The sequence below is a fragment of the Cervus canadensis genome, chromosome 4 (assembly GCF_019320065.1).
Source record: "Cervus canadensis isolate Bull #8, Minnesota chromosome 4, ASM1932006v1, whole genome shotgun sequence".
NCBI lineage: Eukaryota > Metazoa > Chordata > Mammalia > Artiodactyla > Cervidae > Cervus > Cervus canadensis.
In genome coordinates, this window is record NC_057389.1 from 100,910,590 (window position 1) to 100,980,949 (window position 70,360).

Sequence of the window (70,360 nt, forward strand, 5' to 3'; positions counted from 1 at the left end):
TATTCATATATTAAAAAGATTTTCCATGTGACTCATACAGAAATGCAAATTAAAATTCATACTGAGACATGTCCATAGACTAATGAGTGAATAAAGAAGATGTGGTACATATGTACAATGGAATATTACTCAACGATAAAAAAAGGAGTGAAACTGGATCATTTGTAGTGATGTGGGTGGACCTAAAGTCTGTCATACAGAGTGAAGTAAGTCAGGAAGAGAAAAACAAATATTATATATTAACATATATACGGAATCTAGAAAAATGGTGCAGATGAACCTATTTGCAGAGCAGAAATAGGGATGCAGAAGTAGCAAACATGGGGACACAGTGGGGATGGGGAGGGTGGGACCAACTTGGAGAGTAACACTAACATATATACACTACTGTGTGTAAAATAGCTAGCTAGTGGGAAGCTTCAGTGCTCTGTGATGACCTAGAAGGATGGGATAGGGGAGTGGGTGGGAGATTCAAGAGGGAGGGGATTTATTTATACTTATAGCTGATTCATGTTGTTGTACAGCAGAAACTATTAATAACACCACATTGTAAGGCAATTATACTCCAAGAAAAAATAAATGAAAAAACAAATAAAAATAAAAGGAAATTTTAAATTAAAATATTCATACTGAGGAATCTATCCATACTGGTTCATTAACTGTAACAAATGCACCCATCAATGCAAAGCATTACTGATAAGGGAAACTATGAGCAGGCGTGAGTATAAGGACTCACTATACTATCTGCTCAATTATTCTGTAAATTTAAAACTGTAATAAAATAATAAAGCCTGTTAATTATTTTTAATCATACTAACATACTAGTTTTTTTTTACATATCAGAGTGACAGGAACAACACTCAACAGATGACAACGCACACTGTTGGTGAACAACGTGTGAGAAGACAGGCATTCATGTGTCTCTAAGGCGACTGTAAATTAATACAATTCCTGTGGAGAAAAACTTGGTAATATTTATCAGAAGGCAACCTTTGGCCCATCAACCCCACTTTTGGAGTTCATGCTCAGGCACACTCACAGTTGTGAAATGATACGTGTACAAAGTAACCATTTTTAGCAAAGACTGGAAACATCCATCAATAGCAAATTGTTTACATAAATTATGGTGAAGTCAAATCAAAACTACTGTGAGGTATCACTTCACACAGGTCAGAATGGCCATCATCAAAAAGTCTACAAATAATACATGCGGAAGAGGGTGGTTCCAAAAAGGAGCCCTCCTACACTCTTGGTGGGAATGGAAACTGGTACAGCCATTATGAAGAATAGTATGCACCATGTATAGCCACTATGGAAAATAGTATGAAAAGTAAAACCAGAATTCCCATATGACCCTGAAATCCCACTCCTGGGCTTTATATCCAGAAAAAAAAACTTCAAAATGATACATGCAACACTAGTTACAATAGCCAGGATATGGAAGCAACCTAAACATCCCTTAGCAGAGGAATAGATTGAGAAGATGTGGCACAAATATACAAGGGAGTATTGCTCGGCCATAAAAAAGAATGAAATAATGCCTTTGCAGCAACCTGGATGGACTCGGAGATTGTCATACAGAAGGAAGGAAATGAGACACAGGAAGACAAATACCATGTGATACCACTTATATGTGGAATCTAAAAAAAAAAAAAGGTACAATTTAAATACAAAGTAGAAATAGAGTTACAGATGCAGGAAATAAACTTATGGTTACCAGGGGATAAAGGCGGGAGGGATAAATTGGGAGACTGGGCTTGGGATTGGAACACCACTATATATAAAATAGATAGCCAATAAGGACCTACTATATGGCACAGAGAACTCTATTCAATACTCTGTAATGGTGTATATGAAAAAAGAATCTAAAAAAGAGTGGAGAGATATATATATAATGCTTAACTGATTCACTTTACCATACACTTGAAACTAAAACACTGTAAATCAACTATACTCCAATAAAAATCATTTTTAATTTATTTTTAATTGAAGGATAATTACAATAAAAGTGTTTTAAAGAAAAAGAAATTGGATAAAGATGAATGACCAAAAAAAAAAAAAATGTACCTACACCTCAACATTCATAGTAGCACTACTGAAAATAGCCAAGAGTTCCCTGCCTAGGAACTGCCATGAGGCTCAGTCTGAGCAGGGAAGATACACTAGGTGGGGTTTCCTAGTGAGAGTGAATCCCTAGTGACATCTCCACCGGGTTACCCACTCCATCATCCCAGAGTGCACAGTCCCAGAGAACAGGTCACAGGGGTCAAGGAAACAAACAAAATAATTACCATCTTCCTTAACAAGGAGCCGTGGGACTGAAATGCCCACGAGCCCCCAAACTGTAAATACCCTGCTGTGTCCCTGGCTCCCTGTTCACATACCCCCGCTGGGGTGCGAACACATGATTCCCATGCTCCCTGACCGTAGATAGCGGACTTGCCCCAGCCATCAGAGCTGAGCGGTCTCCTCACGCCCTTCCTGCTGGCTTAGCAATGACCTCAGGATCTGCTGGGGGCCAATGCAGAAGGAGTCTGCCAAGACCATAGTCTTGGTGATACCATCCTGGTAAGTCAGTGAAGGATGGAGAAGGGGAGTGAGATGGATGGGATTGGGAAGAGGAATTCTTTTCATCCCTTCCTGGATGAAGAGAGAGAGAGAGAATAAGAAAAAGAGGAGGGACTAAAACCAATTCCATACTGTCTGACTGGGAGAAAGGTATAGAGGACAAACCCACTGTAACCAGTCGTGTGGGAAAAAGCATTTAGGGTCAGTAGACGCAGGACGCCGTAAGACACCTTTCTCCAAAGCTGAGGTTCTCCAAGTGCAGTCCTGGGCCAGCAGCAGCTGTGTCCCCTGAGAACTTCAAGTGTGCGTTAGTCGCTCAGTTCAGTTCAGTTCAGCCACTCAGTCGTGTCCGACTCTTTTCGACCCCATGGACTGTAGCCCACGGGGTCCTCTGTCCATGGAATTCTCCACGCAAGAATACTGGAGTGGGTAGCCAGCCATTCCCTTCTCCAGGGGTCTTCCCAATCTAAGGATTGAACTTGCATCTCCTGCATTGCAGGCAGATTCTTTACCATTTGAGCCACCAGGGAAACCTGAGAACTTCCTAGAACTGTTGATTCTCAAGCCGCATCCCAGACACTCCCAGGGCACAGCTACCTGGGTTTTTAACCAACCCACTAGATGACACTGTTGTACACTCTAGGCTGAGAACCACTGCCCTAGAGAAGCCAAAGACTTCATGTCAACAAAGACAGTTGTAAATGTGTGGTCAGGAGGAGGCTCACAGAAGTATAGGCAGTCCAGAGAAACCTGAGCATCACCCTGCAAACACCTCAAACCCAACTCTAAAAATCCTTGAAAAGTAACTAAGCCTCTGCTGGAGACTTCTTTACCACTTCACCACCTGGGAAGCCCAGTGTTATTTTACAAACTCACTTTGCTTGTCATTACATTAACTACAGAAATAAGCATGTAGCACATCCTGCTTTCTGCCAACTGGATATTTGTTCACACCTTTCTTGTTGTTATGGAAACTGTTTATCTCTGAATAGTCTGGGCTGGGTCTGGGAGTTTTTATTTTGAATACACTTTTTGAATAGCTGTTTGACACGATACAACAGTATGTATTTTACTGAGGGTGCAAAACTATTTCAATGGAAAGTGACAGTTTGTCTAGAACATAAGAAAATGTAAAATTTCTTGTCCTGCAAAGTGACTGCTGAGAGCAAATATACTTCCAAAATGCCATTATCTTTAAAGCTCCAGAGAGTCTTTTGTTACTGTGAAAGCTCCCTTTAAAAAATCCCTTAACTAGCTTTCTGGCTTCATTCAAAGTTTCCATGTTCCCTAACAATACACTGACTGCTGTCCCAGAATGCTTGAGACCAGAAGGTTACTCACTAGCCTTCCTCCTCAGCTAAGTTGAAGTGAAGTTTAAGTGTTAGTCACTCAGTCGTGTCCAGCTCTTCGAGAACCCATGGACTGTAGCCCACCAGACTCCTCAGTCCATGGAATTCTCCAGGCAAGAATACTAGAGTGGGTTGCCATGCCTTTCTTCAGAGGATCTTCCTGACCCAAGGATAGAACCCGGGTCTCCCGCATGGCAGGCAGATTCTTTATCATCTGAGCCATCAGGGAAGCTGCAGCTGAGTTGAATCATTTAAAATAATCCCCAAGCTGATTGTGCTAATTGTAGTTGCTGCTGCAATTACATTCTTTAAATAATATGGTGTCATTTAACAAACTGTATGAGAAAGGAGGAAGGAAGGAAGGAAGGAGGCAGGAAGGGAAGGAAGGAGAAGGGAAGAGATAGGAAATTGTGCCTTCACAAAATCCAGATTGAATGCTTTGTAAAGACTTAATAAGAAAAAGGAATCATTAAAAATGGCTGTCAAATTTGATGTGACCAAGGAACTTGAAGATGATTTAGATGTAAAATTGTAAAACTTGGGAAAGGATTCTGCACCTGAACTGTTTTGCAAAGCTCCTTACTTCTTTGTTCCACATTCATGAAAGAAAAAAAAAACAGAGGATAGATTTCAGCCTATGTGTATGGCTAAGGCAAGGTGCTTGATAAAGATCCACCATCAATTTATTCATACTCAGAGAAAAGACCTCGGTCTCCATCGAAAAGCCTGGTGAATAAATTTACACACTTAAGTTACAGTGTGGAAAGTGTGTTTGAGCATGTTTATGTTCCCACACTGTTAGAGGAGCTTTCAGCACTGATCCCCATCACAATAAATGCTGCTGCTGCTGCTAAGTCGCTTCAGTCATGTCCAACTCTGTGCGACCCCATAGACGGCAGCCCACCAGGCTCCCCCGTCCCTGGGATTTTCCAGGCAAGAGTACTGGAGTGGGGTGCCGTTGCCTTCTCCGTACAATAAATGAGAGGGAGTCTATCGAGTGATCACCTGGTATCAGATCATAGAGTGCCCCTAACAAACTTGAAGTTCACCGGAAGCAGAGGAAGAGTGTTATCCCTCCATATATCCCTAGTTATTAAACCAAAATTGATGCTAAAATTGCATCTTATTGGTGGAGGGTGAAAGGAAGCAAAGGAAGAGGGAAAGTTAAGGAGAAAAGAAGAGAGCACAGATGATCAGATATGGGTTTAATCTCTCTTGATTTTTTCTATGAAGCTTTCCTTCACTGAAGAGACAATGGTTTATGAACAATATCCAGCTGTCTTGCAACAACTCAGTTAGACCTTTGAGACTGTCTCACACATGGATGGTTTTCTTTAAGGAAACAAAAATCAACAAAGGGGATTTTCCCAGAATGTACAGATCTGCAGGGAGCTGAGATGGAGCTCCATTTCTGACTCCCAGGTTTGTTGGTTTTTTGGGTTTTTTTTTAACCTTCTATTTTGCATTATAGCCAGTTAACAATGTTATGATAGCTTCAGGTGAACAGGGAAGGAACTCAGCCATACATATACTTGTATCCATTCTCCTCTGAACTCCCTCCCATCCAGGCTGCCACATACACTGAACAGAGTTCTATGTGCTACACAGTAGGTCCTTGTTCTTTATCCATTTTAAACTTAGCAGTGTGTACATGTCCATCCCAAGCTCTTTTCCCTTCCCTCCATCCTTCCCCCACCCCAGGCAACCATAAGTTTGGTCTCTAAGTCTGTAAATCTCTTTCTATTTTCTAAGTAAGCTCATTAATATCATTTCTTTTTATATTCCACATATAAGGAATGTCATCCAATAGTTCTCCTTCTCTGTCTGACTTACTTCACTCAGTGTGACAATCCATGTTGCTACAAATGGCATTATTTCATTCTTTTTAATGGCGGAGTAATATTCCATTGTACTATATATGTACCACATCTTCTTTACTCATTCCTTTGTTGATGGACATCTAGGTTGCTTCCATGTCTCGACTGTTGTAAACATTGCTGCAATGAACATTAGGGTCCATATATCCTTTTGAATCATGTTTTTCTCCAGATACATGCCCAGCAGTGGGGTTTCAGTGTCATATGGTAGCTCTATTTTTAGTTTTTTAAGGAACCTCCATACTGTTCTCCAGGCTTCCCAGGTGACACTGGAGGTAAAGAACCCACCTGCCAATTCAAGAGACATGAGAGTCAGGGGTTCAACCCATGGATCAGGAAGACCCCCTGGAGAAGGGCATGGCAACCCCCTCTAGTATTCTTGCCTTGAGAATCCCATGGACAGAGGAGCCTGGCAAATTACAGTCCTTATGGTTGCAAAGAGTCAGACAACACAGAAGCAACTTAGTACACATGTACACATACTGTTCTCCATAGTGGCTCTGCCAATTTTCATTCCCACCAACAGTGGAGGAGGGTTCCTTTCTCTCCACACCCTCTCTGGCCCTTACTGCTTGTGGATTTTTTTGATGCTAGCCATTCTGGCTGGTGTGAGGTGATATCTCATTGTAGTTTTGATTTGCATTTCTCTAATAATTAGCGATATTGAACATCTTTTCTTGTGCCTCTTGGCCATCTGTATGTCTTCTTTGGAGAAATGTCTATTTAGGTTTTCTTCCCATCTTTTGAATGGGTTGTTTGTTTTGATGCTATTAAACATCACGAACTGTTTGTAATTTGGCAAATAATCCCTTGGCAGTCACGTCATTTGCAAATATTCTCTCCCAATCTGTGGATTGTCTTTTCTTCTTGAATATTGTTTCATTTGCTGTGCAAAAGCCTTTGAGTTTAAGTAGGTCCCATTTGTTCATTTTGTTTTTATTTCCATTATTCTGGGAGATGGATCAAAAGAGATATTGCTTTGATTTATATCAGAGAATGTCCTGCTTATGATTTCCTCTAGGAGTTTTATAGTGTCTGGTCTCACATTTAGGTATTTAATCCACTTTGAGCTTATTTTTGTGTATGTTGTTAAAGAATAACCTAATTTCATTTTTTCCCATGTAGCTGTCCAGTTTTCCCAGCATCACTTGTTGAAGAGACTGTCTTTCCATATTTGTGCAGCCTTGCCTCCTTTGTCATAGACTAATTGACCATAGGTGCATGGGTTTATTTCTGGGTTTTCTATTCTGTTTTACTGATCTATATTTCTGTTTTTGTGCCAGTACCACATTTTTTTTGATGACTGTAGCTTTGTAGTATTGTTTGATTCCCAGGTTTATGTTCTTCTCTCTGCCCTTTTCTCCTTCGCAGTAGACAAAAGCTGTCCATGGAACCAGAAAACCGAACAGCAGTCTCAGAATTCCTCCTCCTGGGACTCTCAGAAAAACCAGAGCATCAGATCTTCCTCTTTGGGCTGTTCCTGTTCATGTACCTGGTCACCATCTTTGGAAACCTGCTCATCATCCTGGCCATCATCACAGACTCACACCTCCACACACCCATGTACTTCTTCCTCTCCAACTTGTCCCTCATTGACATCTTCTTCTCTTCCACCACTGTCCCCAAGATGCTGGTGAACCTCTGGACTCAGAGAAAAGCCATCCCCTTTGCAGGCTGTCTTGCCCAGATGTATGCCTTCCACCTGTTTGGGACCATGGACAGCTTTCTTCTGGCTGTGATGGCCATTGACCGGTTCATGGCCATTGTCCACCCTCTGCGCTACTTGGCCATCATGAGTCCCCGTGTGTGTGGGCTGCTGGTGGTGGGGTCATGGCTGATCACCAACCTCCAGTCCATTGTCCACACCAGCCTCATGGCTCAGCTGACCTTCTGCGCTGGCTCTGAAATCCCCCACTTCTTCTGTGACCTCATGCCCCTGCTGAAGCTCTCCTGCTCAGACACACACACCAATGAGCTAGTGATCTTTGTTTTCGGCATTGTCATGGGCATCAGCCCTCTTGTGTGCAAAGTCTTCTCTTATACTTGCATTTTTCGGACGATCTTCAGGATCCCTTCTGCTCTGGGCAAATGGAAAGCCTTCTCCACTTGTGGCTCACACCTCACCGTGGTGACTCTATTCTATGGCACCATCTTTGCTGTGTACCTGCAGCCGGCATCTCCCACTTCCTCCCAGAAGGACAAGGCAGCTGCCCTGATGTATGCTGTGATCATTCCCATGCTGAACCCCTTTATCTACAGCCTAAGGAACAAGGACATGAAGGCAGCCCTGAGGAAGCTGGGTGGCAAAGTAGCCCCCATCAGTCCTAGGGCAGAATAGCTGTTCGGCACCTACCATGTTCCAGGACCCCAGTTCAGTGCATGGGACACTGAAACACATCTGTTGTTGCTCTCAAGGCATTCAGAGTCTGGTATGGAATAGAGATCTGTCAATAAATCACCACAGGTCAACACGGTAAATGTATCTGTCATAAGAGATGAATGAAGTGCTGCAGGAAAGAAAAGATGTGCATTTTCCCCATGGTTTTTCTTCCTCCTGAAGGTCAGAGTAGGAGATTTTGAAGTAGCCTTAAACTGGTCCTCCTGGGGTATCTTATAGAAATGGTACATGGATAATCCTAGTTGAATGAAAGATTAGCTACATTCAATTTTAAAGATCTTTGCTTTCAATAATGTAGAAGCAATCTAAATGTCCATCAACAGAGGAATGGGTAAAGAAGATGTGGTATGTTTATACAGTGAAATATTACTCAGCCTTAAAAAGGAACAAAACAGTACCATTTGCAGAGGTGTCAATGCACTTTGAGACTGTCATACAGAGTAAAGTAAGTCAGAAAGAGAAAAACGAGTATCATATAGTATTGCTTATATGTGGAATATAGGAAAAATGGTACAGATGAATTTATTTGCAAAGCAGAAATAGAGACACAGACATAAACAACAAACTTATGCACACCAAGGGGGCATGGGAAGTGGGAGGGACTGGGGAACTGGGACTGACATATTGACATATTGACACTGTGTATAAAACGGATAACTAATGCAAACCTACTGTGTAGCACATGGATCTCTGCTCAGTGCTCTGTGGTAACATACATGGGAAGCAAGCCTAAAAGAGACAGGATGTATGTATATGTGTAACTGATTCGCTTTGCCATACAGCAGAAACTAACACAATATTTAAAGCAACTATACTCCAATAAAAGTGAAAAATAAATGGTCTGTGTCTTAAAAAAAAAAAAAAATGTGTTACATATCAACCAATTACATCACCATGCTTCCTAAGTGACCTGAGGAAGGACTCTGAGAACACAAGGTGAGCTCACCTGCTACCGATTCAGCATCAACCTCAATCTCACAGGGGGCCTAGGGGGCCTGACTTTGCATGGGGATCACTGTCATCATCAGGCCTCCCATGTCCCCCACACTGGGACATAGGAGATGCTAGCATTGGATCGTGGAGATCGTGATTCAGCAGGCTGACACTGGACCCTGGAATCTGCCTTCTTAACAGGCCGTCCAGGTGGTCCTGAAGCAGGCAGCACACAGACCACAGTGGGAGCACATTGGCCCTGAACTAGCCACAGAGTCCATGTGTTTCCTGTGATTCCACCCGATACGGTTCTATAGGTGCCGTCAGCAACAAGTGGATGCGGTGGGCTGGGCTCCATGAAGAGGTTGGATAAGGGGCTGAACTGTGTCTCCAAAAAGATATGCCGCAGTCTAACCCCTAGTACCTCAGAAAGTGACCATTTCTGAAAATAGGGTCTTTGCAAAGTAATCAAGTTATAACGAGGTCATGAGGGTCCTAATCCACTGTAACTGATATCCTTATAAAAAAGGTAGAATTTGGACACAGACATGCACCCACAGAAAAATCCATGTGAAGGCCAAGGAAGCAATCAAGGTGATGCTTCTAAAAGCCAAGGAATTTTTAAAAAAATTAATTTAATTTAAAAAAATTTAAAAAATAAAAAAGCCAAGGAATGCCAGAGATTGCCATTAAACCAAAATCTTAGAGAGAGGCATGAACAATTCTTTCTCACAGTTCCCAGAATGTGTGTGTGTGTGTGTGTGTGTGTGTGTGTCTGTGTGTCTGTGTGTCTGTGTGTCTGTGTAGAAACTCTGGAAGGTTACACAAAAGCCATTAAGAGAGATTATTCCTTGAGGAGCCTTGCTAAGAACTGGATGAATAAGGACCTGGATTGGGGAACAACATTTCATTATTCCATTGCAAGAATATTTGTTTTAATTTTATTGAGTAGAGTTGTGTTAGTTTCAGGTGTACACCAAAGTGACTCAGTAATACATATACATATATGCATTCTTTTTCAGATTCTTTTACCAGATAGATTATTATAGAATATTGATTAGAGTTCCTGTGCTATACAGTAGGTCCTTATTGATTATCTGTTTTATACATGGTAGTGTGTATATATTAATCCCAAACTCCTAATTTATTCCTCCTGCCCCACATTTCCATTTGGTAACCATCAGTCTGTTTTTGAACTCTGTGAGTTTGTTTCTGTTTTGCAGATAGTTTCACTCGCTTCCCATGTAACGTGTGAGTGCTCAGTTACTTCAGTCGTGTCCAGCTCTTTGTGACCCCATGGACTGTAGCCCTCCAGGCGCCTTTGTCCATGGAATTCCCCTGGCAAGAATACTGGAGTAGGTTGCCAGGCCCTCCTCCAGGGGATCTTCCTGACCCAGGGATTGAAACCACAGCTCTTACATCTCCTGCATTGGCAGGTGGGTACTTTACCGCTAGTATCACCATAGTTTTACTTATACTAGTTTCACTTGTAATAGTTTCACTTCACTTATATCATTTTTTAGATTCTACATATAAGTGATATCACATATTTTTCTCTCTCTGATTACTTCACTTAGCATGATAACCTCTAGTGTCATCCATATTACAGCAAATGGCATTATTTCACTCTTTTTTATGGCTAATTTACCATATGATTCCACAGTCTTATTCATGGACATATGTCCAGAGAAAAACCATAATTCTAAAAGATACTTGCACCCCAATGTTCATTACAGTAGTACTTACAATAGCCAAGACATGGAATCAACTTAAACATCCATTAACAGAGGAATGGATAAAGAAAATGTGGTGCATGAAAAATTTCTTAACCAAGAGTTAGTATTTACACACTTTAAAAAGTTAATATTTTTAAGACATTAAAAAGCCAGTTGGGGAGAAGGTAAAAATAGAAGGATACAGAAGATAAAAAGCAACCCCCCCAGGGAAACAGAAATGGGAGGCATGACATAGGAACCCAAACACCAAAGAATGAAGTCCACGAACAGTTTTGATTCAAGAGTTGAAGAGAAATCCCTTAATCCCCATTCAAAAATAAGCTTGGTCCCCTCTGGAAAGAAAAGGAAATACATACCCATCTGAATGCAGAGTTCCAAAGAATAGTAAAGAGAGATAAGAAAGCCTTCCTAAGTGATCAATGCAAAGAAATAAAGGAAAACAATAGAATGGGAAAGACTAGAGATCTCTTCAAGAAAATTAGAGATACCAAGGGAATGTTTCGTGCAAAGATGGGCACAATAAAGGACAGAAATGGTATGGACCTAACAGAAGCAGAAGATAATAAGAAGAGGTGGCAAGAATACACAGAAGAACTATACAAAAAAGATCTTCATGACCCGGATAACCATGATGGTGTGATCTCTCACCTAGAGCCGGACATCCTGGAATGCAAAGTCAAGTGGGCCTTAGGAAGCATCACTACGAACAAAGCTGGTGGAGGTGATGGAATTCCAACTGAGCTGTTTCAAATCCTAAAAGATGATGCGGTTAAAGTGATGCACTCAATAGGCCAGCAAATTTGGAAAACTCAGCAGTGGCCACAGGACTGGAAAAGGTCACTTTTTATTCCAATCCCAAAGAAAAGCAATGCCAAAAAATGTTCAAACTACCACAAAATTGCACTCATCTCACATGCTAGCAAAGTAATGCTCAACATTCTTCAACCTAGGCTTCAACAGTACATGACCCGAGAACTTCCAGACATTCAAGCTGGATTTAGAAAAGGCAGAGGAACCAGAGATCAAATTGCCAACATCTGTTGGATCATCGAAAAAGCACGAGAATTCCAGAAAAACATCTATTTCTGCTTCATTGACTACAGTAAAGCCTTTGGCTGTGTGGATCACAACAAACTGTGGAAAAACTCTTAAAGAGGTAGGAATTCCAGACCACCTTACCTGCCTCCTGAGAAGCCTGCCTGCAGGTCAAGAAGAAACAGAACTGGACATGCAACAATGGACTGGTTCCAAATAGGAAAAGGAGTACATCAAGGCTGTATATTGTCACCTTGTTTATTTAATTTATATGCAGAATACATCATGCAAAATGCTGGACTGGATGAAACACAAACTGGAATCAAGATTGCAGGGAGAAATATCAATAACCTCAGATAGGCAGATGACACCACCCTTATGGCAGAAAGCAAAGAGCAACTAAAGAACCTCTTGATGAAAGTGAAAGAAAAGAGTGAAAAAGCTGGCTTAAAATTCAACATTCAAAAAATGAAGATCATGGCATCCGGTCCCATCACTTCACAGCAAATAGACAGGGAAACAATGGAAACTTTGAGAGACTTTATTTTCTTGGGCTCCAAAATCACTGTAGATGGTGACTGCAGCCATGAAATTAAAAGATGCTTGCTCCTTGGAAGAAAAGGTATGACAAATCTAGATAGCATATTAAAAAGCAGAGACATTACTTTGCCAACAAAGGTCCATCTAGTCAAAGCTATGGTTTTTGGAGAGGGAGGTGGGAGGGGGGATCGGGATGGGGAATACGTGTAACTCTATGGCTGATTCATATCAATGTATGACAAAACCCACTGAAATGTTGTGAAGTAATTAGCCTCCAACTAATAAAAAAAAATTTTTTTTAAAAAAAGCTATGGTTTTTCCAGTAGTCATGTACGGATGTGAGAGTTGGACCATAAAGAAAGCTGAGTGCCAAAAAATTGATGCTTTTGAAATGTGGTGTTGGAGAAGATTCTTGAAAGTTCCTTGGACTGCAAGATCAAACCAATCAGTCCTAAAGGAAATCAGTCCTATACATTCATTGGAAGGACTGATGCTGAGGCTGAAGCTCCAATACTTTGGCTACCTGAGGCAAAGAACTGACTCATTGGAAAAGACCCTGATGCTGGGAAAGATTGAAGGCAGAAGGAGAAGGGGATGACAGAGGATGAGATGGCTGGATGGCATCACCGACTCAATAAACATAAGTTTGAGCAAGTTCTGGGAGTTGGTGATGGACAGGGAAGCCTGGTGTGCTACAGTCCTTGGGGTCACAAAGAGTTGGATATGACTGAGCAACTGAACTGATACTGATTTATGCAGCATAAATTTATTGATCACTTTGCAGGAGCTTTCACTGGTGAACTTAACTGTATAAGTTCCCTATCCTCCTGGAGTTTCCTTCATGATGGAATAAGTGAAAGGACATATATTCAGGCACCTGAGCACCCTGGGGAGGGGCTTGAACCTCTAGACCACCCTGCATGGGAACTGCCATGAGGTTCAATTTGGGCTGGGAAGGGACACTAGGGGGTTTTCTAGTGAGAATGTATCCTTAATGGAGTGTATCCTCCACTTTGTCACCCACTCCATTATCCCAAAGTACCCATACGCCAGACAACGGGTCACAAGTGGCAAGAATACAAACAAGACAATTAGCATCTTCCTTCTTAACAAGGAGCCATGGGATTAAAATGCCCAAGAGCCCTCAAACTCTAAATACCCTGCTGTGACCCTGTTCGCATACCCCAGCTGGGGTGGGAATACATGATTCCCTCCTCTACACCACAGACATCAGTCTCCCCTCAGAAGTCACAGCTGAGGGGTCTCCTCACTTCTTTCCCAGTGTCTTAGCATTGACCTCAGAATCCTATGGGATCCAGTGGAGACGGAGTCTGCCAAGACCATTCTCTTGGTAACACCCTCCTGGTAAGTCAGCCAAGGATGGAGAACAGGAGTGAACTGGAGGGGCTGGGGAAGAGGAACTGCATCTCTTCCTGAAAGGAGAGAGACTGTGAGGGGAGAGGGAGAATGAGAAAAAGAAGAGGGACTGAGAGCAATTCTATATTCCCTGAGAGGGCAAAAGGTACAGAGGACAAACTCACTGTGGCCAGTCATGTGCAGAAAAAGCATTTAGAGTCCGTGGATGGAGGTCACCATAAAACAGTTTTCTCCAAAGCTGAGGTTCTTCAAGTACAGTCCTGGACCAGTAGCAGCTGTGTCCCCTGAGAACTTCCTAGAACTATTGTTTCTCAAGCCCCATCCCAGACCCTCCAAGGCATGGGCACAGATACCTGGGTTTTAACCAGCTCCCTAGGTGGCACTGATGTACACTCAAGGCTGAGAACCACTGCCCTAGTGCAAACAAGGGCTTCCTGTCAACAACCAAAGACAGTTGGAAATGTGTAGCCAGGAAGGGACTCACAGTAGTACAGGCTGCCCAGAGAAGCCTGAGCATCACCCTATAAAAACCTCAAACCCTTCTCTAAAAACCCTTGAAAATTAATTAAATCTCTGCTGGAGATCTCTTGAGGTTACCCAGGAAGAGCTTGCGCTGCTAACTTTTCTAAAGCTCCCTTTCACACCTGTTCACCTTCCATGGTCCTGCTCCTCATAGCAGGGATTAGCATCTCTTCCTTGTTCTCAAAACACCATGGGGTCACCTCTCACCTTTCTTATACCGATCAAACTATATACTGTGTTGTCCCATTTACTTCAGCAAACCTTAAACCTTTCTATAAACCAATGTTCTTGGAAGGCAGGTAGATAAGAATCTAAAACACTTGTAATTGAAGAGGATGACTTAGAACATGTTGGGAGAGTTTGACTGTGAAACACCACTGCTCCTAGGGTGTGAGTGGCCATACTCAGAAGCAATGGAGTTTGAGAGAGAAAATAAACCTCAGTTCAACTAAGAGCCCAACCACCTGCAGGTTGAGTGCCCAGAACATCTCTCTCAGCCCCCGTCTTTTTTTTTTACTGCACCACCTGGCATATGGGTTCAGACCAGGAACTGAACCCATGACGTCTGCAGTGGAAGCATGGAAGTGTGGATTCTTAACCACTACTCTGCCAGAGAAGTCCCAGCCCCAGTCTTTCTATTATCAGTTGTGGTCAGCACCATATACCTCTCAGAGTCATTGTGAAATCTACACATGAAGAAACTCTGGGGACTTCCCTAGTGGTCCATTGGTTAAGACTCTGCATCCCCAGTGCAGGGAATGCAGGTTCGATCCCTTGTCAGGGACCAAAGAATCCACATGCCATGTAGCTCAGCCAAAAAATAAGAGAAAATTTTTTAAGAAATAAAGTGTTGCTCCTTAGAACTCTCAACACTTTTGTTGTCATTAAATGCCTCAGATATGTACTTGTCAGAAATCGGTTTTAAGACCAGAGGACTTAACCAGGTAAGAAAAGAGGGCAGCATCCCACTCCTGGGCATACACACCGAGGAAACCAGAATTGAAAGAGACATGTGTACCCCAATGTTCATCGTGGCACTGTTTATAATAAGCAGGACATGGAAGCAACCTAGATGCCCATTGGCAGACAAATGGATAAGAAAGCTGTGGTACATATACACAATGGAATATTGCTCAGCCATTAAAAAGAATGCATTTGAATCAGTTCTAATGAGGTGGATGAAACTGGAGCCTATTATACAAAGTGAAGTAAATCAGAAACAAAAACACCAATACAGCATATTAACGCATATATATGGAATTTAAAAAGATGGTAACGATGACCCTATATGCGAGACAGCAAAAGAGACACAGATATAAAGAACAGACTTTTGGACTCTGTGGGAGAAGGCGAGGGTGGGATGATTTGAGAGAATAGCACTGAAACGTATATTACCATATGTAAAATAGATCACCAGTCCAGGTTTGATGCATGGGACATGTTGCTCAGGGCTGGTGCACTGGGATGACCCTGAGGGACGGGATGGGGAGGGAGGTGGGAGGGGGGTTCAGGATGGGGGACACATGTACACCCATGGCTGATTCATGTCAATGTATAGCAAAACCACTACAATATTGTAAAGTAATTAGCCTCCAATGAAAATAAATGAATTAATTTTAAAAAATAAAGAAACGAGGGCAGCAAAGGAAAATCCTCTCATTGCTGGAAAGAGATGATATTAGCATTTTACAAGGACCTGGTGAATCGTGACACATTGCTTTTTTTTTTTTCTATGTTGTCTATGTATCATAAGAGACACCTAGCATCTAATATGTTCTCTATGAGTCTTCATTAATTTAAAGAAAGGATAAACACATCCAGTGGAAAATGGAGACTTAAAGAGGCAAACGCAACCAAGCTTTGGTGGTCTTGTATGAATCTGCTTTCTCTGAACTTTCTATATGAACCTGATTTTTGTTGTATAATTGCCCAGTCATGTCCGACTCTTTACGACCGCATGGACTGCAGCACACCAGGCCTCTCTGTCCCTCACCATCTCCCGAAGTTTGCCCAAGTTCATGTCCATGAACCTGCTAACTCCCAATAAATAATGGGAACTTTCTAAATAGATGGGGAAACAAAACTAGGATCAAACTCATTGTCAGCTTAAAATGTGTGAATGAGAATAGTATCAGGCATGATGACGTGTTGGCATTTCTTTAACACTTGCTCTCTCCTGTTCGTTCCTTCGGTCCATATTTTCGTATCAGTTCGTGTCAGAGTGTTATTTTACAAACTCACTCTTCTGTCATCATATTAACTCCAGGAACACACATGTAGGACATTCTGCTTTTTGTCAACTGACACTTGATCATACCTTTCTTGTTGTCATGGAAATGGCTTATCTTTGAATAGCCCAGGCTGCATCTGGGAGTTTTTATTTTGAATAAACTTTCTGAACATCTGTTTGACATGATACAACAGTGTATATTTTACTGAGGGTACAAAACTGTTTCAAGGAGCAGTGATGGTTGGTCTAGATCATACGAAAATACAGAATTTCTTGTCCTGCAAAGGTACTGCTGAGACCAAAGGTACTTCCAAAATGCCACTAGCTTTTTGTTTTTAAATATATATTTTGTTTATTTGGCTGTGCTGGGTCTTAGTTGTGGCACACGGGCATGTGAACTCAACTCTTAAGTTGAGGCCTGCAGACTCCTAAGTTGCAGCATGTAGGATCTAGTTCCCTGGTCAGTGATCAAATTGGGCCCCCTGCACTGGGAGCATGATGTCTTAGCCACTGGACTACCAGGGAAGTCCCCAAAATGCCATTAGCTTTAAAGTTCCAGGTATTCTTTTGTTAGTGTGAAAGCTCTCTATAAAACTTCCACTTTACCAGCATTCTTGGGTTCATTCAAAGTCACTGTTTCCCCTGAAAACATGTGACTACTGTCCCAGTGCACCAAATGCTTGAGGCCAGGGGCCTGCTCACTAGCTTGCTGAAACATTTCTGCTCAGTTGAGTCATTTTAAATAATGCCAAACCTGATCATGCTGATTGCAGTTGCTGCTACAGATGTATTGTTTAAATAATACTATAAGAACAGACTTTTGAACTTTGTGGGAGAATGTGAGGGTGGGATATTCCAAAAGAACAGCATGTATACTATCTATGGTGAAACAGATCACCAGCCCAGGTGGGATGCATGAGACAAGTGCTCCGGCCTGGTGCACTGGGAAGACCCAGAGGAATCGGGTGGAGAGGGAGGTGGGAGGGGGGATCGGGATTGGGAATACATGTAAATCCATGGCTGATTCATATCAATGTATGACAAAACCCACTGGAAAAAAAAATAATAATAAAAATAAATAAATAAATAAAATAAAATAGAAAAAAAAAATAATACTATAAAAATTAACAAACTATAAGAGAAAGGAGGAAGGAAGGATGGAATGGAGGGAGAGAGGGAAGGAAGAAGAAGGGAGAGAAGGAATAGGAAATGTGGTTTCATGAAATCCAAATTGTATGCTTTGTAAAGACTTAATAAGAAAAAGGAATCATTTTAAAAACCTGTCAAAATAGATGTGAGCAAGGTAATGGAAGGCAATTTGGATGTAGAAGTGTAAAAATCTGAAAGTATTCTGTACCCAGATTGTTTTGCAAGGATCCTCAATTCCTTGTTCCACATTCATGAAAAAAAAACAGAACACAGATTTCAGCCTATGTATATGGCTAAGGCAAGGCAGCTGATACAGATCCACCACCAATTTCCTCATACTAGAAAAGATCTTGGTCTTCATCAAAAAGTCCAATGAATAAATTTACATACTGGACTCAAGTTAAAATGTAAAAGGTATGTTTGTCCACTTTATGTTTCCACTCTTTTGCTGGAGTTTCCAACACTGGTCCTCATCGCAACAAATGAGAAGGGGTCTACCAAGTCATCACCTGGGAGCAGATCATAAAGTGTCCCTAATGAAATTAGAGTTCATTGGATGCTTCAGAAAAGTGCTATTCATCCTTATATCGCTAGTCACGAACCTAAAAGAGATGCTAAAATTATGTCTTATTGATGGAGGAGGAAAGGGAGGAAAGGAAAGAAAGAAAGAAGAAGGGAAAAGAAGAGAAAGAAGATGATCAGGTTTGGATTTGATTTCTCTCAATTTGATCTTCTATGAAGCTTGGCTCCACTGAAGAGAAATGAAGCTGTTAATGAATAATACCTAAATTGTCCCAAAACAACTAAGTCAGACATTTGAGACTATCCATTCTCAGACAAGGATGCTTTTCCTTGGGGAAACAGAAATCCATGGGAGGGAGCTATAAGAATCCCATGGATTTTCACAAAACACACAGGTTTGCAGGGAGCTGAGATGGAACTCCATCTCTGACTCCAAGCTTCATGTCTCTCATCTTCCTCCTTTTCTCCTTCGCGGTAGACAAAAGCTGTCCATGGAACCAGAAAACCGAACAGCAGTCTCAGAATTCCTCCTCCTGGGACTCTCAGAAAAGCCAGAGCATCAGATCTTCCTCTTTGGGCTGTTCCTGCCCATGTACCTGGTCACCATCTTTGGAAATCTGCTCATCATCCTGGCCATCATCACAGACTCACACCTCCACACACCCATGTACTTCTTCCTCTGTAACCTGTCCCTCATTGACATCTTCTTCTCTTCCACCACTGTCCCCAAGATGCTGGTGAACCTCTGGACTCAGAGAAAAGCCATCCCCTTCGCGGGCTGTCTTGCCCAGATGTATGCCTTCCACCTGTTTGGGACCATGGACAGCTTCCTCCTGGCCATGATGGCCATTGATCGGTTCATGGCCATTGTCCACCCTCTGCGCTACTTGGCCATCATGAGTCCCCGTGTGTGTGGGCTGCTGGTGGTGGGGTCATGGCTGATCACCAACCTCCAGTCCATTGTCCACACCAGCCTCATGGCTCAGCTGACCTTCTGCGCTGGCTCTGAAATCCCCCACTTTTTCTGTGACCTCATGCCCCTGCTGAAGCTCTCCTGCTCAGACACACACACCAATGAGCTGGTGATCTTTGCTTTCGGCATCATCATGGGCATCAGCCCTCTCACATGCATCCTCCTCTCTTATATCTGCATTTTCTGGGCGGTCTTCAAGATCCCTTCTGCTCAGGGCAAATGGAAAGCCTTCTCCACTTGTGGCTCACACCTCACTGTGGTGACTCTATTCTATGGCACCATCTTCGCCGTGTACCTGCAGCCGGCATCTCCCACCTCCTCGCAGAAGGACAAGGCGGCTGCCTTGATGTGTGGGGTGGTCATCCCCATGTTGAATCCCTTTATCTACAGCCTAAGGAACAAGAACATGAAGACAGCTCTGAGGAAACTATTCGGCAAAGCAGCTACCTCTCAGTCCTAGCTAGTACAGAAAAGTTGTTCAGCGCCTACCATGTTCCAGGACCACTGTTCAGTTCCTGGGACACAAGGATACACCCTGTTTCTGCCCTCAAAACATTCAGTCTGAAGGCTGATAGAGACATGTCAATAAATCATCACAGAGCAACATGGTGATTGTGTCAACAGAGATGAATGAAGTGCTGCAGGAAGAGAAAGATATGTATTTTCCCCATGATCTCTTTCCCCTTAAGATCAGAACAGAAGAGACTTTGATGTAGCCTTAAACTCTCTGAGGTGTTGAGCTCATAGGATTGCTCCTTGTTGAAGGAAAGATTAGTTGTGCTCAATTTTAATACTGATAAAGACAATGTGTATTAGCCAAGTGTATTATATCACCATGCTTTCTATGACTTGGGGAAGGACTTTGACAGCATCTGTTGAGATGAGCTGACTCACTATTGGATTCAGCAGCCACTATTCTCAGTCTTACATGGAGTCTAGTGGTCTGACTTTGCAAGAGAACCACTGCCATCAAAAGGCCTCCCATGTCCCCCAGACTGGGACTTAGGAGATGATGGCACTTGGATCATGGTGATTGTGATTCAGCAGGCTGACTGGACCCTGGTGCTACAGGTGCTATCAACAACAAGCAGATGGGCAGCCTGGGTTACACAGAGACTTAGAATTAGGGGTTGAATTGTGTACAACAAAAAACATATGTCAAAATCAGGTGGGTACTTCATACCCAGTACCTCTTTCTCGTTGGTGCTGTTCAGTCACTAAATCATGTCTGACTCTTTGTGACCCCAGGGACTGCAGCACACCAGGCTTGCCTGTCCTTCTCTATCTCCCAGAGTTTGTTCTAATTCATGTCCATTGAGTTGGTGATGTCATCCATCCAACCATCTCATCCTCTGTCATCCCCTTCTCCCCCTGCCTTCAGTCTTTCCCAGCATCAGGGTCTGTTCCAATGAGTTGGGTCTTCATATCAGTTGGCCAAAGGATTGGAGTTTCAGCTTCAGCATCAGCCCTTCCAATGACTATTCCTTCCAAAGGCTTGATCTCCTTTAGGATTGACTGGTTTGATCTCCTTGCATCCAATGGACTCTCAAGAGTCTTCTGCACCACAATTTGACAGCATCAATTCTTTAGCACTCAGCCTTATTTACAGTCCAACTGTCACATCCATACATCACTCCTAGGAAAAGCATAGCTCTGACTATACAGACCTTTGTTGGCAAAGTGATGTCTCTGCTTTTTAATATGCTGCCTAGGTTTGTCACAACTTTTCTTCCAAGGAGCAACCGTCTTTTAATTTTGTGGCTGCAGTCACCATCCACAGTGATTATGGAGCCCAAGAAAATAAAATCTGCCACTGGTCAGGTCATCAAGTTAAAATGAGGTCATTGGGGGAGGGGGTCCTAATGACCTCATGACTGACTATCTTATAAAAAGGTAGAATATGGACACAGACAGTCCCCCAAGGGAGAAGGCCACGTGAAGATGAAGGCGAAGATCAAGGTGATGCTTCCACAACCAAAGAATGCCAGAGGTTGCCAGAAAACAACCAGAAGCTGAGAGAGGCATGGACAGATTCTCTCTCATACTCCCAGAAGGATGTGTATGTGTGTGTGTGTGTGTGTGTGTGTGTGTGTGTGTGTGTAGAGATAGAGATCCTGGGAAGTTACCCAGGAGTCATTTAGAGGGGTTATCCATTAAGGGGACAAGTTAAGAACTGGATAAATGGGGACCTGAATTAATGGACATCATTTCATTTTGTCCTTGCATGGCTACTTTCTTAACCAAGAGTTAGTATTAACACATTTTAAAAGTTAACATTTTTAAGAATTCAAAAAGCCAGTTGGGGAAAAGGTAAAACTAGAGGGATTCCAGGAAATAGAGAGACTACCTAGTGGAAAAGAAGTGGGAGTCGTGACCTGGACACCCCAACACCAAAGATTCAAGTCCACCAACAATTTTTTTGATATGGGCAATTTTTAAAGTCTTTACTGAATTTGCTACAATATTGCTTCTGTTTCACGTTTTGGTTTTTTGGGGCAAAGGCATGGGGGATCGTAGCTCCCTGAACAAGGATTGAACCCTCACCCTCTTCATTACAAGGCGAAATCTTAACCAGTGGACCACTGTGGCAGTCCCTGGACAACATTTTGATTCAAGAGTAGAAGGGAGGACTTCCCTGGTGGTCCAGAGGTTGAGACTCCCATCTCCCAGTGCACGGGGCATGGGTCCATCTTGGTCAGAGAACCAAGATTCTGCATGCTGCTCGGTGTGGCAAAAAAAAAAAGAGTAGAAGAGAGATTCCCTAATCCTTCTCAAGATGTGCTTTGTAGGGACTGTGTGTGCTATATTTAGTGGTCAGTCGTACCCAACTCTTTGCGACCCCCTGGACTGACCCCCGCCAGGCTCCTCTGTCCTTGGGGATTCTCCAGGCAAGAATACTGGAGTGGGTTTCCATGCCCTCCTCCAGGCAATCTTCCCAACCTAGGGATCGAACCCAGGTCTCCCACCTTGCAGGCGGATTCTTTAGTATCTTAGCCACCAGTGAAGCCCAAGAATAATGGAGTGGACAGCCTATCCCTTCTCCAGGGGATCTTCCCAACCCAGGAATCGAACCGGGGTCTCCTGCATTGCAGGCAGATTCTTCACCAGCTGAGCTACTAGGGAAGCCCTTGGTAGGGCCTACACCAGGTTAATGAAGACTGATCACTTCCCATGACTGACAAGAAGACATTTTAATAAGGACTGAAGCCCCTGTGCCAAGCACAGCACCTGACTTACAGTCAAGTGTTTGATACCTTTATTTATCTAACATACAGTTAACTGATTATTTATTAATTTCTAAGAGCTTTCATTGGTGAACTTAACAATATAAATTCCCTGTCTTTGTGGACTTTCCATCAAGGTCAGATGAGTGAAAAGACATGGACTCAAGCATCTGAGCACTCTGGGGAGGGGTATGAACCTCCAGACCACCCTGCATGGGAACTGTCATAGGGCCACAACTACTGAGCCTACACGCTCTGGCATCCACATGCTCTGGAGACTACTCATCACAGCTAGAGAAACTCCCATGCTGCAACAAAGATCTAGCGTGACTAAAAAAATACTGTCTCTGTCTAGCAATGAGAGGAGTTCCCTTTCATTAAAGTTTCCTTTTGTTAAAGTTTCATTTCTTACCTAGATAGGTCCCCAGTTCTCAAAACCTGGGAACACATTATTGACAGGAACAGAACTGAGGGCTTTAAAAACAATATCTGTAAAGCCTTGAGCCTTCTCAAGTACCACAGTTTCTTTATGGGTGGGTTTTGCTACAACTCAGAGAGAGAGAGATGGAGCTGGTGAGGGGCACCAAGCCTGGAAGTGTTTGGTCTCTCATTGAGCTGAGACTTCTTTCCACTCTCTCACACTCCATTGCTTCTGAGAATGGCCATTCACACACTATGAGTAGTGGTGTTTCAAAGCTAAACTCTGTGCTGTCAACAAGTACTAGGTTAAACTCTTTAATTACGAGTATTTTAGATTCGTATCTCTCTACTTTCCAAGACAATTGGTCTTTGGAAATGTTTTAAGGGTTACTGATGTGTATGGGTAATCATAGGGCTTCCCTGGTGGCTCAGTGGTAAAGAATTTGCCTGACAATGCAGGAGACGTGGGTTTGATCCCTGGGTCAGGAAGATGCCCTGGAGAAGGAAATGACAACCCACTCCTGTAATTCTTGCCTGGGATATCCCACGGACAGAGGAGCCTGGCGGGCTACAGTCCATGGGGTCGCAAAAGAGTCAGATACAACTTAGCGTCTAAACACCACCACAATGGGTAAACCTAGTACATAGATCAGTCTGTATAAGGAAGGTGGTATATGACCCCAAGGTGTTTCAAGAACAAAGAAAATATGCTAATACCTGCTGTTAAGAACAGGATCACTGGAGGTAAAGAGGTGGTGAAAGAGGGCTTTAGGAAGGTTAGCACCACAGGGTCTTCCTTGTTAAACTGGACAGGTCTCCAACAGAGATGCAGTTACTTTACAAGGGTTTGAGTTTTTGTAGGGTGATGCTCAGGTCTGTCTAGGGCTTCCCAGGTGGCACTAGTGGTAAAGAACCTGCCTGCCAATGCACAAGACTAAGAGACACGAGTTTGATCCCTGGGTTGGGAAGATCCCCTGGAAGAGGGCATGGCAACCCACTCCAGTATTCTTGCCTGGAGAATCCCAAGGACAGAGGAGCCTGGAGGGCTATGGGCTGGTGGAGTTGCAAAGAGTCAGACCAGACTGAAGCAACTCAGTATGCAGTTTTCCCTCAGTTGCATACAATACTGTGAGTCCCTTCCTGGCCACACCCTTGCAACTGTGCTTGTTGACAAGAAGTTGCTCTAGGGCAGTGGTTCTCAGCCTGGACTGTACATCACTGCCACCTAGGGGACTGGTGGCTCAGTCTGGGCTGGGAGGGGACACTCTGGAGAGTGGGGTCTTAGTTCTCTGACCAGCCATGTAACCCATTTCCTCTGCACCGAAAGATGGATTCTTAACCACCAGAGATGTCTCTCAAAAAGAAAATATTAACATTTTACAAGGACCTGGTGAATCATGTCATGTTGAATTTTTTCTATATTGTCTATGTATCATAAGAAACAAGCATAGTGCCTAGACCCTAACACGTTCTCGATAAATCTTCATTAGCTTAAAGGAAGGATAAACACTACCCACCAGGAAATGGAGACTTGGAGAGGCAAATGCAACCAGCCTTTGGTGGTCTTGTATGAATGCAGTAAAGATCTGCTTTCTCTGGACTTTCAATATGAACCTGCTAATAATAACGGGGACTTTCTAAACAGATGGGGAAGCAAAACTAGGATCAAGCTCATTCTCAACTTAAAATGTGTGAATGGGAACAGTATCAAGCATGCCTACATGTTTGCATTTCTTTAAACCTTGCTCTCTCCTGTTCATTCCTTTCATCCATATTTTCCTATCAGTTCATTTCAGAGTGTTATTTTACAAACTCACTTTTCTTGTCATCATATTAAAATCAGGAATAAGCATGTAGCACATTCTGCTTCCTGTCAGTTAGACATCTAATCACACTTTTCTCATTGTCATGGAAACAACTTACCTTTGAATAGTCCAGGCTGGGAGTTTTTATTTTGAATAAACTTTTTGAACAGCTGACTGATAAGGTACAACAGTATATATTTTAATGCAAAACTGTTTTTAATGGGCAGTGACAGTTGCTCTAGAATATAAAAAAATATAAAATTTCTTGTCCTGCAAAGCAACTGCTGAGAGCAAATATACTTCCAAAATACCATTAGTTTTAAGGCTCCAGATAGTCTTTTGTAACTACGAAAGCTCCCTTTAAAACTTCCACTTTACCAACTTTCTGGGTTCACCCAAAGTCTCTTTTTCTGCTGAAAATATATTGACTGTTGCCACCGTATGCTGAATGCTTGAGGCCTGGAGACTAATCACTAGCTTGCTGAAACATTTCTGCTCAGATGAGTTGAGTCATTTTAAATAATCCTAAACCTGATTATGCTGATTATAGTGGCTGCTGCAAATGTATTGTGTAAATAATATGATGTTATTCCACAAACTACAAGAGAAAAGAGGAAGGAACGAAAGGAAGGAGGCAAGGAGGGAGGGAGGAAATGGGAAATGTGGTCTATGAAAATCAAATTGAATGCTTTGTAGAGTCTTAATAATAAAAAGTAATCACTAAAATATATTGCTGTCAAATTAGTTGTGAGCAAGGTAATTGAGAGCAATTTCCATATAACATTGTAAGATATACTGAAATCTGAAAGGATTCTGCACCTAGATTGGTTAGCAAGGATCATTTCTTGTTCAATGTTCATGAAACCAACTGGAGCATAGACTTCAGCCTACATGTAGGGCTAAGGCAAGATTGCTAATACAGATCTACCATCGATATAATCATAATTACAGAAAAGTTCTTGGTCCTCATCAGGAAGCCCAGTGAATAAATTTACCTGCTGGATTCAAATTAAAATGTGAAAAGTGTGTTTATGCACATTTATGTTCCCAACATTTTGCAAGAGTTTTCAATTTCAACACTGATCCTCATGGCAAAAAAAAAAAAAAAAAAAACCCAAGAAAGAAAGAAAGAGGGAGTCTGCCTAGTGATCATATTGTTGTTTAGTCGCTCAGTCAAACTCTTTGTGACCCCGTGGACTGCAGCGTGCCAGGCTTCCTTGTCCTTCACCATTTCCTGGAGCTTGCTCAAATTCATGTCCATCAAGTCACTGATGCCATCTGACCATCTCATCCTCTGTCATATGCTTCTCCTCCTATCTTCAATCTTTCCCAGCACCAGGGTCTCTTTCAGTGAGTCGGCTCTCCGCATCAGGTGGCCAAAGTATTGCGGCTTCAGCTTCAGCTTCAATCCTTCCAATGAATATTCAGGGTTGATTTCTTTTAAGATTTAAAATGCCCCTAACAAACTTGAGTTTCATTGGAAGAGCAGAAGAGTATTATTCATCCTATACCAAAAGTCATGAACCCCAAATTGATGCTAAGATTATGTCTCACTGATGGAAGAATGAAAGGGAGGGTGGAAAGGAAAGAAAGATGAGGGGAAAGGAAGAGAAAGAAGAACAGAAGATAATCATATTTGGATTTGATTTCTCCCAATTTTGTTTTCTATGAAACTGCTTCACTGAAGAAAAACAATGGTGTTTATGAACAATATACCCTTGGGACAATTGTCTCAAAACAATATACCTTGAGATAACATGGGTTGTTTCAAAACAACTTAGTTAGATCTTTGAGACTGTCTCAAACATGGGTGGCTTTGTTTGGGGAAACAAAATTCCATGGAAGGGAGCTATAAGAATTCCATGAGTTTTCACAGAATGTACAGGTCTGTAGGGAGCTGAGACTAGAATTCCACCTCTGACTCCCAACTTTACATCACTTCCCTCTGCCCTTGTTTCTTTCCTAGAAGACACTGGCTATCCATGGAGCTAGAAAACCAAACAGCAGTCTCAGAATTCCTCTTCCTAGGACTCTCAGAATAGCCAGAGCATCAGATCTTCCTCTTTGGGCTGTTCCTGCTCATATACCTGGTCATCATCTTTGGAAACCTGCTTATCATCCTGGTCATCATCACAGACTCACACCTCCACACACCCATGTACTTATTCCTCTGTAACCTGTCCCTCATCAACATCTTCTTCTCTCCCACCACCATCCCCAAGATGCTGGTGAACCTCTGGACACAGAGAAAAGCCATCCCCTTCACAGCCTGCCTTGCCCAGATGTATGCCTTCTACCTGTTTGGGACAATGGACAGCTTCCTCCTGGCCGTGATGGCCATTGACCAGTTCATGGCCATTGTCCACCCTCTGCGCTACTTGCCATCATGAGTCCCTGTGTGTGTGGGCTGCTGGTGGTGGGGTCATGGCTGATCACCAACCTCCAGTCCATTGTCCACACCTGCCTCATGGCTCAGTTGACCTTCTGAGCTGGCTCTGAAATCCCCCACTTCTTCTGTGACCTCATGCCCCTGCTGAAGCTCTCCTGCTCAGACACACACACCAATGAGCTGGTGATCTTTGCTTTCGGCATCATCATGGGCATCAGCCCTCTCACATGCATCCTCCTCTCTTATATCTGCATTTTCTGGGCGGTCTTCAAGATCCCTTCTGCTCAGGGCAAATGGAAAGCCTTCTCCACTTGCGGCTCACACCTCACTGTGGTCACTCTATTCTATGGCACCACCTTCACCGTGTACCTGCAGCCAGCATCTCCAGCCTCCTCACAGAAGGACAAGGCGGCTGCCTTGATGTGTGGGGTGGTCATCCCCATGCCAAACCCCTTTATCTACAGCCTAGGGAACAAGGACATGAAGACAGCTCTGAGGAAACTGGTCAGCAAAGTAGTCCCATCTCAGTCTTAGGACAGAATAGTTTTTTAGCATCTACCATGTTCCTTGGGCTTCCCTGGTGGCTCAGAAGGTCTGCCTGCAATGCAGGAGACCCAGGTTTGATCTCTGAATCTGAAAGATTCCCTGGAGAAAGGAGTAGCTACCCACTCTAGTATTCTTGCCTGGAGAATCCCATGACAGAGGAGCCTTGTGGGCTACAGTCCATGGGGTCACAAAGAATCTGACACGACCAAGCCACTAACACTTTCACTTTCACTATATTCCAGGACCACTGATTAGTGCCTGAGATACAGGAATACACCCCATCTCTGCTCTCAAGGCATTCAGAATCTGGTAGGGGATGGAGGCGTGTCAGTAAACTGTCACAGGGCAACATGGTGATTGTGTCACAAGAGATGAAGAAATGAGTGATACAGAACAGGAAAGACATGAGTTTTTCTCCATGATTTATGTTACCACTCAAGGGCAGCATAGAGGAGACTGTGAAGTAGCCTTAAACTCTCTGAGGTTTTGAGCTTATAGGATTCCTACATGGATAATCCTTATTGAAGGAAAGATTAGCTACGTTCAATTTTAATACTGATAAAGACAATGTACATTAGACAGATATATGGCCATGTTTCCTAATGACTTGGGGGAGGAATCTGAGAGCATCTGTTGGGATTAGCTCACTAGGTGTTCATTCAGAAGTGAACAGTCTCTGTCCCAGAGGGGGCCTAGTGGTCCATAAAGTAGCCCCCTCAGTCCTCGGGCAGAATAGCTGTTCAGCGCCTCCCAATGTTCTGTGACCATTTCTCAGTGCATGGGACACAGGAATACATCCATTGCTGCTCTCAAAACATTCAGAATCTGGAGGGAATAAAGATATGCAATAAATCATCACAGGCCAACTTGCTAATGCATCATAAGAGAGAAATAAAGTGCCATGGGAAGGGAAAGTGAAAGAAAGTGAAGTAAAAGTGTTAGTCGCTCAGTCATGTCTGACTCTTTGCAACCCCACGCACTGTAGCTAGTCAGGCTCCTCAGTCCATGGGATTCTCCAGACAAGAATACTGGAATGGGTTGCCATCCCCTTCTCCAGAGGATCTTCCCAACCCAGGGATCAAACCCGGGTCTCATGCAATGCAGGCAGATTCTTCACCATCCTATTTTTGCCATGGTTTATCTTCTTCCATGAAGACCAGAGTAGCATAGAAGACTCTGAAGTAGCCTGAAATTCTCTGAGGTTTATAGGATTGCTGTGTGGATAATCCTAGTGGGATGAAAGACCAGCTCCTCTCAGTTTAATATTGATAGAACAGTGTGTATTAGCCACGTGTATCATATCCCTGTGCTTCGTAAGTGACTTGGGGGAGGACTCTGAGAGCATCTGTTGAGATGAGCTGACTTGCTATCCAACTCAGCAACCACCACTCTCAGACTCACGGGGAACCTAGTGGTTGACTTTGCACGAGGACCACAGTCTTAAACAGGCCTCTCGTGTCCCCCAGATTGGGACATAGGAGATGCTGGCCTTTGGACCTAGGGATTGTGATTCAGCAACCTGATACCAGATCCTGGAATCTGGGTTCTTAACAGGCTGCCCAGGTGGTCCTGAAGCAGGCAGTGCGCAGACCACAGTGGGAGCACACTGGCCCTGGACGAGCTTCAGAGTCCATATGTTTCCTGTGATTCCATCACCTGACTCCAAACCCTATATGATTCTATAGGTGCTGCCAGCAACAAGTGGATGCAGCGAGCTGGGATGCACAGAGAGGTCGAGTTAGGGGTTGAGTTGTGTCCTCCAAAGAGATATGTCGCAGTCTAATGTCTCACTCTAACCCTCAGCACCTCAGAAGGTGACCTGTCCTGAAAATAGGGTCTTTTCCAAGGTAACCAGTTCTAATGAGATCATCAGGGTCCTACTCCACTGTGACTGGCACCCCTATAAAAAGAGAGAAATTGGACACAGACATGTACCAGGGAGAAGGCCACGTGAAGATGGAGATGATGCTTCTACCAGCCAAGGAATGCCAGAGATTTCAGGAAACCACCGGAAGCTAAGAGAAAGGCATGGAACGGACTTTCCATCACCACTTCCAGAAGAAATAAACCCTGCTGACAACTTTGATGTTGGACTTCTGGCCTTCAGAACTGCTAGAGGATACCCTTCAGTTGTTTAAGCCACACAGTATGTGATACTTTGTTATGAAGCCCCAGCAAACTAGTACAGTTAGTTTAGGAAGGGCTGGCATCGTGCAAAGACCATGCCCAGATATATCCTCTCAAGCGTTGACTACCCTGAGTTCTGGTTAAGGGAGTCTGTGCTACAACTGGAGAAAACCTGTAGGATTCAGATTGCATGAATTCAACTTCTTGGTCTCACTGTGATGACAATGAGGATACCAATAGCTGAGATTTATTATGTGCCCTGCACGGGGATCATCCCTTTAAATACACTATCGCATTAAATTTTAAACAAAAAGCCTACAAGAGCGGTCCCCAACATTTTTGGCACCAGGGACCAGTTTCGTGGAAGACAATTTTTCTATGGACCAGGGTGTTGGCAGGATGGTTTCAGGATGATTCAAGTCCATTACATTCATTGTGCACTTTACTTCTATTATTGTTAGATCAGCTCCACCTCAGATCATCAGGCATTAGATCCTAGAGGTTAGGGACCCCTACCTTTATTACAAGGTAAGAAATGTAATTCCTTTTTTACAGATGAGGAAACTAGACTTGAAAAGTGCAGCTTTCTAATAAGCAGTAGTGAATGTTCAAACAGGGGACCCATTCTACAGCCCCCAGTCTCAACAACACACAATATTGCCTAGAATTCGGTGCCTAAAGCATGGATTTACCAACTGCAGTCCATGGGCCAAATTCAGCCAACAGCCTGTCTTTGTGTGCCCTGCAAGCTAAGAATGGTTTTTATATTTTTAAATGGTTGAAAATTTTTTAAAAAAAGACTACTTCATGACACATTAAAATTATGTAAAATCCTAATTTTAGGATTTTAGGATATTTCCCATAAATAAAGTTTTATGGGAACAGAATTGGACCATAAGCAAGGTTGAGGGCCGAAGAATTGATGCTTTTGAACTGTGGTGTTGGAGAAGACTCCTGAGAGCCCCTTGGACTGCAAGATCAAACCAGTCAATCTTAAAGGAAATCAACACTGAATACTCATTGGAAGGACTGATGCTGAAGTTGAAGCTCCGATACTTTGGCCACCTGATGCGAAGAGCCGACTCATCGGAAGAGACCATGATGCTGGGAAAAATTGAGGGCAGAAGGAGAAGGGGGCGACTGAGGATGAGATATTTGGATGGCATCACTGACTCAATGGACATGAGTTTGAGCAAACTCCGGGAGATAATGAAGGACAGGAAAGCCTGGCGTGCTGCAGTCCATGGTGTGACAAAGATTTGGACATGTCTTAGTGACTGAACAATAACAACAGCAAGAAACACTCATTAATTCATCATCTATGACTGTTTGGGGGCTTCCCAGGTGTCACAGCGGTAAAGAATCTGCCTGCTAATGTAGGAGATGCAAGAGACACAGATTCAATCCCTGGGTCAGGAAGATCCCCTGGAAAAGGAAATGGCAACCCACTTCAGTATTCTTGCCTGGAAAATTCCATGGCCAGGGGAGGCCGGTGGGCTACAATTTATGGGGTTGCAAAGAGTCTGACATGACTGAGCACACACACACACAACTCTTTTCAAGCTACAATGAACCCTGTGCAAAATCTAAAATATTTACTATCTGGCCCTTTACAGGGGGATTTTCTGACTTCTTTTTAAATTAATTTTTATCAGAGTAGAGTTGCTTTACGGTGTTTCATTAGTTCCTGCTGTATAGCAAAGTGAATCAGCTGTACATGTGCATTTATCCCCTCTGTTTCAGATTTCCTTCCCATTTAACTGACCTCTTTTCTATAGAAAAAGGAAAGCCTGATTCTCAGTGGTCCATGAATCACAGTCATCATTATTATGGGAAGCTTGACAGAAATGAAGACTCAGACACCATATCAGACCACTTAAGTCATCATTTTAACCAACCCAGGGGAGTTATACGAGCCTTAAAATTTGAGGATCACTGGAATAGATGGGGGTAGAGGACGGCTGTGGAGATCTGGGCCCTAAATATGTCTTCAGGGCCATGAGAGATCCAAACCTGGGGCATTTTTTCCACAGGTATTTTCCATTTTTCCCTGCCCTGGACAGGGACGTGGAGAGGTTCTACCCAAAAGCTTTAAAAGCACTGCAGCTACAGTTTGAGGAAGTGGCCAGCAGGTGGCAATAGTGGAACGTCACAAAATGGATTAAAAACTGCTTTTGGGAAACACAGATCCTGGCTCCTCTGGGAGGGAACAGCATGTGCAACCTTCCTGTGGTGGGACAGAGCCTGGGTTGTTCAGAGAAATCATGGAGACCGGTGTGTCCTTAGACCACAGTGAGGACAGAGGAAGTGGGCGGGGGGCTGTGGTCAGACCTCACCAGGGGGAACTGGACTCAGGATGAGGGGACCATCACAGGGTTAAGCAGGAATGCAGGAGGGCAGGTGCTTCAGAACAGACCTGTTGCTGAGTCCTACCATGCATTAGTGACAAGCAAGCTTTTTCTGTAAAGGGCCAAAGGGTAAATGAATATCAGCTTTATGGACCACAAGCCCTCTGTCACAATGACTCAGCTCTGATGCTACAACGAGGAAAGCAATACCTCGAGAAAAGTGCGGGGCCGAGCACCCATGAAACTTTATTTATAGACACTGAAATTTTAATTTCTATCATTTTACATGTCACAAAATATAGTACTTTTTAAAGGTGTGGTACATATATGAAAGTATGAAAGTCAAAGTTGCTCAGTCTTGTCTGACTCTGCAACCCCATGGACAGTAGCCTTCCAGGCTCTTCTGTCCATGGAATTTTCCAGGCAAGAATGCTCGAGTGGTTTGCCATGCCCTTCTCCAGGGGATGATCCTCCTGACCCAGGGAATGAACCCATGTCTCTCACATTGCAGGCACATTCTTTACCATCTGAGGCACCAGGGAAGCCCAAGAACAATGTAATATGACTCAGCCATTAAGAAGGGTGAAATCATATGGCAGAAACCAACACAACATTGTAAAGCAATTTCCCTCCAACTGAAAACTAAATTTGAAATAAAGAACGCAATAATGGCACTTGCAGCAATGTGGATGGACCCAGAGATTGAGTGAATAAGTCAGACAAAGAAGGAGAAATATTGTGTGACATCCCTTATAAGTGGAATCTAAAAAGAAATGATAGAAATGAACTTACAAAACAGAAAGGGACTCAGAGAACAAACTTACGTTTGCCAGGGGGGGCAGGATGGGGGTAAGGAATAGTTAGGGAGTTTGGGATGGACAAGTACACACTGCTATATTTTAAATGGATAACCAATAAGGACCTACTATATAGCACATGGAACTCTGCTCAGCATTATGTGGCACCCTGGCTGGGAGGGGAGTTTGGAAGAGAATGGACACACGCATATGTACGGTTGAGTCCCCTCCTTGTTCACCTGAAACTATTACAACATTGTTTGTTCATCAGCTATCGCCCAATACAAAATAAAACATTTAAAAAATAAGTAAATAAAATGAATAACTAATAAGGACCTACTCTAACTCTGCTCAGTGTTATGTGGCAGCCTGGATGAGAGGGGAATTTGGGGGAGAATGGATACATGCATATGTATGTATGAGTCATTTTGGCTGAGTCATTTTGCTGTCCACCTTAATCACAACATTGTTAATCAGCTATACTCCAACACAAAATAAATAAAAAGTTTTATTTAAAATAGTACTTTTTTCCTATTGCATTGAAAAATGTATTGAACTCATCAAATTAATGCAGAAAGATTCTCAACTAATATTTACCTTCTGTGTATTCTGCTCCCCCAAATTATAGTGATAAAATGTAGCATGGAGTGGAGCTTTTGTTTGCTTGTGTTAAAGAAAGTAAAAAAATATTGCAGAAATGCATCTGCTGTTTGGGTTCTAGCAGCTGGCACTCCTCCTCAACCCTGCCCCTCCAACATAGCTGCCTCTCTTAATACGGCTGGCTACCTTGCCACCGTGTAGGTTCTTAACCACTAGGGCCACCTGGGAAGCTCTACCTGCAACAGGTGTTCCCAAATATAGTAACTACCAAAATATCTCGACTACATCTCAAAAGGGGAGGAGAAGGGGACGACAGAGGATTAGATGGTTGTATGGCATCACTGACTCAATGGACATGAGCTGAGTAAGCACCAGGAGTTGGTGATGGACAGGGAAGCCTGGCGTGCTGCAGCCCATGGGGTCGCAAAGAGTCAGACACGACTGAGCGACTGAACTGACATCTCGAAAAGAGGAAGTCAGGAAGAAGTTTCCACCTTCTGTATCAACTGTCTAATCCCTAACTGATTTGCAACCCAGAAAATCCTGCCTAAAATCTGCCATCTAGTGTGGGCTTCCTAAAATTACAAATCACTGGACATGTTAATACTATGGTCACATCACTAAGTCTTCCCTCACAAACACTAGGTTTGAAAGTCTTAATTACCAAACAAAATTATCAACAGTAGCATGAAATTTGGTCCATGAACTGTAGCCTTTTATTTTCAATCATGGGGCTCAGCAGCTGCTCAAAATTTACTTGTTAATTAAGGAATGAATGTACTGATGGATGGATGAGAGGACTGATGGATGGATGACGCTGGCCAGTTGCTGTTCAATCGCTAAGTCATATCCAACTCTTTGGGACCCAATGGATATAGCAGGGGGCGCCTCTGTCCTCCACTATCTCCCAGAGTTTGCTCAGATTCCTGTCCATTGAGTCGGTCATGCCATCTAACCATCTCATCCTCTGCTGTCCCCTTCTCCTTTTGCCTTCAATCTTTCCCAGCACCAGGGAAAGATTCCTTGGCCAGTATAATAGTACAATAACATTTCTTTCTCTCCATATGGGATTTTATTGGGTATTTGGATCAGTTTGAGAGATCCAGACACTGCAGATCACAGAGGGGAACTGACTGTCCCAAGGTCACATGCTGAATCGGGTGGGGTGGGGAGGAATTCCAATCCAACCTGTGTGACCCTAAAACCTGATCCCTCTTGCATCATGCTGTTGGACGGCCTCCCAGGCGGATGACTTGGAACAGCTCAAGTCCTGCCCTAAGTGTGGTTCTCAGGGGGCAAAAGTCCTCACCAGATCTGCTGCTGGGAGTGGCTAGAAAGCCACTCCAACAAGACACAAGAACGGACTCAGTAAGACTTGAGCCCAAGGTCCTGGAAAGGAAGTTCCTACTTCCAAATGTACATTTATCAGGGATCTGTGGAATCATTTCCCTCTCTGTGAATCTGTGTAGTGGAAGGTCTCCCCAAGACCACCCTCAGGTTCAGTGATTCACTAGAAGGACCCACAGAACTCAGCAAAGTTGCTGTATTCATGGTTTATTGCAAAGGATACAAATTAAAATCATCAGGTGGGATGATCTGGGAGATTGGGATTGACACATAAACATTGTTGATACTATATATAAAACATATAACTAATGAGAACCTACTATATAGCCCAGGGAACCCCACTCAGTCCTCTGCAGTGACCTAAGTGGGAAGGAAATCCAAAAAAGAGGGTATATATATATGTGTGTGTGTGTGTGTGTGTGTATATACACACACATATATATATGATTCACTTTGCCATTCAGTAGAAATTAACACAACATTGCAAAGCAACTATACTCCAATAAAAATTAATTTTAAAAAATTAAATGAAAATAATATCAGCAAAGGTAGAAGGCACATGGGCCAGGGTCCAAAAGAGACCAGGCTCTAGCTTCTAGTTGTCCACTCCCTGTGGTGTCACGTAGACGGTGCCTAATTCTCCTAGCTAACATGGGTGAACAACACACGTGGTGTACTGCCAACCAGGGTAGCTCCTTCTGAGTGGCCGTGCCCAGGTTTTCATAGGAGACCAGTGTACTCTTCTGTTCAGGTTGCCCCCTCTACCTCTGGGACAACTAGCACCTATGAAGCCCTGGTGGCCACACCAGCACCCCCAGGCCCTAAAAGCTGGGCACCAGGGCAGCTCTTGGTTTGACTTCAGGTGGCCAATTGTCAAATATGTCCTGGGGCCTGTGCAGACACCTGGTCATCAAGAGAGCCAGCAGACCTGCAGCTAATAATAAAAACAAGGTAGGCTGAGTGCCGAAGGATTGATGCTTTGAACTGTGGTGTTGGAGAAGACTCTTGAGCGTCCCTTGGATTGCAAGGAGATCAAACCAGTCAATCCTAAAGGAAATCAGTCCTGAATATTCATTGGAAGGACGGATGCTGAAGCTGAAGCTCCAATACTTTGGCCACCTAATGCAAAGAGCTGACTCATGAGAAAAGACCCTTATGCTGGGAAAGATTGAAGGCAGGAGGAGAAGGGGATGACAGAGGACAAGACGGTTGAATGGCATCACCAACTCAATGGACATGAGTTTGAGCAAGCTCCAGGAGGTGGTGAAGGACTGGGAAGCTTGGCGTGCTGCAGTCCTTGGGCGGCGGGGGGGGCGGTGGGGGGGGGGGTGGGTGGCAGTCACAAAGAGTCAAACAGGACTGAGTGACTGAACAAGAACAACCACATAGGCAGGGCTTCCTTGGTGACTCAGTGGTAAAGATCCCACCTGCCAATGCAGAAGACATGGGTTCAGACCTAGAGTTAGAAAGATTCTCTGAAAAGGAAATAGCAACCCACTCCTATAATATTCTTGCCTGAAAAATCCCACGGACAGAGGAGCCTGGCAGGCTACAGTCTAGGGGGTTGCAAAGAGTCAGACACAAGAGTCACACACAGCTTAGTAACTAAACAAAAACAACTTCACGGGCAACAGAGGGCCCCTCTGTCCCTCAGCTTCAGCTCTACAGCTGTCCAGCAGGGCTTTTTCACAGGTCATCGGGAGGCTCTGGCCTACATATGCTGCCCCGTCTGATTGCCTTCCAGGCAATACCACATCCTGCCTCAGGAAGCTGCCTCGTGGGAACTCAACCACCCTCTGCCCCCTCTAGATCCTCAGTGCTGCCCCAGTGGACATCTCTGGGCAGCCACTTCTTCCTTGGTACCTCTGAGGACTAACTCCCAGCCAGAGAGACCTGTGCAGGCTGTAGAACTTGCCTTGTCATCCTGGAAGATGAGAGATGCCAGTGAGTCTCCAGTGTGGGAACAACTGCAATGACAACAGGAGGTGGTAGAAACTCCCCGTAATCAGCTCCATCTTTCATTTCCCAGGAAGTGAGGACCCCCAGAGAGGTAGCACACAGGGGACTTAACCCACAGACACATGCCTCATCCCCAGCACCTCCTACTCCCATAACAGGGGGAGTTATTCTTCCCTTTGGATCGATGAGGAAATTGAGGCCTAGAGAGAATGTCTTCATTTGGCATCTCTCCGGAGCTGATCCTGTGATAAGGATTCAAGGACAAGGAGTTTATTTGGAAAGAGATCTAGGAGGACTTCCCTGACGGTACAGTGTGGTTAAGAATCTGCCTGCCAATGCAGGGGACACAGGTTCAATCCCTGGTCCTAGGAGATTTCACAAGAAACAGGACAAGTAAGCCCACCAGCCACAATGACTGAAGCCCCCATGCCCTAGAGTATGTGCTCCACAAGAAGAGAAGCCATGCACTAAGCATCCCGCACACCACAACTAGAGAGTAACCCCTGCTCGTTGCAACTGGAGAAAGCCTATGCACAGTAATGAAGACCTAGCACCACCATAGATAAATAAATAGTTTTTTTAAGTGACCCAGAAAATGCTCAAGGGTTTCCCAGGCAGTGCTAGTGGTAAAGAACCCACCTGCCAGTGCAGGAGACACAAGAGATACAGGTTCGATCCCTGAGTCAGGAAGATCCCCTGGAGGAAGAAATGGCAACCCACTCCAGTATTCTTGCCTGGAGAATCCCATAGACTGAGGAGCCTGGTGGGCTACAGTCCACAGGCTCACAAAGAGTTGGACACAGCTGAAGTGACCCGACACACACAAACACACAGAAAATGCTGAAAGGGAGGTGGAGAAGCGAGACAGGGAAGGGAAGGGAATCAGTAAAGAGTGCACTGATCTGCAAGTTTCCACTGTGGGTTGCTGGGACTCAATCCCACAAGGACCTCTGAGAGTCAGTGCAGAACACACACTTTAGTCAATCCACCTGAAGAGTGAGGAAGGTAGACTACATATTCATCAGCTTCCACTGTCTGCCACAGAGGTGTAGAGCTCCACTCAAACCTGACCTGCCCCCTCTGCCTACATTTCAACAAATCCCTGTATCTGCTGAGGGCTGATTTATTCATCAGGTATCATAAGCATAGTATATCAGCCAATGGTGTGAATATCTGGAGGAAAGAAAATACACAAACATGCACACACAACAAAATGTGAACAGCAACTAGCAAAATTCAGATGAATTATTGTACAAACTTCACGTGTGAAGCTTAGCACTCATAATCATTTCATAATGTACAGTTTGTAGATCATTTGTTTTCACTTATCAACAATTTCTGAGCACTGAGAAAGAATCATAGCCAACTGTGAATTAAATGAGTTACAGGTAACCAAATAAGTGCAACTGGAAACATATAGAAGCTCTGTCATTTACCAAATAATAACAATATTGATGTGACCTGTGAGTGTCCTTTGATCATTTGATGTGATATAGGTGGTAAGAGACACAGGTTTGATCCCTGAGTCAGGAAGATCCCCTGGAGGAGGGCCTGGAAACCCACTCCAGTATTCTTGCCTGGAGAACCCCATAGACAGAGAAGCTGGGTGGGCTACACTCCATAGGGTCACACAGAGCCAGACATGACTGAAGCAACCTATTACACACACAGTGGAGCCAAGGGCTGCTCTCACTCCTACATCAGGCTCCAGCTCTTCTGAGTTACAGTACCCCAAAGGACCGTAGTCCTGCAGTCCCTTCCTTCAGCTTGTGAAGAGGTATTGTCTTGACTCCCGACCCCTCTCTCCATTGTCAGCAGTTGCCTCAAATCTGATGGTGTGGACCCCACCCCTCTCAACCTCACTTCTCCCAAATACATACAACCAAGAAAACTAACAGAGCCTAAGAGACCTGTGGGACACCGTCAAGTATATCAATATATGCCTAACAGGAATCCCAGAAGGAGAGAGGCGACAGGGGCAGAAAGAATAGTTGAAGAAATAATGTCCCCAAAACTTCCCAACATTGAGGAAAGACATGAATATACACATCCAAGAATCTCAATGAACTCCAAGTAGGATAAACACATAGATCTATATCAAGATATATTATCACCAAAGACACACAGCGTCCTCTGTCCAAGCCTCTACCACCTGCCATCTGATCTCCCACCTGCACATTCAGCAGTAAATAAGACAGACAAGTATTACCTCGTGCAGCCCCAGTCTGAACAAGGAGACACAAACTAGAACAAGTCACTAGAACTATAGAGTTCAAGCCATGGCAAGTGTTACAAGAAACAAAGGGATTCCTTGGTGGTTAAGACTCTGTGTTTACAATGCAGGAGGCATGGGTTTGATTCCTGGTTGGGGAACTAAGATCCCACATGCCATGTAGTGCAGTCAAAAAAGAAGAAGAAATGAATCACAGTGATGCAATAATGGCTGGACAATGGTAGGTAGTCAGGGAGGTGAGAGCCTCCTCAGGAAATGCCATTGGACCTAAAGGATGAGAAAGAGGCAGCTTCAGAAGAACCAGGGCTTCCTAGCCAAAGGGAAATGCATGTGCAAAGGGCTTGGGGCAGGAACAGTTTGATGTGAAGAAGAGCCGGACAGGAGGTCACAGTGGGTGATGAAGACAACCAAGGATATGAAGCCAGAAGTCTTGCTGGGACTGGATTTTATTTGTGGGAATCTGGATTTTATTTTCGGTGGAGTGAGCAGTTATGGGAAGACTGTTCAGCAGTGGCATGCCATGATCTGATTTTGGGTTTTTAAGTCCACTCTGGGCACTGCATGGAGAATGGAATATAGGAGTAAGATGGTTAAATTTTCCAAAACAGCCACAAAAACATCTCCCATTCCACATTCTCTTGCACAAAGACTGTTACAAGGTCACCGTGACACACCACCCATTGAGGGAGGTAGAGTCTGTGTCCCTTCCTCTTGAATCTGGTGCCAGAAGTAAAACAATGTGATACTCCAAACTGGATCAGGAAATGTAATATAGCTTTTGCTTTGTTTATTTTTGAAGCCCTGGGTGGCTCTGTAAGAAACCCAACTACCCTGACTACTGACCGGCTAGGAGGAACCCAGTTCACACCAAGAGGCTGGTTGTTCAGTCACTAAGTCATGTCCAACTCTTTCTGACCCATGAACTGCAGCACACCAGGTTCCCCTGTCCTTCACTATCTCCAGGAGTTTGCTCAAATTCATGTCCATAGAGTCAGTGATGTTATCTAACCATCTCATCCTCTGCCACCCTCTTCTCCTTTTGCTTCAGTCTATCTCAGCATCAGGGTCTTTTCCAATGAGTCAGCTCTTTCCATCATGTGGCCAAAGTATTTGGAGCTTCAACAGTACTTTCAATGAATATTCAGGCCTGATTTCCTTTAGGATTGACTGGTTTGGTCTCCTTGATGTCCAAAGGACTCTCAAGAGTCTTCTCTAGCACAATTTGAAAGCCTCGTTTCTTCTGTACTCAGCCCTCTTTACGATCCAACTCTCACATCCATACACGACTACTAGAAAAACCATAGGTTTGACTGCACAGACCTTTGTTGGCAAGAGCCTTGTGGAGGTGCCCTAGTCCACAGCTCCTGCGACAGTCCCAGTGCACACCTGGCATCAACTACAAGACCTGTAAGTGAACACGCCTCCAGATGATCCTGGCCTTTCGTTTGTTGAGTCACCCCTAAACCTCGAAATCTTTTCAACAAAAGAGTAGAGACAACCAATGTCAGCTCTGCCCTGCCCCAATCCTTGGCCCACAGCATCTGTGAGCAGCATAACACGGCTGATTTACAACCATTAAGCTTTGGGGTGGTTTGTTAAAAAGCAGCAGTAACTGGAACTGGGGAGAGAGGGGAGCGGAGAACTGGATGAAGGAAGAAGGCAAGAGAGTGGCATCCGGGGAAACTAAGGGAAGAGCGGATGTCGTCAAAATAAGCGATGCCAAGGCTTGCATCAGGCTGGAGCAGTGGATGGGAGGAAAGAGAAGAGATCAGCGGATTTGTGCAGGATGCCTTTTGGAAGTAAACTCAAGAGAACCTGCTGTATGCGATCACTAATGGAGGAAAGACAAGACAAGAAGGAGAGACAAGAGCCGGTGACAGGTCCCCGGCCCGGCCCTGGCGATTGACTACAACTCCCAGCATCGCCCGCTCAGGCCGCGGGAAGGGCAAAAAAAAAAAAAAGTTTGGGCCAAGCATTCCCGGAATGCGCTTCCTGCTGGCGCGGGGCGGGGGGCGGGCGGGGAGACCGGGCGGGGCGGGGGGCGGCGCGGCCGGAGCCCGGGGCGCGCACTCAGCCCGGCCCGGGCCCCAGCATGGCCGAGCCGCTGCTCAGAAAGACCTTCTCCCGCCTTCGGGGCCGGGAGAAACTTCCCCGGAAAAAGTCGGACGCGAAGGAGCGCGGTGAGAGAGAGGGAGGGAGGTGGGGAAGAAGGGGCCGCGAACCCCGCCCGGCTCGGAAGAGGGTCCCGGGGCCCCAAGGAGGGACCGCTGAGGGGACAGGGGAAGCCCCGTGGAGCCCCTCTGCGGGTCGGGGTTGGAGGCCGGGGCAGGCAGGGGTCGTGGAAGTAACGGGCCGGGGGGGAAAGGGGGCGCGGACCGTTATGTGCGCTTGACCAGGGATGCCAGCGCTGCGGGCTCCTCCGGAGGCCCGGGAGGGGGCCTCACCCCTGACAGGAAATGGGGCCGAGGCTGAGCGCCTGGGGAGTGGAGGGGAGGAGGAGCTGGGAGGCTGAGAAACTGGGGCTTAGTCAGGCCAGGCTGGCGACACCCTGAGCCCTAGAGACCAGGGATGGGAGATGGGGGCGTACACCCTGCCGAGGAGGGAGAGAGGCGGTGCGTCGATCGTGGGGGCCACCTCCCAACCCCCCCTTACCTATTAGCTGTAACTGCAACTGCACCCACCTTAGGCAGCTGCAGGAAACTGCCCCCTTACACAGATGGGGAAAATGAGGCACGGAGCAGTTTGGGTAATTTATCCAGTGCCAGTGAAGCGACTTAACAACTCTGTGGACCACGCTACTAAATGAGAGCCCGGAGAGACTCGGGGAGTGGAAGTATGAGATGACCAGAGGAGGGAGTCGGCCTGGAAGACCTTAAAAGAAATGGGAGCTGCGTGGGACGGGAAGTCCCCGAAAGGAAGGGGTTAAAGGAGGGAAGGCAGAGGACTTCGCGGATCTGACCTTCCCCCAGCCGTCTTCCCAGAGATTCGCAGGGTTCCCAGGGCAGAGAAGAGACAGGGGTGCCCACGCACACACACACACAGGAAACAGCCCGGGATGTCGGGATGTCGGAGAGAGGAGGGTGGGGCAGCGGCGGGGGGGGGCAGTCTGAAAGCAAAAACTGTTGGGGTCTGCCTGGCCTAAAACACAGGGTCAGCCCCAGGATGGGGGCAAAGCTTGGAGAGAAAGGCAGCAGGGTGGGGGGTGACATGCTGCCGGTAAAGGAGAACCTGGCAGCCACACACTCACTGTCATGCCTGCTCTGGTCTTCTAAGCAAGCTAGCCGGCATCCACCGTGGGCTGTGCGTGTGCCGGAGATATGAGTGCCTAGAAGTGCTCTCATGCTGAGATCCCTTGAAGTCTCCCTGAAGAAGGGCCTCAAATCCACGCCCCCCACCCCTCCATATCACAGGAGGACAGTGAGGCTCAGATGACAAGTGGTTTCCCCGAAGCCACCGAGAAGGCACAAGCTCCCCGCCAGCATTAAAGGGAGGCATGGGGACGTCGAGTGGGGAATGCAGGGCCCAGGCCCACAGAAACCCCTCTGGACCTCTGAGGCTGGAAGGCAGACCGACAAGAGTCCTGTTTGGGACACTAGGGTGCGGAGTTGAGGGCGGGCCGCTGGTAGCGGATGTGATTGCCAGCCTGCAGCCATCCATTCCAAATGAATGTGGGGAGTGTCCAGGCTGAGTGCACCCCATCTCCCATAGGGGAAGAGGCCTGGGCTGGGGCTGCTCGGGGGGCAGTGGGAGGCTGCTCCTCACTCCCCTTGCTCTCTGCCAGGTCGACCAACCCAGCACCCGGAGCCCAATCCTCCAGAGCCCCAGACCCCAGAAGGACCCCAGGCTGGAGCGGAGGGGCCCCCCAGCCCTGAGGCATCTCGGAGCCCGGCTCACGGTGCCTACCTGCAGAGCCTGGAGCCCAGCAGCCGCCGCTGGGTGCTGGGAGGGGCCAAGCCACCAGAGGATGCCACTCTGGGGCCGGGGGCGCCTGGCAGTGGGGAGCCAGCCGGTGAGATCTGGTACAACCCCATCCCAGAGGAGGACCCCAGACTCCCAGCACCGGAGCTCCCAGGCCCACAGCCAGGCTCAGCTGAGGGAGACAGCCCGGCCTCTCCAGGTGAGCACAAGCCTCCCACCCTGGGGCCTGCAAGGTGACTGCAAGCATAATCACCCCCATCCCAAGCCATTTCTGGAGCCTGAGGTCTGCTGTCCCCACAGGCGCAGCCCCTGCCAGCCCCCCGACCAAAGCCTCCCGCACCAAGTCCCCCGGCCCGGCCCGGCGCCTCTCAATGAAGATGAAGAAGCTGCCTGAGCTGCGGCGCCGACTGAGCCTGCGGAGCACCCGGACGAGCCGAGAGCGCGAGCGGGCCGCCCCAGAGGGCTCGGTCATCAGTCGTTACCACCTGGACAGCAGCGTGGGGACCCCCGGGCGGACAGCAGTGGCTGAGGGCGCACGCGGCCCGCGGGCGGGTTACCTCAGTGACGGCGACTCTCCCGAGCGCCCCGCGGGGCCTCCGTCGCCCACTGCCTTCCGCCCCTATGAGGTGGGCCCCTCCGCCCGGCCGCCCCCGGCTGCGCTCTGGGGCCGCCTCAGCCTGCACCTGTACGGGCTGGGGGGGCTGCGGCCGGCGCCAGGGGCCACTCCGCGAGACCTCTGCTGCCTGCTGCAGGTGGATGGGGTGGCCCGGGCCCGAACCGGGCCGCTGCGTGGGGGGCCAGACTTCCTGCGGCTGGACCACACCTTTCACCTGGAACTCGAGGCAGCCCGGCTGCTGCGGGCCCTGGTGCTGGCCTGGGACCCCGGTGTCCGGCGGCACCGGCCCTGCGCCCAGGGCACTGTGCTGCTGCCCACGGTTTTCCGAGGTAGGGTGCATGGTCTCAGAGGGGGGTGGGGAGGGCACAGGACTCAGTTCCCAGCTCCCTCCTTCCTCTAGAGTGCCCAGGATGGGGACGTAGCTTGGCCTAGGGGACAGGGCACAGGAGGCGATGGGGGCAGACCCCACTCAGGAAGTTCCCCTTGTGTCTTTAGGGTGCCAGGCCCAGCAGCTGGCTGTGCGCCTCGAGCCCCAAGGGCTGCTGTATGCCAAGCTGACCCTGTCGGAACAACAAGAATCACCCGGCCCAACTGAGCCCCGCGTCTTCGGGCTGCCCTTGCCCCTGCTGGTGGAGCGCGAGCAGTCCCCCGGCCAGGTGCCTCTCATTATTCAGAAGTGTGTTGGGCAGATCGAACGCCGAGGGCTGCGGGTAAGTCCCTCACCCCACCCTAGCTTGCCCCCAGACCTCAGAACCACTCTCCAGAACACCCAGGGTATGGCGGCCAGGCCTCCCCCCCTACCCAACCTGGGGAACTCTTAGCTCCAATCCCAGCCTAGACAAGGGCAGGTGCTCCCTACACACCCCCAGATCCTAGCATCTAGCCCAGAATTCATGGGTCCTCTGTACATTTGATAACATAGGATCCCAGCCCTTTTGCAGCTCAGAGTCTGGTAGGGGGAAAGACCTGACTAATAAATCACATATATGAAACTGACTGGGATAAGAGTGAAGAAGCTGGGATGCTTAAAGCAGGACCTGACCTGCTGGCTGGGGTAGTCAGGGAAGGCTTTTCAGAGGAGGTGACAAGTAAGCTGAAAAGGAGTCAAGGTTTCCTGAGTCAAAGGAGGTGGGTGCCAGGACAAGTAATTTGGAGGGTTTACAGGGCTGAGTTGTCCAAGCAGCCAGATGGGGTCCCCCATGACAGGTGTCAGAAGAACAGAAAGGCAGCCAGTAAAGTTTCAGCCAGCCCCCAACCTCTCAGCCCACTGCCACCTGGAGGGCCTCTGGCCCTCACCCCATAGGGCCCACATCAGTCTGTACTCTGACAAAAAAGATGCCTCTCTGCTCCTACCCCCAGGTAGTGGGGCTATACCGTCTGTGCGGCTCGGCAGCCGTGAAGAAAGAGCTTCGTGATGCCTTTGAGCGAGACAGTGCAGCTGTCTGCCTCTCCGAGGACCTGTACCCTGATATCAATGTCATCACCGGTCAGCTTGCCCCTTTGCTCTCCTGCCTGCTCCCCAGTCAACCCTCACCTCAAGGCAGTCCCTGTAGTCCCTCTGGGACTTTACCCCTCTGTTGGCCTTGTTCTCACCTTCCTGCACCTGTCCTCCTCCTCTTTCCCCGCTCCCAGCCCCCGTTGAAGTTCCAGATTCAGAACCCAGGGCTGCCCTAACCAGTGTGGGCCCTATATCCACAGGCATCCTCAAGGATTATCTTCGGGAGCTGCCTACCCCACTCATCACCCAGCCCCTCTATCAGGTGGTGCTGGAGGCCATGGCCCGAGGGCCCCCAAGCAGGGCTCCGTCCAACACTGAGGGCACCCGTGAGCTCCTCAGCTGCCTGCCAGATGTGGAGAGGGTGAGTTGGGCCTCGGGGGTGGGGAGAGTGGGCGGGACAGGGAGTGAACTCACATCAGCAGAATGTTTCTCCCATGCCTGGGCTGGTGATGGCCATGAATGTGTGGCACCATCACAACCCTAGTGCTGTTAGTATCCCCACTTTACAGATAATGGAAGCCAAGGCCCAGGGCAGTTGAGTGAGTTACCTCAGGTTTCACAGGCAGGATGTATTGAAATTAACAGACTCTGAACAGAGGTCTGTCAACCTACCATAAGGGAGGTTCCTGGCTGTGGGATCCTGCCTCTGTGCCTCAATATCCTCATCTGTAAAATGGGATTACTACCAGCCCTGCCTAACACACAGAGGAGAAAGTTCAAGCCTAAGTTCTGTCATTTCAAAGTTGTTACCTTTGGCCTCAGTCTGCCCTCCAGCAAATTGGGAGCATAATACTAAGTTCTAGCAGGATCATCTCCCAGCTATGAGACTCTGAATCTCAGTTTCCCCATTCTGAACAGCCTTAGTCTCCCTCGAGTGCGACAGGGAACCGACTTTGCCCACCGCGTACTCTCCCAACCCTCTTCTCTCAGGCTACACTGACGCTTCTCCTGGACCACCTGCGCCTTGTCTCCTCCTTCCACGCCCACAACCGCATGACTCCGCAGAATCTGGCCGTTTGCTTCGGTCCGGTGCTGCTGCCGGCGCGCCAGGCACCCGCCAGGCCCCGCATCCGCAGCTCTGGCTCGGGTCTCTCGAACGCGGTGGACTTCAAGCGCCATATCGAGGTGCTGCACTACCTGCTGCAAGCCTGGCCAGGTGAGCTGGCCCCCGCCCCCGCGCCGCCGAAGTGAGCCTGGTATCCCCGACGATGCCTTCTCTGGCGGCCAGTTAGAGTCTCGGGCTTCAGGCGAGACACGCCCCCTCGTCAGAGTAAAAGCCAGTACCTAGTTGCCTGAGCAACCAGTTCTGGCTCAGCCAGTGAAATCCCGATCCGGTCGAAGGCCTTGCCTTTCGATAGGCCAATCAGGGGCGTGATTACCTAAGCAGCCAATCAGAGGCCTAGGTGCCGCCGCTGGGCGTGACATCATCCAAGCCCTCCCTCTCCCACTGCAGATCGCCCCAGGCCCCCAGAACCTCCGGAGCTCGTCCCGTACCTGCGGCCCAAACGACAGCCGTCGCTGCACTTGCCGCTAGCGAGCCCCGAAGTGGTGACTCGGCCCCGCGGCCGGGGCGGTCCCGAAAGCCCCCCGAGCAACCGCTACGCGGGTGACTGGAGCGTTTGCGGGCGGGACTTCCTGCCCTGTGGGCGGGACTTCCTCTCTGGGCCAGACTACGACCACGTGACAGGCAGCGACAGTGACGATGAGGACGACGAGGCTGGAGAGCCGACTGGCGCCACGGATTTCGAGGACGACTTCGAGGCGCCCTTCAACCCGCACCTGAACCTCAAAGACTTTGATGCCCTTATCCTGGACCTGGAGAGAGAGCTCTCCAAGCAGATCAACGTGTGTCTCTGAGCCGGGCGGGGCTGGACCCCAATTACTAAGGCCAGGCTCCTGGTTGCTAAGGCGGTGCCCTAACGACCTAGGGAGGACCAGACCTGTAGGTCAGGCCTAACTCCTGGTTACTGGGGAGTTGCCTAGCGACCAGCCAATCCGTTGCTGAGAATCATTCCCCATTTCCAGTACTCAGTATTTGGGCACTGGTTGCGACGGCCAGGGATGGGGGACTTTAGGGACCAGCTATTGTGGCCATCTTGAGTACCAAGGGCTTCTCTCCTGGCTGCCAAAAGGCAGTTCTGCTTGCAGGGCCGGCATCTTTTGCTTCCCCTTAGCCAGGGAAACATCAGTTACTGTGAGCATCACCCTGAGATGGTGAGACACCCTCCCAGCCAGTCCTTGCTGCTGCCAACCAAATCAGTATTAGCTTTGAGCACTGCACTCTGCTTCTTCCTCAGTGGGCCCAAGGACTATGAAGAAGTACTGTTTGAGGCAGGGTGTGGGGGGAGCCCCTCTCCTGGGCTCTGGATAGATAGAAGCAGCCTGGGGCTTATAGGAAAACAACTGGTTTCGCCAACCTCTTTTCCAGGGAAAACCCCATAATTGCCTCAAACCAGCAAAGTAGATAGCAAGTCTGGCCCTTCCCCTCCCCAATTCTTCTTCCCCATTCCTGAAGAAATTGAGCACTTATAAGACCTCCCTTTTGGAGGGGCCCCACCTGAAGTGTCAGGCTGGGGGCACTTTGGTACGGAACATATTTATTGCCTCCCTGCGTGTGTGTCTGTGTGTGAGGAGTAACATGTATGGACATGTCTAGAGTGGGTATGTGGGGCTCTTTCAGGGACCACAGAGGGGGTGAGGGGAAGTTTCCAGTGCCCAGGCACCCTGAAATCCCCAGTAATGGTGCCTCAGTGAGCCCCAGAGTTCCAGTGGGAGAGTAGGGTCCCCTCCTGTCTCCCCCCTGTTTCCCTCACTTCCATCTTTGTGGACAATAAATCAGTATGCACAGGTTCTGGGATGAGTACTTGGGCCCGCATGGACCAGATGTGGTTTATTCAATGTGTGAGACAGCAAGCTGCAATACTTTGGCCACCTGATGCAAAAGGGCCAATTCATTGGAAAAGACCCTGAGGCTGGGAAAGACTGAAGACAAAAGGAGAAGGAGGCAGCAGATGTTAGAGAGCGTCACTGACTCAATAGACATGAATTTGAGCAAACTCTGGGAGATAGTGGAGGGATGGAGGAGCCTGGTGTGCTGCAGTCCATGAAGTCGCCAAGAGATGGACACGACTTACCGACTGAACAACAACAAGTGAGGAGGGGAGAAAGGACACAGTTGAGCTCACAAAAGAAACAGGCCCAAGGACTCCCCAGGGCTGTCAGAGCCTCTCTTGGCTCTGACCCCGTCCAGCCCCTCCCTGTCATCAGGGAAGATTGCAGGGTCACTGGGCCTCGTGGCTTAGGCCCAGGGCAGGCAAGGATGAAACTCCAGACCAGCTAGGCACAGTCCAGGGGTGGGAAGAGAGCCAAGAGCACTGACCCACGAGGCCCTACATGGCGATGGAGCCATCCCGAAAGTCCGTCCTCCCGATGAGGATGTTGACCACAACTGGGTGGCCATCTTGGCACTGCTGCTGGGCGTCACGCAGCACCTTGACCACCTGGTCCTCATTCTCTCGTGAGAGCAGCTGGCCCTGGGCCCCCAGCCCCAGGGCTGCCTTGTGATAATCTAAAACAGAAGGGCAAGTCAGAATGGTGGCAGAAACCTAGCCCCACCATGCAGGTAGCCCAGGAGAGGAATACACATTCAGCTGACCCTGAAACGGCGTTCCCCCTCCCCGCTCATCCAGGCCCCTCTCACCAGTGTAAGCCAGGCCACAGGCCACATTGCTGCCCAGAGAGGGCACCTGCTCCCGGGAAATCTGGGTCCAGCCAGCATCATTTCCTACCAAGGCCATCACTGGGATCTGCAGGGAGGGAAAGGAGGCGGCCAAGCCACGGCCTTCAGTCCCAAGGCTTGGCCAGCAGCAAGTGAGAGGCAGGAACAGGACCTCTGCCAGATAAGGAGCTCCCTCCCCAGCCCACCCCTGAGGGTATCTCCCGGAACCCCAGGCTCTGAGCTTCCCTTGGGTCAGCCCGACTGGTCACCTTGTGTCTGACGAAGGTGTCAAATTCGATGAGGCTATAGCCAAACGCTCCATCCCCAAACAGGCACCAGACCTGAGGTGGGTACCAAGGATGGTTGGGCTGGCTTACAGCCCAGAAAGCAGCAAGCCTCCCGCCCCCAGCACACTCTGACTCACCTCAGCATCCGGCCGACACAGTTTGGCCCCAAGTGCAAATCCAGCACCGACCCCCAGAGTCCCGAAGGCCCCTAGGAGAACCAAAAGCAGGTGTAAAGAGGCCCAGAGGAGTGCAAGCTGCCCCAGGTGTAGGTCTGCCCTTACCAGGATCAAGCCAACACAAGGGCCCACGGGGCTGCACCAGGTAGGCGGCTGTGCCCACAAAGTCCCCGCCATCGACCACCAGGATGGAGTTGTCAGGCAGAATGTCCTCCACCAGTTGCAGGACCCGCACTGGGTTAAGATGCTGGGCTACGGGCATCAGTGCCTTCTCCCTGTGACGGGGCAAAGCAGGTCAGCAGAGCCAGCAGCCTGGCCCACCAGGAACCCGTGACCCACCAAGTCCACTCTACCCAGCCCCCACCGAAAGGTCTGCTCCTTCTGTCGGTCGGCTTGCCGAAGCTCCTCTGCCCAGTCTGAGGCCCATGTCTGACCCCGGAGGCCCTCCATCAGCTTCACCACGAAGGAGCCCACATCTCCTGGGGGAGAAAGAGGGCACAGCTGTGGGGAGAAGGCAACCTCCTACCCTTTGAGCACCAGAGGCCCGAAGACAGCAGGAAGCCAACAGGCATCTGAGCAGGAAGCAAGGAAGCAGGCAGGGTTGGGGGGTGGATAGCCTAAGGCAAAATGGGTGAAACACCCCAGAGCCTGCCAGAACCAGGGTTAGGGCGATAGAGGTGAGAGGGAGAGCAAGGCCAAAGTGAGTTAGCGGGGCTTCCCTGGTGCCTCAGTGGTAAAGAATCCATCTACCACTGCAGGAGACACAAGTTTGATTCCTGGTCCAGGAAGATCTCACACGCCCACTGTGCAACTAAGCTCATGCACCACAACTACTGAGCCTGTGCTCTAGAGCCCAGGAGCCGGACCCTAGAGCCTGTACTCCGCGCCGAGAAGTCACCGCAATGAGAAGCCTGCACACTGAAACTAGAGAGTAGCCCCCACTGGCCACAACTAGAGAAAAGCCCATGCAGCAGTGAAGACCCAGTGCAGCCAAAAATAAATAAAATTACAAAGTGAGTTAGAAACTCACATCAGCCTGTCTCCTGCCTCCCCCTTCACACCCTGGGTCACAGAGACCTGTCAATTCTGCCTCTGAAACCTGTCACTAAAAACATCTCTATCGTCCAAGCACGTCTCGACAACCCAGGCACACAGTGTATTGGAGAGCAAACAAATAAGCCAATGACAATGTACCTTTCATCAGCTCCATCTCAGAAAACGATCACACAGAGGCTCAGAGAAGCCGAGTTTCTCCTCCCTGTCCATCTCTACTCCAGGCCTCATGGTTTCTGTCCTGGCCTTAACAGCCCCCTTGCCTCTACCTGGTCCTGTCCAACTTGCTGCCCTTCGGCTGCTCCAGTGGATCTTCCCAAACATGAATGCACATGGTGCTATTTCTTTGCTTGACACAAGTTCCCCGTCACCTCCACTGCAGGGCAGAGGCAGCGTCCTTGGAACGATGGGCAAAGCAGGACATGGAAAGGCTATGGAAGAGGACTGAACAGGGGTAGGAGAGCCACGACAGAAAAACTGAGAGACCCCAGGGCAGGTCCTCAAGGCAGCAGGCAACCTGGGAGAGTAGTCAGGACACGGCATCACATGCACATTCCCGGGCCTTCCCCCTGGTACACGTGCTGTGTGGGCATGCGTGTGTGCTCAGTCGGGTCCGAGTCTTTGTGACCTCATGGACTGTAGCCCAAGAGGCTCCTCTGTCCATGGGATTTCCCAGGCAAGAATACTAGAGTAGATTGCCATTTCTTCCTCCAGAGGATCTTCCCAACCCAGGGATCGAACCCTCATCTCTTGAATCTCCCGCATTGGCAAGAGGATTCTTTGTCACTAGTGCCATCTGGGAAGCTCTGGTTTACATTAAACAATTTTAGAGGTGGTAACAACTGACTTACCAAAAGGAATGACCATTTTATGCACAATAAATATTTCTAAAAAAAAAAAAAACCCTACCCTTAGTTCATCCAGAAGCACCTACCAGTCTAAGGGACAAATATGCATCTCCGGCCAACTGGGTGCCCCCTGGGGCAAGATCCAGGCCTCGGTCACCAGCACCCAGCTCACACCAGGTGCAGCAGAGGCCAGAAGAAAAGGGACACGTACAAAAGGAGGGGCTCACCCTGCACAGCCTCTTGGGGCTTCCAGAAAATGTCTGAGTTGATCAGCATCTCCTTCCGGTCACGGTTGACAACAATGATTTTGCTGCTGCGGCTGAGGACACGGCCATAGGACAGGCGGAAGTCACACACCGTTCCTGGGGTAAGGGGACAGGGTCTCAGCAGACCGAGGGCCAGCTTCCTGGGGGGTGCCCGCCAGCTTACTCAGTCCACTGTGGTAGCCTGAAGGCAGAAAGGTCCCCATCCTTCACTTCCTGTGCCAGTGCCACCTGCGATGAGACTCTGCAGGTCCCCACTCTTGGAACCTAGCCTGGCGCCAGGACCTATGGTGCTTTGGCCCGTAAGAATGTGGGAGAAGCCATGGCGTGTGTTCCTGAAGGCTTGTGGCTTCCATCCTTCTCTCTGGTATAACCTTATTCCCCCAGCCCTGCATGTTTCTCATCACCCACCAAGTGAAAAAGGCCAGGCTACCTGGCTGGCTGATGAGAAACGTGGAGGAGGAGGTAGGGGGAGAGGGAGAACTCAGTTACCCCAACTGAGGCCATGCTAGCCCAGTCCGGCAGCCAGTCAACCCCCAAGTACACAAGCCAGCCCAACCACTGCCTTCCCACCTCCCTGACTGCAGACTCAGGGACAAGCCCTGCCAAAATGAGAGAAAAACTGTCAACTAACTCATAGGTGGGTCTTGAGAAATAATAAGCATGTTGTAAGCCACTGAGTTTAGAGTGGTTATTATACAACAGTAGCTAACTGATAAAACTATTATGTGCCTGGCAGGATTCAGAGCACTTTATGTAAGAAGATATGTGTAGTCGGTGGACGGGCTGTGTCAGTTCTGTATAATGCATACATATTCAAGTGCTGTATACACAGCCCCACAGGTGCCCACTCTCTGTGCATGCCCTTCTGTGTAAAGCTGGGTCCCAGCACATGACTGCCACCTGGAGAGAAACTAGAGGTGAGAGGTAGGAGGGTGGCTGATTATGAGAATAGGTGCCAGCCAGTACCCAACTAGGGGGGCAAGGCCACTAGAGCAGGGAGGTACCTAGAGGAAGGGAAAAGGGAGGGAGGGTAGGAGGACCGGGCCCACCTGCTAGGACGACCACGTCTGCCTTCTTCAGGGCGGCCCTGCGGTTCTGCCGGAAGTGGAGGGGGTGGTTGCGGCCCAGCAGCCCCCGTGCCATCCCCGCCAGGAAGCAAGGGATGCCCAGGGTCTCCACAGCAACCCTGGGGATCCGGGCAGAACAGAAGTGAGTGTGGCCCAGGGCCTGCCCCTCCTCCCAGGGCACCAGGGGAGCAGGCTTGTGACCGTAACAATAAGGGCAGGCCGGAGGCTTCTCACCGAAGCTTGTCTGCAGGTGTCGGAGGCAGCAGGGCCTGGCTCCCAATTAGCATGAGGGGCCTCTTGGCCCGACTCAAGATTTCCACACAGCGCTGAACCTGGGGCAAGAGGTGGGGGCTCAAAGAGCAGACCTCGGGTCACCAGGAGACCCCCAAGATGACAGCCCCAATACTGATTCAGAGAGATGCCACTCAGTATGTGGCGGTGGTTGGGGGTGGGGGGAGTCCCTGGCCAGGGAACAGAGGTAAGTCACCTGCTGGGGGGAGGCCTGGGGAATGTCCAGGGGCAGAGGCCCCTCAGGCTGAGGCTCCCAAGCTCCTGCAAAGAGGTTGGCCAGGGAATTCGCTAAGTACCTGCGAAGAGAAAAGGAAGAGGCCATTACCAGGAGCAATTACCAGGGTTTCAGAGGCTGAAGGGCCCAGAAAGGGACCGGAAAGGCAGGAAGGAACACAGGTGGATGAGCAATGGCCCGGGGACACACAGACCCCAGCGGCCGAGTGTCCAGTGGCCTGTTTCCCCTTGGAAGCTTCTGGTGACCACCCCAACCTGACACAGACCTTGAGAAACAAGGGCCACAGGCTGGAGCACCAGAATCAGGGGCCAGAGCTGCCGGGTCAGGCAGATGTGGGCTTGGGTTCTGGCTCTGCTGCTTCCTGTGTGACTCTGGTTCAGGGACTTAACTTTTCTGAGCTTCCTCCTCTGTAAGATGTAAAAGGGACCGTCTCCCCCAAGGTCCAGTGATCTATCCACTCAGGAAATAAAGCATGTTGCGAAACATTGTACTGTTGTCTAGGCACTAAGTCGTGTGTGTCCAATTCCTTTGCAACCCCATGGACTGTAGCCCACCAGGCTCCTCTGTCCATGGGATTTCCCAGGCAAGAATACTGGAGTGGGTTGGAATTTCCTTCTCCAAGGGATCTTCCTGACCAGGGATCGAACCCATGTCTCCTGTATTGGCAGGAGGATTCTTTACCACTGAGCCACCAGGGAAGCCCATTAACTCTATTAATGGGAGTTATTTGACAACATCTGTACTCTTGCCTTTCTCTGGCTTCTGACATATCCTTACTCACTGGGTCACAGGGCCCTGACGCTCCACAAGGCTCATTGCAGGGCCCTAGAGACAAAGATTAATCCGGCTCCTTCCTGCCCTCACAAACAAAAACACACATGTGGACATCAACTGGATAGAATTAGTCATAGCCTGAAGCTTCTGTTTCTCTTCTGAGGAGGAGAAAAGATGGCAGAAAATGAGAAGAGGAACCATGGGAAACTATTATGTGGGAAGAAGGAAAGGCATAAGTCAGCCTCAGGCGGGTAGTTCCCTAATCGTGCTGGAGGAAGGCTGGGAGACACCTTGCCTTACGCCTGATATGACTTTGGACTCAGCTCTATTCTTTTTTTTTTTTTTTTTTAAACTTTTAATTTTACATTGGGTATAGCCAACTAACAATGTTGTGATAGTCTCCAGCGGGCAGTAAAGGGACTCGGCCATACATATATATGTATCCATTCTCTCCCAACTCCTCTCCCATCCAGGCTGCCACATAACATTGAGCAGAGTTCCCTGTACTATACAGTAGGTCCTTGCTGGTTATCCATTTTAAATGTAGCAGTGTGTATGTGCGTGCATGCATGCTAAGTCACTTCAGTTGTGTCCAACTCTCTGCGACGCTATGGACTGTAGCCCGTCAGGCTCCTCTGTCCATGTTATTCTCCAGACAAGAATACTGGAGTGGGTTGCCATGCCCTTCTCCAGGGGATCTTCCCGACCTCGGGATCTAACACGAGCCTCTTACATCTCCTGCATTGGCAGGCAGGTTCTTTACCACTAGCACCACCTGAGAAACCAGTGTGTACATATCCATCCCAAACTCCCTAACTATCCCTTTCCCCCATCCTTCCCCACTGGCAACCATAAGTTTGTTCTCTAAGTCTGTGAGTCCCTTTCTATTTCATAAATAAGTTCCTTTGTAAAAAAAAAATAATAATAAGTTCCTTTGTGTCATTTCTTTTTAGATTCCCCATATAAGGGATGTTATATGATATTTCTCCATCTCTATCTCACTTCACTCAGCGTAACAATCTCTAGATCCATCCATGTTGCTGCAAATGGCATTATTTCATTCTTTTTTATGGACTCAGCCCTATTCTTATTTAAGGTAATAACGATTAGTTCTTTTCTACTTCAGCATATGCTTTGCACTATCAAAATAATCTCACTTTATTTTTCACAAAATCTTAGTCTAGAGAGAAAAAGCAATGTTTGTCCTCCTTACCGATGAGGAAGCTGACATCAAGCAAGGTTTAATCAGAGTATACACAGGTCAAATCATTGTGCTATATGCCTTAAACCTACACTGTGCTGTATGTCAATTAGATCTCAGTAAAACTGGAAGGAAAAAAAAAAAGAGAGGTTTAATCATTTGTTCACAGCTAGCTAGTGGCAGTTCTGGGATTTCAACCCATCTCTCTGGAGAAGGAAATGGCAACCCACTCCAGTATTCTTGCCTGGAAAATCCCATGGACTGAGGATCCTGGTGGGCTACAGTCCATGGGGTCACAAAGAGTCGGACACAACTGAGTGACTTCACTTCACTTCACTCAGGACTTTCATTTCACTCCAGCTACATTACAGATGGAACATAGCTGTGTGGATTAAGCACTGAAGGTTCCTTCAGGCTGAACCCTGGTGCACCATTAACAAACCGGACAACTGCATGCAAGTCATTCAGCTGCCTTGGGTCTCAGTTACCTAATCTGTGAAATGGGCTGAATAATACCTCTGAGTCTTAACTCTAAGGGTTATTATAAAAGCCATGTGAGTTAACCTGCTACACCATGAGCTGGCCTTCCAGGTGCCCCTCACATGCCCAGGGAGCAGGGACCTGTCTGTCCTATTCATGCCCATCCTGGCACCTAGCACATAGTGGCACTCACTAAATATTTGGAGGGGGAGTAGAAGGCAGAGGGGCAAGGACAGGCAAATGGAAGGGACAGGGGGGGAAGAGGAGGAGAACTGATTCTCCTTTCTGTGTCCTATTTCAGCCAGGTCTACCTCAGTGATGACCAAAAATGATCCCTTTCACATACCTCTGCTCAGTCTACACCCCTACTTACAACCTTTTTTATAGCCTCTCAATGGAAAGAAGTTCCTCCATGAAACTTGCAGCTCTCCCAGGAAAACCTTCAAGCTTATCCCACGCCAGGACTGCTGCCCTGATCTCTCCAACACCCAGGCTACTCACCACTCAAAAGCCCCATAAGAGGCCCCAGAGTGAACTGTGCCCATGTCGTGGGCCTATAGGGACCCACTGTCCCCTTATCCTGTCCTGCTGCAGGTGCAGACAATCATATGAGATCCAGCCACATCTCTGCATTCCACAGCTACCACCTAGATTCCAGGCCACCATCATCTCTCATCCCAGGGACTGCCACACCTCCTCCCTGGCGTCCCAGCTTCCACCTGACCCCAATGTCCACTCTCTGGCAAGAGCCAGAGGGATCTTTAATAAAAACCCAAACCAGGGCTTCCATGATGGCTCAGTGGTAAAGGATCCACCTGCCAATGCAGGAGACAGGGCCTCAATCCCTGGCCTGGGAAGACCCCACATGCTTTAGGACAGCTAAGCTCAGGTGCCACAACTACTGAGCCTGTACTCTACAGCCCAGGAACTGCAACTACTGAAGCCCACACGCCCTAAAGCCTCTGCTCCGAAACAAGAGAAGCCACTGCAATGAGAAGCCCAGACTGCAACTAGAGAATAGCCCTGACTGGCCACAACTAGAGAAAAGCCTGTACAGCAATGAAGACCCAGCACAGTCAAATAAATAATAATAAAATAAAATAAAAAACCAAACCAGGGTACCCCATGCCAGTGCTTAAGGTCCTGCAATGCTTCTCAATGACTCTCAAATTAAAAACAAAGCCCCAGGGATTTTCCTGGCAGTCCAGTGGTTAAGACTTTGCCTTTCAATGCAGGGGTACAGGTTCGATCCCTGGTCTGGGGGCTAAGATCCCACATGCCTCAAGACCAAAGAAACACAAAGCAGAAACAACATTGGAACATATTCAAGATATTTTTATTAAAAAAAAATCACAGCCATTTATTTAAAAAAACAAAGCTGCAGGTCTGCCCAGGCATTCCTGCTGACTGCTCTCAGCTCAGCCTCTACCCTTCTCCCCTCTGCTCACCTGCTGCCACCACATGGGCCACTTTGCTTTCCCAACCCACAAACTTCAACCCTGCCTCAGGACCTTTGCATATGCTGTCTCCTCTACCTAGGACACTCTCCCCATAGCTGGCTCCTCTCAAACTAATGTGCAAATCAGTGAATGAGTCAAAGAAAGGATGGGTGCTGGCAGGGATCTGCAGGAGAAGCCAGGGAATATGGGAGGGAGTGGCAGGAGCCGGGCTACTTACCAGTGGACCGCTCGACCCACGAGGCCCTTGGGTGGCTTAGCTGGCATCATCTCCTTCTGAACCATGAAGTAGGGGTACAGCACGTCTATAGGCAGCTCCACAAACACCGGGCCTGCATGGAGACAAGGAGAACGCTCTGCTATGCCTCCCAGGTCCCAGGGCAGGATCACTGCCCAGACCCCGCCCCACCACCTACCGGGGGTGCCCGACTGTGCAGCAGCCATCGCGGCCCTCAGGGTGGGGATGATATCTCGCACTCTCCGCACAGAAGCACAAAACTTGCAGAGCGGCCGGAACAAGGACATCTGATCAACTGCCTGGAGCGCACCCCGATTCTAGTAGAGACAGAAAGAAGTCCAGGAAGTCAACACATAAGCACTTCTGGGCTCCCTGGGGTCCCTGCCACCTGCCCCCCACCCCCACCAGGACAGGGCACCTGCAGCAGGGTGCTGGCAGCCCCACCCAGGAGCAGGACTGGGGACTGGGCTATCTGGGCATTCTTCACCGCAGTCACTGTGTTGGTGAGGCCAGGGCCTGCCGTCACTGCTGCCACGCCCACCGTCCCTGGAACACAAACCCTATCACAGCTGGTTCCACTCTCCCGGCCATGTTCCTCCCCCCGCAAAATAAAAACCCTGCCCGCTCAGAGACATCCCAGTCTCACCAGCCCCCAGCCCTCCCCGTTCTGCCCTCACCGGTCAGGCGGGCTACAGCATCGGCGGCAAAGACGGCTGTGACTTCATGGCGGGTATCCACCACGCGGATGCCCAACTTCTCACAGGCCACCAGCAGTGGCGAAATGTGCCCACCGACCAGCGTGAAAAGGAAGCGCACACCGTGGGCCTTCAGCACGGCTGCCACGTTCTCCCCACCATGCCGGATGCTTGCCGTGTCCACCTGGGCCAGGAGAGGGGAGGAGTGAGATTGTCAAGGACCAAGGTGCAGGCACCAGGGCAGGTGGGAAGAGGAATTACCCCCCTCCCCCAGGAAGGAGGGGAGGGCAAGGTGGGAAGGCAGGGGAAGCTTGGTGTTGCTTTGCTGTTGTTTAGTCACTAGATCGTGTCTGACTCTTGCGACCCACATGGATTGTAGCCCGCCAGGCCCTTCTCTCCATGGGATTTCCCAGGCAGTAAACACTGGAATGGGTTAACTTCCTTCTCCAGGGGATCTTCCTGACCCAGGGATTGAACCTGCGTCTCCTGCATTGGCAGGCAGATTCTTTACCACTGAGCAACACCAGGCATCTTATCAGAGCCTCCCGACAATATATCCTTTTACAATTACAGAGACCAAGACTCCTGAGCAGTGCTCTCAAGGCACCTGTGGCGCAAGCAGGAAGAGAGGTTAGGAAAGGTAGATCCACAGAACCCAAGGGAGCTTGGCCAGAAGCCACCAGCTGGGACTCCAGAACAGCCTGCCCTCCGGTATCAGGGCCCCACCACAGGAGACTCCCGACTCCAGTCTCTCAGGCCCCTCCCACTTACCAGACCAGGCCCGGCTCAAAGGCTGCCAACCACCAAGTGCCCAGCACCGGAGCAGCCTGCGACAAAGACCATGCTGGGGCTTCCCAGCCTCAGCTTCCACACAGCCCCGTACACCAGAGGCCTTTGCCACTGTTGTGGTTGTTTAGTCACTCAGTCATGCCGACTCTTTTGCAGCCCCACGGACTGCAGCCTGCCAGGCTCCTCTGTCCACAGGATCTCCCAGGCAAGAATACTGGAGTGGGTGGCCATTTCCTTCTCCAGGGGATCTTCCCCACGCAGGGATCAAATCCACATCTCCTGCATTGACAAGCAGGTTCCTTACCACTGCACCACCTGGGAAGCCCGGTCTTTGCCTTAAATCTTTACAAATCCACAAGGCTAGTGGCGTTGCTTCAGGTTAGAAGGGAGACTTCCCTGGTGGTCTAGTGGTTAAGACTTCGCCTTCCAATGCAGAGAGTGTGGGTTCGATCCCTGGTCAGGGAGCTAAGATCCCACATCCCTGGTAGCCAAAAAACCAAAACATAAAACAGAATCAACAGTACTTTAAAAAAAAAAAAAAGACAGGGAGAGGGTCTGGGAAAGGGTGCATTTCTGTCAGGAGCAAAGTAGTTCAGAGCCAGGTCTGTGGGGTCACTTCTTCCCCAAACAGGTCACATAAGGCAAGCCATTACATACCCTCTATGAGCCTCGGTTTCCGCTTGTGGAAAATGAAGACAAACTGTTGGGTACTCGGGAAAACTGCTCTAAACCGTTGAGCAGAGCAAACTACCCTCACAAAACTGTCACGGCCAGCCACATCCTCTGGAGCCTGCCCTCAGCACTCTGACTCCACCATGTTAGGGAGCATCGCTCAGTGAAAAGGACTGGGGGGGGGGGGGGTCCCTAAGGAAGGGGGTAGGTGGGGTGTGGAGTGCCTGGCAGCTGTAGTTTCCCCGTGGCCTCTTCCTAGAGGCAAAGTCCAGGGTCCCGGAAGCAGTTCCACAATAGCAACAGGATCCTAGAATTTTCCCATCAGTCAGTCGCTCTGCATTAATCGGAGCCTCACTCTCCCCGCCTGTGAAATGGCTTAGCTGGAAACGGTGCTAACGGAAGTCCACTCCTCTGACTGCCCCCGGCCCGCCACCCCTGTATGCCCCCGAACCTTGTGCATCAACTGATGGAAGAGCCCCAGGCGGTGAGCGGCGCCCAGCAAGGCGGCCACTAGCGTCCCGAAGCCCAGGAGCAGCAAAGAGGGGAAGAAGCCCCCAGCTGGGGCGGCAGCCGCCGCGGTCTCCATGAGCTGACACCTAAGGAAGAAAGGGCAGTGCTAGGACTTGGAAGCGACAATTAAATTATCCAGAAGGCACACCCCCCTCTCCTGGCCCAGATCCCGGCCACGCCCCTTGTCGCGCGCACCGATACTATCACGCCCCTTACACCTCCAGGCTCCTGACCAGGCCACGCCCCTAGCAACGCTAGCCCAACCCCCCGCCCCTTAAAATTCCACGACCACCTAAATTAGGCCGCCATAGGTCAATGCGGCGACAAAGTCGCCAATTATTTCCCACTTACCTATTTCTCAATGGGTCGGCGAGAAGCCCCGCCTCTCTTTGACATCAAGGACCCGAATCTTCGTCCTAGCGGTGAGCCCACCCCACGACTACACCCCCAAGTCAGCGTGCATGACCCTCTACAGAAGACGGGCCCCTCCCCTCCAACGAGCGCCTGGACTCCAATCTGACTCCCGACTGCAGGCCACGAGTCAAGGTCAGACTGTATCAGGATGCTCCTCCTACCCCCGTGGCACTTGAACCTTCATCCATAGGAAATGGCGCTGGCTCCTAAGGAATTCGGCGCCTTGCGTGTCACGTGACCAGGCGCAAGACTTGAAAGGGCTGGGCCAAGTACCTGTGTCCTTGCCCTTTTGGCCACTTGGATCCAGGGCGCCCCTCCGCGCGTGCGCGGAGCCCTAGCCTCCTCTTAGAGGAAGGTCACAGGCCCCTCCTCTAAGGGCTCTGTCTCTACTGGCCGCCTCTTGCACAGGCTCCGCCCTCCCTCGCTTCTCATTGGCTTGCGCTGTAAGCCTCACACACGCGCACCCACCCCTTTTTTTTTTTACAAGCCACGCCCCTCTACGACTTTCAGTAGCCGGGAACCTGGAGGATCCGCCCTCCACGGGTCTCCCCTTGGCCCGAAGTTGCTGGCTTGCAGATTCCCGGCCTTCCGAGCCCAAATCGCTTTCCACAGCAGGCATGCTGTACGCCCCTTCACGTTGGCCCAGCACGATCACAGATCCCTTGCCCAGTGTCACCATCCGTGATCCCACCCCACCGCAGTTCTGCAAAGGCAGAGGCCAGCCCTCTCTCCCCTAGGCCCGCCTTGTTTCCCTTACCCTCGTAGGCCCGCCCCTCTTCCTGCAGGCTTGGGGTTTTTCTGCTTTGGTCCCCGTTCCAGCCCGCGTTTCGCCACTTTGCAGCCTTCTGGAAAACAATCTCCCCATCAGTAAAGGGGAAGTAATTATGGTCCCCAACGCTCTGCTTCTCTCCAAGACAAACCCTGCCTTTTTTACACTGGCTTCCATCCAGAGTCAACTGGGATTGCCCTCTGAGAATTCTACCCCGTCGTTCATATTCTGTAGAATAATTCTGTTGCAGAAACCAGCACTTGAGAAACCAAGCACCACAACTCAGAGAGTTGGAGAACTCAGGTTTATTACGCCAGCGGGCCCAGAGGAGTTAACACTCCAAACTCTGAGCCCCAAACAAAGGGGTTATAAAGTTTTTATACACAAACAGGCATGATTAAGCAGGTTTGCTGGGGTTGGGCGATTGCAAAGAGCAGGTCAAGGGTGAAATAAACTCCAGTTCCTAGTACTGTGAATCCCCACTTTCTGAGACCTACATGATCCAGACTTTGCAAGGAGCAAGCTGAGTTACAGAGACAGGAGGGTATGTAAAATTTTAACTTTTCCTCTTCAATTCCACCCATTAAAACAAAACTTCCATCGGCCCCACATTCTCCACGTGTTACTGTCCATTTGCTTCTCTTTTTAGCAAAGTCCACCTATCCTTGCTGTCTCCATGAGTTCTTCTATTCTCTTTGTTTTATAAGAACATACATTGAATAATCCCCTGGAGAAGGAAATGCCAACCCACTCCAAGTATTCTTGCCTGGAGAATCCCAGGAACAGAGAAGCTTTAATTTTTAGTAATTATTAATAGGTACATTCTTTTTAAATTTTTATTTATTTATTCTTGGCTGCACTGGGTATTCCTTGCTGCACAGGGGTTTTCTCTAGCTGTAGGTGAAAGGTTGTTGCTGAAGAATGAAACACACCGGAAAGAATTCAATCCGGGGCCAGAGATGAGGCTTGATCACTCAGAGCTTTTGTGTAATAAAGTTTTATTAAAGTATAAAAGAGATAGAGAAAGCTTCTGACAGAGACATCAGAAGGGGGCGGAAAACTACTCCCCTGCTAGTCTTTAGCTGGATGTTATACAGCTACTAGCAGTCTGCTAATTAAGGAAAAGAAATGTCTCAAAACTCAGAGAATGGCACCAGGTGAGTCATCCAGGGCCATAGAACGATTGACCTGAAATGAATCTTAAAGCAGATTACCATATAAAGTTTCTTTAACATAGATTAGGAAAACAATGTATGAGTGTAACATACTATTTGTCAAGTTGGTTCTGAGCCTAAATCTGAGCCTTTAGGTGGAACTGACTTGAAGATAGAATCTAGGGTAAATGCATAGTACATTAACACAGCTTAGGACAAATATTTCCATAAGAAAAATGCATTGGATGAAATGGATGAAACTGGAGTCCATTATAGAGTGAAGTAAGCCAGAAAGATAAAGACCAATACAGTATACTAATGCATATATATGGAATTTAAAAAGATGGTAATGATAACCCTATATGCAAAACAGAAAGAGACACAGATGTACAGAACAGACTCTGTGGGAGAGGGCGAGGGTGGGATGTTCTGACAGAATAGCATTGAAACAAGTATACTATCAAGGGTGAAAGAGATCACCAGCCCAGGTTGGATGCATGAGACAAGTGCTCAGGGCTGGTGCACTGGGAAGACCCAGAGGGATGGGATGGGGAGGGAGGCGGGAGGGGGGATCGGGAAGGGGAACACATGTAAATCCATGGCTGATTCATGTCAATGTATGGCAAAAACCGCTACAATATATAAAAATAAAATAAAAAAGAAAAATGCATTGGTTAGCTCAAGATTTGAGAAGAGTTAAGTTCAGGTGAAACCAGGTGTCATTATGGCAACACAGAATTATAAGAGAAACCTCTTTTTAAATTTGTATAGAGAAGGGGAAAAAATATGACACTAGTTGGTTTCCTCCTGCTGCTTGAGAGAGAGGTAAAAAATGTTTGATGCTTGCAGCCTATTTCCTCCCTTTGGAGACCCCTTGCCTTCCTGCCTGTTAGCCTCTCATAGGGAGCAGGGACTTCTCTCTAGTTGTGGTGTGTGGACTTCTCATTGCAGTGGCTTCTCTTTTTGCAGAACTCAGGCTCAGTAGTGGCACACAGGCTTAGTTGCCCCAAGGCATGCGGAGTCTTCCTGGACCCAGGGATCAAACCTGTTTCCCCTGCATTGGCAAGCAGATTCTTAACCACTGGACTAGCAGGAAGTCCCTTCTATTCCCTCTGGAACCTACTCCAAACAGGCTCTTACCTGCCACTCTATGAGAGCTATTCAGTGTTATTCCAAGACTCCAAACCAGTCCCTCCCGCTGTCTCTCACCTACCAGCTCAGCCTGACTCTTCTTGAGGATGAAAGTGAAAGTCGCTCAGTCGTGTCTGACTCTTTTCGACCCCATGGACTATACAGTCCATGGAATTCTCCTGGCCAGAATACTGGAGTGGGTAGCCGTTCCCTTCTCCAGGGGATCTTCCCAACCCAGAGATTGAACCAGGGTCTCCTGCATTGCAGGTGGATCCTTACCAGCTGAGCTACCGGGGAATTAAAAGGATAAAATGCAAACTTCTAGAAGGGCCTTCTAGGCCCAATTAAACTTGCAGAGCCAATAATGAAATAGTGATTACCTTATGTCAAGCACTTACCACATGCAAGGGACTGTTCCATGTCCTTTTTTAACTGTATGATTCCATGTATTTTATTTTTTAAATGTGATTCTTTTACTATTATTAATATTTGACTTTGTCTGGTTGTTTCCTGCCCTTTTGACATATTAACTCATTTATTCCTCACAACAGCCCTGGAAGGGAGATGTGTTAGCAATATCTCCATTTTATAGATGCTGCACCTGAAGCACAGAAAGGTTAAGGTGAAGGAGGAAACAGACAGAACAGGCTCCATCTTGAAAGCAGGACTCCATCTTGGGCCAGACTGTGGACTTTGAGCTATATGCCCAGTATCTACGGAAACGACATACCAACTGGAAAACCAGACCCCCTAGATGGAAGAGCCCCAGGGTTCGTACCTAGACTCTCCGTCACCTAAAAGAATACCCTGTCAGGGGAGTGTAATCTCCTCTGTTCTGTGTGGTCTCAACAAAAGTTTGAAGTGAGAGACGTTAAAGCCCTCGGCGTGTCACAGCTGCGTGTCACGTGTCATGTGTCACAGCTGCGTGTCACAGAGTCCTGCTGCTGTAGCTGTTGTAACTTAATTCTGATCTCTGATGCACACTGGGACAGGAATTTGTCCTTTAAAATCACCTGTCCCTCGTAAGAGTCTAAGTCCAAATTGGTAAACTTTTGGAGGGCCTCTTTTAGCCTTTCCAGAAAGGCAATGGGGTTCTCATTGGACTCCTGAGTTATTGCTGAGACCCGGGCATAGCTGATTACTTTTTGCTGGGCTGCTTTCAGTCCTGCCTTTATACAGATTAGAAAATGATCTCTTTCCCAGATGTACTCAGGGTCATTATAACTCCAGTTAGGATCGGAGGAGGGGACTGCAGTTTTCCCTACTGGGTATCTATCGCTTGACATGTGAAGCCCTGTTGCATACCTCCAGGCTTCCTTTAAGACCCTAGTATGTTCAGGGTCAGATAAAGTTTGACTAAATATGACCATGATGTCCTTCCATGTCAAGTCAAAGGCCAAGGTAATATGTTGGAACATATCTATGTATTTGCCTGGGTTATCTGGATAGCTTCCCAGGTCTTGTTTGATCCGTCTTAGTTCTAAGAGGGAGAAGGGTTTATGGACGCGGGTTGGTCCGAATTCTCCTCCAGTTTCAACTAAGGAACATACTTGAGCTGGCTTTTGTGGAGGGGGTGCTCCCGGATATGGGGGCACGCTTGGATACAAGGAAGAGGCACCAGGCAACTCGGGAGCTGTGGGAGGTGAGCCTTCACGGGGCGGGTGGGGGTTGGGGGTTCCTTCTCTTGGTTGCCTGTGCCTAACACCATTTGCCTAGTGGGCTCCCTTTTAGGGCGTACAACAATCCCATACTTAAGACAGAGTTCCTTCGTATCTCTCAGCCTGAAGAAAATTTGGACATAGGGGATCTCTGTCCATTTCCCTGTCTTTTGCAGAATAATTCTAGTTGCAGGATGGTATTGTAATTTAAAGTCCCATCCTCAGGCCAGTGTTCCTCGTCCCCCAGTGGATACCGTGGCCATGCAGTGGAACAAAAGAATTTTAAACGACTCCTCCTCAGAGTTAGATGATTGAACAGCTTCCAGTTGTCAAGGATGCATCTCAAGGGCGTCTGCCGGGAAGTGGATTGGTTATTTCCCATCTGAAGAACAGTCATGTTAGGGAGGAAAAGGAAAAGAAAAAAACTAACAGGGTTTTTGAAGCTTATCCTACCCAGTACTGTCGCAACCTGAGAGCCAGGCGTCCCCGGGTCAGGATGCAGATCTCCAGGCAGGCTGAGGCGTGACAGCCTCCTAGAGATCAAATCCCCGGGCAGGTCGAGGCGTGACGGCCTCCTGAGGATTGAGCCCCTGGGCAGGTCGAGGCGTGACGACCTCCTGGGACCCTTGGGACTAGCGGATCCCCGAAAGGCTGAGGCGTGACAACCTTTCGAGGACCAGATCCCTAGGCAGGTCAAGGCGTGATGACCTCCTGGGACCCCTGGGCTGGAGTTTGGGCGTCCCCAAGGTCTCCAGTGTGACCAGTGCTGGGTAGAATTAAGGGGTTGTAACTCATTGCTGGTTTGTCCACTGTGGATGGGAAGATACCATGATGTAAGCTCATCCTACCTAGTACTGTCGCAACCTGAGAGCCAGGCATCCCTGGGTCAGGATGCAAGTCTCCAGGCAGACTGAGGCGTGACAGCCTCCTAGAGATCGAATCCCCGGGCAGGTCGAGGCGTGACGGCCTCCTGAGAATTGAGCCCCTGGGCAGGTCGAGGCGTGACGACCTCCTGGGACCCTTGGGACTAGCGGATCCCCAAAAGGCTGAGGCGTGACAACCTTTCGAGGACCAGATCCCTAGGCAGGTCAAGGCGTGATGACTTCCTGGCACCCCCGGACTGGAGTTTGGGCGTCCCCAAGATCTCCAGTGTGACCAATGCTAGGCAGGACTAAGGTTGGATATTCCCTTCCAAGGCCAGCTATTTTCTGGTTATCCGTCTAGTAGATTGTAGAGGCAACATTGTGGGCCCAGATGGGGCTGAGGAAAGGAGCATGAAACAGGAAGAAAGGGAGGGGGGCAGAGCACAACCTTTGGAAGCACCAGAGCATAACGTAAACCGATTAAAGTCAATTGGGTCCAATCGAACAAATTTTAATCCCCAATCTGTAAGCCAATGGCAGGGATGATCCTCCCACTCATTAGCATATGAATTCGCCCCGCTGGCAAAATTTAGTTAGGCCACATTCCAAGGCCGGTACCCTGTAGAATAGGCGCTTCTCTCTGAATCTTAGCAAATCCCCCTCCCACTTATCGCTTTGTCTCTCACTGAATTTTTGCAATAAGACCTCAGAGCCTACACCAGGCATCCTGGGTTTTGGTCGGGCTCAAGTCCCGGAAGAGCTGAAGGAAAAGAGGAAAAAGCAGTGGGAAAAACGTGCCAAGGAATCCCCTTCATAGCCTACTAGAAAATTTGCTAGATATCTGACCGGTGCTCACAGTTTTTATTGGCCTGATTCTTGGAACAGAGAGGAGTAGGGACAGAAGAACTCCCACCGGCTTGGGTAACAGCTACTGGGGCTCAGCAGAGAGTGCCCTTGGGACATACTGAAGAATAGCCTCTCCAGAGTCCCTCTGGCGCCCACTGCCGCCTGCCTGTTGGCTGGGGGTTAAAGGAAACGAGAAAGGAGAGATTGTAATTGTTAGGCATGTCTTTCCAGCCATAGGAGCGAGGACCTCCTACCTTAACCGGAGGTCTTCTGGAATCTGAGGCTGAGCCGTGTGGGCTTTCTGCTGAGTTCGTTTCTTGCTGCCCCGGCTTCCAGCACGACGGGCCTTCCCCTGCGCTGGGTTTTCTTCGCGTTCCGCTTCTACCGAAGCTTCGCCAAGGAGCTTCGCCGAGATGGGCTCCTGCTGCGCTTGGCCTCTTCCGCCTGGAGGTTGTTTCAGTCAGGTTTCATCCGAGTCATGGCACCATAGATGTCACGCGAGTGTATGTTCCTCGGTTCTTTGTCTCGTCACAACAAAAATTTGGAGTGACGGACATTAAAGCCCCTTGGCGGGTCACAGCTCTCAGAGGACAGACCGTGTTATAGCTCTCAGGTCTTGAACGGACCGTGTTATAGCTCTTAAATAAATCAGTGTTACAGCTCAGTGTTACAGCTCTATTTATTTAGATAATAGCAGGAAGATCCATCTTTGAGGCGTGAGGGCACGTCGATCCAGAGACGCAAAGAGAAGATCGCCCCATCGCGCGGGGGAGAGAGAGGGAGCAAAAAAAGGGGAGAAGAGAGCTTTGGCTCCTCTTTTTATATGTTTCTCTGTCCCTGGGCCTGTCTTATGTAAATTGGGCTTAGGCAGGAGCGTTGTTTGTTTTACCTGAGGTTCTCACTCCAGTCCTCGGACCGTCCCTTGTTCTATTTTTGCGGGCTTTCCCTTCCAGGTCTTTTAGCCACCACCATTTTGGACTCTTTTTCCCTATTCTAACTACCTAACATTACTGTTGTTGGGCTTTCTATTAATTTTTGGAAATGATAATATATAGTAATAAGGCCTCTCTGGAAAAGTCCAAGTCTTTTTGGAAATGCTTAAGATTGCTCTGGCTCAGGACACGACCATAAACATCAAGTCATAAAAGAAAAGGCCACAGGTATAGTTTGGCTGTTTGCTTAAAAGATTATAATGTTCTATAATAGAAAAGAGTAGAGGTGTTTAGATTTAGAAGTAGATGTACTGCTTTAGTTTACTTGCTCCTTGGTTGAAAGGGTTTTCACTATTGCTATTTCCTTGCTGCTATTTGTTCATTGTTTCCCTTTCTGTAAACAACATGGGATATTATGGGTATTTTTGTAAAATTAGAAAATGGGGTATATAGGATTTTAATAGAAGATTTATATTAACCAGTTTTACTGCCATTATCTTACTATTAATAGAGGTGTTTTGCTGCTTTAGAAGTTTTTTTGCTGTTTAATAGTTAATCGTTGTAAATTGAGATTCTGTGGTTTCAGGTAAAGAAAAATATCAGGTTTTTCTCATGGTACTATTTTTAGAAATGTCAAACATGTTACTGTGACCCTTCCCATGTATTGTTTTATTGTCCAAAGAATTTACACTATACCTGAGACTTGTGGAACATTGTTTTTGTTCGAGTGAGAATGTTAGGCCATTGAGGCAAGAAGATTATGTACGGGACACTTAAGTATAAACTCTGTAATCGGAAACGTTCTAGATGAATGCTTAGGGGGAAAACATGGGGAAAAAAAATATTGAGGGAAGCACAAACCAATATCTGATGTAATATGTGGTGACTTAAGGGGGAAGTAATATTCATTCTATAAAAACTGAGCTATCCTAAAAATTTAAAAAAGCTACCTCTTCTACGCAATGTCTGTGTGTGTCTGTCTGTCTGTCTTCTTCCTCGCCGACGCCACTCATCCCTTGGGTATTCCTGGTCCTGCCTGGGCTGGACCACGGCACTAGGAGACTTGTTTGGACACTCTTTGGCCCAATGCCCCGCCTGTCTACAGATTAGGCATTTGCTTCATGCCTTGTCCTTCAAGGACTCGGGGTTTGCCATAGGGCTTCCCTGGAGGGTGGCCAGCATCTGGGCATGCCTTGTCTCTTTCCTTCTCTCCCTCTCCTGGGCCTTGGCCTCCTTCTCCTGTTCTCTGTTATAAAAGGTATTGGTGGCTGTCTGGACCATCTCACCTAAAGAGGAAGCAGGGTTCTGTTGCTGTAGCTGTTGTAGCTTTATTCTGATATCTGATGCACATTGGGACAGGAATTTGTCCTTTAAAATCACCTGTCCCTCATAAGAGTCTAAGTCCAGATTGGTAAACTTTTGGAGGGCCTCTTTTAGTCTTTCCAGAAAGGCAATGGGGTTTCATTGGGCTCCTGAGTTATTGCTGAGACTGGGCACAGTCCCACAGCTAATAGGCTTCCTTCTATTTCCATGGGTGGACTCCCTTAGGGAAGTCTTTCCAAAGCTTATCTTACCCAGTACTGTTACAACCTGAGAGCTAGGTGTCCCCGGGTCAGGGTGCAGATCCCCAGGCAGGCTGAGGCATGACAGCCTCCTGGAGATTGAATCCCTGGGCAGGTCAAGGCAGGTTGGCCTCCCGAGAATTGGGTCCCTGGGCAGATCAAGACATGACAACCTCCTGGGACCCCCGGACTGGTGGATCCCCAAGCAGATTGAAGCATGACAACATTTTGAGAACAAGATCCCTAGGCAGGTCAAGGCAGGTTGAGCTCCTGGAACCTCCAGACTGGAGTTGGGTGTCCCCAAGGTCTCCAGCATGACCAGTGCTGGGTAGGATTAAGGGGTTATAATTTTAACTCATGGCCAGTTTTTTTCACCACAGATGGGAATAAATATCACGATGTAAAGCAATTCAAGCCTATACCCTGAGACTGGGAAACAGTGAAACAGTCATAAGCTTTATCTTCTTACTGCTCTAAGGGATTTAAGTCATTGATTTCTTCCCCTAATCCTCCATTAGAGCAGGTTAGGGTGTCTCCCCTGGTAAGCACTGTTGGCATAGACTCACTTTAGGTAATAACAGAAGCAATGACAAAAGAGTGGGTTATCTGGCCCTATTAGGTGGAGAAGGCAATGGCAACATACTCCAACACACTTGCCTGGAGAATCCCAGGGACAGAGGAGCCTGGTGGGCTGCCATCTATGGGGTTGCACAGAGTCAGACACGACTGAAGCAACTTAGCAGCAGCAGCAGGGGCATTAAGGTGTTTTAATAATAGCCTGGGTGGAGCAAGGGGGCAGGGTCCTGATTGTAGGAGTTAGTAATTGGCTTAAGAACAAATTTGTTAAGAGGCAACAGACCAGATGTTCCGTAAAAGTGGAGTGGAGATTTGATCCAGGGGTATGTTCTCCCTTTAGGAGAAGGGTGGTAAGGGTTTGGGCCCAAACAGCCTGCAGGGCTAACTCCCAAAGTGGAAAACATTATCCCTGGAAGCCCAGTTGCCCTTGAAGGGATGCCAGCAGATGGACTTCTAGCAGGCACTGTGTGCCTGTCGCCCGCCCTAGCGGGTTCACTGAGAGATGCTGGTGTTGCACATGTTGTAGGAAACATGGAAGATGAAGAGCTGAATATCTAGAGTGATTGGATATTATACAGTACTTCCCTCCCATGGGCCAGATATTTTCTGGTTGTCCCTCCAGAAGATTGTAGAGGCAACATTGTGGGCCTGGACGGGGCTCA

At 48.0% G+C, this 70,360-nt stretch overlaps 5 protein-coding genes and 1 pseudogene across 6 annotated transcripts in view; 4 read left to right on the top strand and 2 right to left on the bottom strand.

Moving 5' to 3' along the window:
• The first annotated feature begins 7,181 nt into the window (after positions 1–7,181).
• Positions 7,182–8,132, top strand: LOC122439353 (olfactory receptor 1I1-like). Its single transcript, XM_043464426.1, has one exon. The coding sequence runs from the start codon at positions 7,182–7,184 to the stop codon at positions 8,130–8,132; it is 951 nt and encodes a 316-aa protein (XP_043320361.1).
• A 10,595-nt stretch (positions 8,133–18,727) lies between these two features.
• On the top strand, positions 18,728–19,669 carry LOC122439354 (olfactory receptor 1I1-like). The gene has a single exon (XM_043464427.1). The coding sequence runs from the start codon at positions 18,728–18,730 to the stop codon at positions 19,667–19,669; it is 942 nt and encodes a 313-aa protein (XP_043320362.1).
• A 6,971-nt stretch (positions 19,670–26,640) lies between these two features.
• Positions 26,641–27,581, top strand: LOC122439355 (annotated as a pseudogene).
• Positions 27,582–41,005: 13,424 nt separating this feature from the next.
• SYDE1 (synapse defective Rho GTPase homolog 1) lies at positions 41,006–47,886 on the top strand. The gene is made up of 8 exons (XM_043467120.1): positions 41,006–41,184; positions 42,786–43,121; positions 43,223–43,867; positions 44,034–44,248; positions 44,898–45,024; positions 45,237–45,397; positions 45,967–46,192; positions 46,490–47,886. Exons 1-8 carry the CDS (start codon positions 41,097–41,099, stop codon positions 46,891–46,893), a joined length of 2,202 nt encoding a protein of 733 aa, XP_043323055.1. The 5' UTR covers positions 41,006–41,096; the 3' UTR covers positions 46,894–47,886.
• Positions 47,886–60,563, bottom strand: ILVBL (ilvB acetolactate synthase like). Of its 2 annotated transcripts, none has more exons than XM_043467123.1 (16): positions 60,481–60,563; positions 59,735–59,879; positions 57,805–58,006; positions 57,546–57,673; positions 57,306–57,444; positions 57,110–57,221; positions 52,939–53,038; positions 52,686–52,783; positions 52,434–52,570; positions 51,346–51,480; positions 49,582–49,696; positions 49,323–49,492; positions 49,179–49,249; positions 49,024–49,095; positions 48,737–48,842; positions 47,886–48,604 (listed from the first exon to the last, which is right to left on the bottom strand). In XM_043467123.1, the coding sequence occupies exons 2-16, from the start codon at positions 59,867–59,869 to the stop codon at positions 48,426–48,428; spliced, it is 1,899 nt and encodes a 632-aa protein (XP_043323058.1). In that variant the 5' UTR covers positions 59,870–59,879; positions 60,481–60,563; the 3' UTR covers positions 47,886–48,425. The 2 variants fall into 2 exon arrangements, with proteins under 2 accessions (XP_043323058.1, XP_043323057.1); XM_043467122.1 differs by lacking the exon at positions 60,481–60,563 and adding an exon at positions 60,145–60,472.
• Positions 60,564–65,452: 4,889 nt separating this feature from the next.
• The window catches only part of LOC122441014 (olfactory receptor 10T2-like), a 42,093-nt gene continuing 37,185 nt past the window's right edge, over positions 65,453–70,360 (bottom strand). Inside the window, exon 3 of the mRNA XM_043467644.1 lies at positions 65,453–65,551. Coding sequence (XP_043323579.1) covers positions 65,453–65,551 — 99 coding nt within the window. The remainder of the gene's footprint in view (positions 65,552–70,360) is intronic.

Coding starts and splice junctions, on each gene's coding strand:
- LOC122439353 (XM_043464426.1), top strand. CDS start 7,182: ATGGAACCAGAAAACCGAACAGCAGTCTCAGAATTCCTCCTCCTGGGA.
- LOC122439354 (XM_043464427.1), top strand. CDS start 18,728: ATGGAACCAGAAAACCGAACAGCAGTCTCAGAATTCCTCCTCCTGGGA.
- SYDE1 (XM_043467120.1), top strand. CDS start 41,097: ATGGCCGAGCCGCTGCTCAGAAAGACCTTCTCCCGCCTTCGGGGCCGG. Junction 41,185..42,785: donor GTCGGACGCGAAGGAGCGCG/GTGAGAGAGAGG, acceptor GCTCTCTGCCAG/GTCGACCAACCCAGCACCCG. Junction 43,122..43,222: donor AGACAGCCCGGCCTCTCCAG/GTGAGCACAAGC, acceptor CTGTCCCCACAG/GCGCAGCCCCTGCCAGCCCC.
- ILVBL (XM_043467123.1), bottom strand. CDS start 59,869: ATGGAGACCGCGGCGGCTGCCGCCCCAGCTGGGGGCTTCTTCCCCTCT. Junction 57,222..57,305: donor TGCACAGTCGGGCACCCCCG/GTAGGTGGTGGG, acceptor GTCTCCATGCAG/GCCCGGTGTTTGTGGAGCTG. Junction 51,481..52,433: donor AGACGTGGTCGTCCTAGCAG/GTGGGCCCGGTC, acceptor CCCTTACCCCAG/GAACGGTGTGTGACTTCCGC.